A 66,532-nucleotide genomic window follows, 5' to 3' on the forward strand; every position below is an offset into this window, starting at 1 on the left:
ACACACACACACACACACACACACACGTAACTATTTGCTGAGTACTTTTCCTCCCCTTTGTCTTCCTTCTCCTTTTCCTGGAACTACTGTGGGACCTACAGAACTCACCTTACCATTTCCAACATTTCCCAACCTTTACTCTTTACTTCTCCGCTCTACTTTCTGAAGAATTTCCTATTTAACGTCAAACACATTTTTCAAATCCCAGTGCTATAATCTTGTTTAAGACACTGATTTCCTTTGCAGCAGCTCTCCCTTCATCGGCCATGCTTCTCGTGTTCACAGTCACTTGTGTCACGTGTACTCAGCTGCATCCAGTAACACGCTTCATCTTCAAGGGTTTGCTGTCTTCTTAGTCTGTTTTACACATTGGCTCTGTTTTCTCCAAATATTTTTTCATTTGAAATACTGAAGCAATCAAACTATACATGTTAATAGTATTTTTACATGTAAATTTTTTTTACAGAACAAAATACATGAGTACTACTCGGTTAATGAGAAAGTGAGAAAGAGGCAGAGAGAGAGAGAGAGAGAATGGGCACACCAGGGCTTCCAGCCACTGCAAACGAACTCCAGATACATGTGCCACTTTGGGCATCTGGCTTATGTGGGTCCTGGGGAGTCAAACCTGAGTCATTTGGCTTTGCAGGCAAACACCTTAACTACTAAGCTATCTCTCCAGCCTAGGGTTGGAATTTTTAAATTATAAAACTTAAAAAAATATATTTATTTATTTATTTATTATAAAGAGGTAGACACAGAGTGAGGCGAGAATGAGAGAGAGAATGGGTGCACCAGGGCCTCCAGCCACTGCAAACGAACTCCAGACACATATGTCAGCTTGTGCATCTGGCTTATGTGGGTCCTGGAGAATCAAACCGAGGTCCTTTGCCTTTGCAGGCAAATGCCTTAACCACTGAGCCATCTCTCCAACCTATATTATAAAACTTTTATTGTCACTTAATTCCCTAAACACAAGGCAAGAGAAATATTAACTAAGATATCAAGTAACATTTTAGTGTTAATGAATTTAGCACGGGTTGGGTGGGGGGAGAGGGCACACACACACACACACCCACACAGTGTTGCTAGGCTTCAAGCCCAGGGCTGTGAGTACGCTAGGCAAGTGATGTACACTGAATATACCAGTGCACACCTTACCCCCCCAACGGGTTTTTGTTGAAGAAAAATAAAGAAAGATATATTAATAAATTTCAGGGATCTGAAGGGATGGGATCAGCAATTAAGGTGCTTGCCTGAAAAGCCTAAGGACCAGGGTTCTATTCCCCAGTACCTACATAAAGCCTCCCATAAAGGCATGCACAAAGTGACACATGCATATTCTCCCTCTCTCTCTTTCTGTCTTTCTCTCTCTCTCTCTCTTTCTCTGTCCTTGCAAATAATTAATTAAATATTCAAGACACATAAACTCCACCAAGTTCTACAATCCATGTTATTCTTGTTATTTCTTTGTCCTGGGCTCTATCCTTCCTCTTCCTCTGTGGGCCTTACCATTTCATCCACGTTTGCAGTTTGATTACTGTCTGCGGTGCCTAAATTCTAACTGCAGCCCAGGCTTAGACCGAATCTGCACTTTGTTGTTCTCTAGCAGTGCAGAATTGAGGGATAACTTCCTTTGGAGCCCTCGGTGGCCCATCTGCAAAATGAAGCACTTCAACTGAGCACTCAGGTGTCCTGAAAGTAGGAGACACCTTGCGCGGATCAAGTGGTGGGACCCTTCTCCCATGCGACATTCCTCGGGAGAAGTGGAAGACTCATGCTGGCTTTGCTGGCTACCCAGCGGGAGCCATGGAAGCTGACTGGGTTAGCATTTGTGCACACTGCCCTCTGCTGCTGAAAAACAACCCTCCCACAAAGGCCGCAGCAGAAGCCACTGGCAGCCAAGATAAAGCCCCACGGGCGTCACTGACTCACAGGAAATGGCCTATAATATGGTCAGAAAATGTGAAAAAAATCAAGCCATAAAAACCCACATAACCAAACACATTCTGCCCAGGGCTTGGAAAAATAGATGTCCCAGGCTGGCCTCAAATTCTGTGTGGCTTGAGATCCTCCTGCCTCCACCTTAGTAGACCTTTGTACTGTTCACCTGGTTCTGCTTATCTGGCTTATCCTTCTGCCAGCTGGGCAGACTGAGGTAGAACATGCCACAGTAACAAGGACTGAAGCTCCATTCTAGAGGGTTACAGAAAGATCTAGAAAAAGAGCCCCTAGACTGTAAATACAGCAGGATAAAGTAAAAACAACTTTTGACTGATGATGCTGAGAGAGTGTTATGAGTCTTTAATGGACCTCCATTTGAACGTGCTGAGCTTTGGTTGAGAATGAGCCTGTGAATGAGGTGATTGGTCGTCCAAGTTTCTTCTCTGCAGAGGTAGAGGCTCAGTTTCCACTTGTGACCCAACACTCAAGTTGTAGGTAGTGTGTTTTTTTTTTAATTTCTTTTTGTTGTTGTTGCTGTTGTTGTTTTTGTTTTTTAAGGTAGGTTGTCTCTATAGCCCAGACTGACCCAAAATTTACTATGTAGTCTCAGGCTGGCCTCGAATTCACAGTGATCCTCCTACCGCTGCCTCCCCAGTGCTGGGATTAAAGGCATGTGCCACCATGCCCAGCTAAAAATTTTTACTTATTTATTTACGAGAAAGAGGCAGACAGAGAAAGTGGAAGTGAGTATGGGTGCACCAGGGCCTCTTGCCCCTGCAAATGAGCTCCAGACTATTACATACACCATTTTGTTCATCTGGCTTTACAGACATGTTTTCTTCTTACTGCCTAGATACAAGTTATCATCATTTATTCTGTTTCCCACTAGCTCAATAAACGAGGTTGAGTAGAAATTTACTATTCGCAGGCCCTTTCCTGTGCTGTGACTGTCTACCTGGTACCAAACTCAGCCTGCCAAGTGCTCTGCTTCTCAACATGCAACAGTGTTTAAAAAAAATAATATTGGGCTGGAAAGATGGCTCAGCAGTAAAGGCACTTGCCAGTAAAGCCTAAGGATCCGCATTTGATTCCCCAGTGCCCATATAAAGCCAGATACACAAGGGGGTGCAAGTGTCTGGAGTTCATTTGCAGCGGCTGGATGCCCTGGCACACCCATTCTCTCTCTCTCTGCCCCCTCCACACACAAATAAATAGATAAGTTAAATAAGTAAAAAAAAAAATCCTACTAGTATGTTGATTAGGATTGAGTTGAATCTATGGATCATATTGAGGGTAACTGGCATTATAACAATATTGTCTCTTCTAGTCCACTCTCTAATTTCACTAAACAATGTTTGACAGCTTTAAGTGCATAGGTCTTTCACAGATTGGTCTGGTTTACATATAAGTGTTTTATATGTTTTGATATATAAAACATTACAAAAGATTTTGATTTTTCATTTTTAAATTTTAACTTTTTCTCTGAGTCTTTGTTGCTAGGATATAGAAATACAATATAGATTTTGATATGGTGGTTTTATACCACTTAACCTTGCTAAGATTATTACCAACTGCCGTGTAGACTCCATAGAATCTGCCAGGTTGATGATTGATTATATTATTCATACATACAGGTTTACTTTCTTCTTTTCCAGGCTAGATATTTTTTTTTCTTGCTTTAGTATACATAGTGGCATTTAAAAAATATGCTGGTCGTTGATTGTAGAGGGCAAGCGTACAGTCTTCACCTCACTGTGTGAAAGATTAAGTGCAGATTTTGCAAACATGACTTTTGATACTCTTATTTACCCTTCCATCCTTAGTATAGTAAGATTTTGGGCAAAGAATGCTGGATTTTGTGAAATGCTCTTTTGGCATCTATAAATTGTCTTTAAAATCTGTTAATGGGTCTGGAGAGATGGCTTAGCAGTTAAGGCGCTTTGCCTGCAAAGCCTAAGGACCCTGTTTCAATTCCCCAGGACCCACGTTAGCCAGATGCACAAGGTGGCACATGCGTCTGGAGTTCATTTGCAGTGGCTGGAGGCCCTGGCATGCCCATTCTCTCTGTAGTAAATAAATAAAAGTAGAATATTTAAATCAGTTAATATGTTGAATTAAAATGTTTTTTGTTTGTTGGTTTTTTGAGACAAAGTCTCCCTGTGTAGGCTTGGTTAGCTTGGCACTCCCTATGTAGATCAGACTGGTCTCAAATTTGCAGCAATCCCCCCGGGCTCTCCCTCTTTCTAGTGCTGGGATGCCAGGCCTATGCTACCATCCCTGGCATGTTGTTAATTTTTAAAGGCTAAACTAACCATTCCTAGTCCAAATTCCTCTTTGGTATGTATCATCTTCGGTATAGCTGGACTTGATTCGCTAATTTTATACCTCTGTTGGTGGCAGCCAGCCTCTAGGGTGGGGGGGGGGGGGTCTTCATAATGTTGTCTGCTGATATTTGTACCCTTGAATAGTCAGTCAGTCCCTGTTTATACAAGTTAATTGATACCATGTCATGAACATATGTCCCTTCTGAGATTAGCTTATAAAAGAGTGTGGCTTCCATCATATGTGTCTTTTCTCTTGTTTGAGTCTCACATGCTGAGGGAAGTCCTCTTCCATGGTATGAGTAACCCTACAGAGGCCCACATAGCAAAGATATAGGCTTTTTTTTTTTCCCCATTTTTTGGTGTAGGATCTCACTGTAGCCCAGGCTGACCTGGAATTCATATGGAGTCTCAGGATGGCCTCAAACTCACGGTGATCCTCCTACCTCTGCCTTCGAGTGCTGGGATTAAAGGTGTGTGCCACCACGCCTGGCAATAGTACAGTTTTTTATTTGTTGTTGTTTTCTTTTTTGAGGCAGGATTTCACTATAGGCCAGGCTACCCTGAAACTCTTTGGTCCCAGTCTGGCCTTGAACTCACAATGATTCTTTTAGTTCTGCCTCCTGAGTGCTGGAATTATAAAGTTGGACGCCACCACGCCCAGCCCAGTAGTACAGTTTAGCTATTACACGTACAGTATTCTTTTGGTTTTTCAGGGTAGGGTCTCACTCTAGCCCAGACTGACCTGGAATTCATATGGAGTCTCAGGGTGGCCTCAAACTCACAGCAATCCTCCCATTTCTGCCTCCCGAGTGCTGGGATTAAAGGCGTGCACCGCCACACTTGACTATAAGAAATAGGCTTTTTGAGTGGGTCTGGTATCAGGTTCTTCAGCCTCAGCCAACCCTTTGGATGACTGCCTCTTAGCTGGCAGTTTAACTACCTCATGAGGAGACCAGAGGCAAAACCATCTCACTGGGCACTCCTGCATTCCTGATCCTTAGAAATCACAAGAAAATAATTACGTTATGCTATAGAGCAATTAAAAAAGCACTATTAACTGAAAATAGACTGATCCATTTTAATAATTTTGTTTTTAGATTTATTTCATCAGGATGAATTTATGTGGCTTCTAAAGAGATTTGATGAGGAGCATGGAACACCATCTACCAAGTGTTTCTAATGAAAATAGAGCCTGACCGACCATCCCACAGTCACTCTTCACAGGGGGGGCTTCAAATACTAATTGGTTCATGCAGACATTCCAAATTTTCTTGGTTCTAATTTCTTTTGTTCTTTTAAAGGGAAGGAAAATATAGGCATAGAAATGATGTTTTTTTTTTTTCCATGTATTTAAAGAAACAAGGACTGGTTGGTGTCTTGTGGCATTTTAAAAAATTATTTATTTATTTATTTGAGAGAGAGAGAGAGAGAATGGGCACACCAGAGCCTTCAGCCACTGAAAACGAACTCCAGATGCATGTGCCACCTTGTGCACCTGGCTTAAGTGGGTCCTGCGGAATCTAACCTGGGTCCTTTGGCTTTGCAAGCAATTACCTTAGCTGTTAAGCCACTTCTCCAGCCCTCTTGTGGCATTTTTTAAATGTGTTACACTTAATATATAATCCTTGTAGCTCTTAGAATGTGTTTTCTTTCTTATCTTTGAATTACTGTTTAGTTACCTAGCTTCCAATGGAGGTGAACCTAACAACCATGCTTGAATATTCCATCTTGACTTTGCAAAGTGTGGCTACTTGAATGAAGTGTATCGGGTTGAATGTCAGAATTTTGCAATGTCTCAAGGAAATAGGATGTATATAATTAAACTGTAGATATTCGTGGTCCAGTAAATTTATTCTAATAATTTTGTATAATTTTTCCATTTTGTTAATATTTTTCCTTCCACTTTATCAGTTTTCCTCCTAAAATACCTACCCCCTCTTTAATCTCTTTTCTCCCCAGAACATTTCAGCAAATTTTATTTAGTGTGCCTACAAATTCCAAGTATGTATCCTTTTTTGATTTGTTTTGGTGGGTGTGGTGACAAAAGCTTTTAATCCCAGCACTTGGGAGGCTGAAGAAAGAGGATCACCATGAGTTTGATGCCAGCCTGGGCTAGAGATCCTACCCCAAAACAAGCAAACAAACAAACAGAAAAGAAAAAAAAAAAGATCTTGATTTATATCTTATTATAATTTACACAAATGACTGGGTTTGAGAACTGTTTCTTGATATCATTAAAATATTGTGGGTGTTTTAATAAACTTTATTTTTACATTCAAAAAAGGCCAAATTTGATTAAGCCTCAACTATAACTAGTTTTTAGGAAACTTGGAGAAAAGAGGAACATGTTAAATAACACTACGGAGATTCTATCACAAATATGCAAAACTATATTTGAAAAATCATTTTTTCCAACAAAAAAAATTCTCAAAAGTGGAGGACTTGCATAGATTTGAAAACATTTAAGACACATATTGGTCAAAGACAATAAATAGACTTTGGAACCCAGTACTAATTCACCAATCTTGAGAGCTTGTTTGGAGGTCCTAGCAGGAGAGCACAGCTCACATCCTCTCGACCAAAGACGATCCTCCTCTCCTGGGGAGGCCGTCTCGCACTAAGTGCGCAGCTTCAGGCGGGATGCACTTGGAGCTGTGAGGGAGGAAGGGGACACCCGCCTAGCCAGCCACTCAGCAGAATCAGCCCTGGCGATCAGTGGGTGACAGGTGTCGCAGCCAGCTCGCCCTCACATCCTAATTCACCAATCTTATGAAATGTTTATGAGACGTGGGGAGGATTGACTAGTTACTAGTTGACATTGATAGGTATTTTAATTATTACTGTTTTAAGGATTTTGTGCATACGGGGTTGCAGAGATGCCTCAGTCAGTAAGATGGTGGCCTCACAAGCATGAAGATTTGAGTCTGATCTCTAGTACCTACATCAAATGCCTCGTGTATGGAGGGGTGCACAGCTGCAATACGAATGCTGGGGAGGTAGGAACAGGGGTCTCTGGGGCTCATGGGAAAGCTAGTCTAGTTTAGTAGGTGAACTTCGGGCAATGAGACACCCTGTCTTAAAGGTGGTGGATGGCACTCCTGAGGAACGATGCCTGAGGCGGTTGTCCTCTGGCCTCCACATGCACAAGTACAATGTCCGAACCCACACAGACAAACACCTTTCCTCTTGATTCACTGTACAGTCCGATCTTGGGTATGCAGGTAAGGAGATGAGCAAAAAGCATGCATAACCCAAGTGAATGACTCAAATACACACCTACACGCACACATATGTGTGAGTCTATCTTTATAGAATTAATTTTAAAGTAATCTTGTGAGAAGTAAGAAAATGGGAAATAAATGAAGCCAGATAGGGAATGTTGTTAGAACCAGTGAAAGAGGCTTATTAATCTCTACTATTGTATGTGTTTAAAAGGGGGGTCTCTGGATTCGGTGTCTTGGTTCAGTTCTCAGCTTGCTTACTAGGAATATAATCTTAAATAATTACCTTATCTCTAAGTCTGTTTCCCACTTCATAGAAAAGTACAAGTCTAAATAAGACAAGGTATATAACAATGCTTAATATATTATTTCCTAATGCTACATATAATTATTAAATTTGTCAAATTTCAAATCTTTTAGAAAACTTTAAAAGGAACTCTAACCAGCTTCATTCAATCTTCTCCATATCACCTGTTGCAGTCTGGTTCGCATTGCTGGTAGAAATCACCCAACCAAGAGCAGCTCCTGGGAAAAAGAGGTTTATTTTGGCTTACATGCTCGAGGGGAAGCTCCATGATGGCAGGGGAAAATGATGGCATGAGCAGAGGGTGGACATCACCCTCTGGCCAACATAAGGTGGACCACAGCAACAGGAGGGTGTGCCAAACACTGGCAAGGGGACACTCGCTATAATACCCATAAGCCCACCCCCAACAATATACTCCCTCCAGGAGGTGTTAATTCCCAAATCTCCATCAGCTGGGAACCTAGCATTCAGAACACCTAGGTTTATGGGAAACACCTGAATTAAACCACCACATCACCCTTACACATTTTATTATATAAAATACATATAGGATGCATTAATACATCATTTACTGGAAAGAAGAAAGAGAGAGGGAGGGAAAGAGGAAGGAAAGAAGAGAGAAAGGGAAAAGGAGGGAAGAAAAGACGGAGAGAAAGAAATGAGCTTCGTCCACCTGGAGGAAATCTGAGAAGTGGCATTTCCTGGCGAAGTGGGATCATTGAGATAGAAATAAAAGATGTGGAAAGGATGAATCGCGAATCCGTTAAGTGCAGGTTGTGTCCTTCTCATGCTGTTAGGAAGTTTGAAAACATTACATCTATAGATACATATTTTTTTAAATTTTTTTTGGTTTGTTTTTATTTATTTATTTGAGAGCGACAGACAGAGAAAGAGGCAGAGAGGGAGAGAGAAAGAATGGGCGCACCAGGGCCTCCAGCCACTGCAGACGAATTCCAGATGCGTGCGCCCCCTTGTGCATCTGGCTAACGTGGGTCCTGGGGAATTGAGCCTCGAACCGGGGTTCTTAGGCTTCACAGGCAAACGCTTAACCACTAAACCATCTCTCCAGCCCGATAGATACATATTTGATGTCACCACTAAGTCATCGGGCCATTTGGAAGACATGGGTCTCTCGGCTCTAAGAAGCCATAATATGATAGCAAATTCTGACATTACATCAGAGAACGTGCATCAAGCCTCTCAGTGAAAAGTTTCATCTTAGTCATTTCCTTGACTTTGTACATCACAACTCTCTGTACAGTGCTCTGAATCATAAGGTATTAGAGCTCACAAATGAATCTCTCCTAAATGTTCAGTGTCAGAGGAAATAACATAATGAAGCCCACAGAGTCTTAGGCAGCCATGATGCACACCAACACTTCACTCCATTTGTGGCCCCCTCAATTTCAAGCACAGCTGACTGGGCCTCCAAGTTCTTTCACAGTTTTAACAAAGAGATTAGTGTGAATAGTTTTCATGTTGTTCCTTGAGCCTTTATACAAAGGTGACAAGGGCTGGGCTAGGCTGGAGATATGACTCAGAAATTAAAGCACTTGCCTGCAAATCCTAATGATCCAGGTTTGATTCCCCAGTACCCACATAAAGCCAGATGCACAAAGTGGTACATGCACCTAGAGTTCATTTGCAGTGGCTGGAGGCCCTAGCATGCCCATTCTTTCCCATCTCCCTCCCTTCTTACAAATAAATAAAAATGTTTTAAAGGCGAAGACAACATAAAATGTAAAATGCACCATTAGCCAGGTATGGTGGTGAACACCTTTAATCCCAGCACTCAAGAGGCAGAGGTAGGAAGATCATACTAAGAGTTCAAGGCCACTCTGAGACTACATAGTGAACTCCAGGTCAGCCTGGGCTATAACTGCCGTAACAATTTTTTAAATGCATCATTCAAACCTTTATGAAAGAGTAAAAATGCACCCACAATATCATCATTTGACCAGTCACGTTTTGGGGAATAAAGGAGAGTATTTGTTTTTGAGACAGGGTCTCACTAAGTAATCCTGGATGGCTTAGAACTCACTTACTAGATCAGGGTAGCCTTGTACTTGTGGCAATCTTTCTGCTTCTGTTTCCCAAGTGCTGGGAGTATAGGTATGCACCAAGAAAGCTGGCCGAATACATTAGTTTACTTCTTACTCCTTCAGTCTGAATTCATTAATTTTCCCCGTCCCATTCCCTACCACCCTCAGGAAATGTTCTAAGTCAGAGAAATGTAACCTGCTGGGGTGGTACTTTCTGGAATTCCAGTATTGGCAAAGTGGGATCACTTGCAGAGTGCTCTTTTCCCGGCAGCCTTTCCCCTATCCTGGCGCTGCTTCTCAGATGAAATGTGCTCCATTCTTCCCTTTGTCTAAAATCCAGACACATCTCAACTCCTTTTCCTCTCACATATGGAGTGATTTCTAAACTACATCTAAATCTCCAGTTCAGTGATATTCCCTCCTACCTGTCCCTTGGAGTCATCTAATATTTTTTAAGAGTTAAGATACCTAAGCCTTCCATCTGGCTAAGAATCATAATCACCAGGATTAAAGGCAAGAACCTGTATTTTTAAAGTATGTATGTGCAAGTAGTTCAGAGGGTCTGGAGACTATTCTATTATCCATTGTAAGTCCCTGCTCAGGTCTGGCTACTTCCATCTTCAGCTTCTGCATCATCAGTACCATCCCTCTGGTGTTTAACAGAAGAACATTCACAGCCAGTTTTGGTGGTACACTGGTAGGAAACTGCTGAAGAGCCAGAGGTAAGAAGATAGGGAGAACACAGTGCACATACCTATCTGTTGGGTTGCTGGCTTAACCTATTCTTGCTCTAGGAATACTGGCATCTTTCTCTCTCAATATTCTCTTTTTGTTACTATCTTTGAACTTTTGTTTAATCATCCTCCTAGAATTTTCCTGATGGTTCTAAAACTTTAATGTGTAGCACCTGGATTGTTAAAAATACAAATTTCTGAGCATCCTCGCCCCATGTGTAATAATACAGTAATTCTGAGATTTTGAATTCTTTTATTTATTTGCAAGCAAAGAGAGAGAGAAGAGAGACAGACAGAGAGAATGGGTACACCAGGGCTTCTAGCCACTGCAAATGAACTCCAGATGCATGTGCCCCCTTGGGCATCCAGTTTACATGGGTACAGGGAAATTGAACCTGGGTCCTTTGGCTTCACAGGCAAGCAAGTGCCTTAACCATTAAGCCATCCCTCCAGCCCAGATTCTGAATTTTAAACAAGTCTCGAAGTGATGTCAACTTACCTGGTCAAGGAATTAGGCTTAAAAAATAACTGCCTTCCCCATAGCCCCTTTCTAGCTTCCCAATTTCTACAGACACTCACTCCAACTAAACATACAACTCTTAAAAATTCAAAGATATGACCCACTTGAGAAACAACATGGAACATGTAGCATTTGTCTTTCTGAGCCTGGCTTTCCTCACTCAGTGTATTTTCTAGTTCCATCCATTTCCTGCAAATTTCAGGCTTGGTTTTGTTTTTGTTTTTTTTTTAAAGCTGAAGTTCATTGTGTATATATACCACATCTTCATTATCCATTCATCAAGTGATGGCTATCTAGGCTGATTCCATTTCCCAGCTATTGAAAATAGAGCAGCAGCAAACATCAACCAGGTTTTTCAGTGATACATTCACTAGAAAGTTGTACCAATAAATAACACCCTGTGTACCATCATCCATGCTCAAGCAAGCAGCCCTAATTTCTCAGTGAGGTCTAAAAAATACATGAAAATAGGAAGGAGACCAGTTAGGAACAAGAAGTTTAGTGGAAGTGAGAAGGCAAGAAAAGGGGCAATGGGGTGAATATGATCAAAATACATTATATACATGTTTTAAATTGTCAAAAAAAAAAAAAAACTAAATGGTCGTGACAGGTTTTCAAGTTAGCCATATGTTGGGCACCACCTAGAAACTTCAGGGTGCTCCTTTGCCAGCCCCACTTACCCTACGTTTTGCACATGCTATGACACAGTTAAGTGGTCCTTTTCCTAGCAGCACATTCATTCTTCCTTTAATGATCCATTTCTGAATCATAATATATATTCTCATTTTAAGGCAAATATATTCCAAAACTCCAAGGTAATATTTGTGTGCCTGCTGATGGGCAACACAGTTCTAATTATTAAAATCTCACTGGTTTCCACAATTGATGCCAGAATCAAGAAAGTACATTTTCTCCTTCGTACAGTCATCTGACCTCAATTTATTTAGGAAGTATCTATGGTCTGAAAGCAATGGAATTAATTTTGTGTCACCTTAATTAGGCTAAGGAAAGCTTAGCTAGCTAGTAAAACATTATTTCTGAGTATGTATTTCGAAGGTGTTTCTGGAAGGTCTAAGTAACGACCAGCCTCGCGGGTGTGAGAACCACTGGGGGCCTGAACAGGACAAGGCTGAATCAGGAGTTTTCAGTTTGTGTTGGGACTGCCCCTCCTCCTGTGCAGACGTGGCTACTCCTGCTTCTCTGGCCTTCAGACACAGACTGGGACTGACATCATTGTTTCCCTGGCTAGGCTTTTGATTTAAACTATACCACTAGCTTTTCCAGACCTCAGCTCATAGGCAGCAGATGACAGAACTTAGAAACCCTTCTATATATCTTTCTGCCCCTCTCTTATCTACCTGTGTATGCCCTGTGAGCTGTTACTTGAATACTAACCAGAGAATTCTTAAGTAATCCTGCCCCCAAATTCATTAATAAAGATTACCTTTTGCTCCTATTGAAATTATCTTTCTATGGCTGGAGAGATGGCTTAGTGATTAAGCACTTGCCTGTGAAGCCTAAGGAACCCAGTTCAAGGCTCGATTCCCCAGGACCCAAGTAAGCCAGATGCACAAGGGGGCGCATGCATCTGGAGTTCATTTGCAGTAGCTGGAGGCCCTGGCATGCTCATTCTCTCACTCTCTCTCCTGCCTCTTTCTCTGTCTGTTGCTCTCAAATAAATAAATAAAATTTTAAAAATAAATTATCTTTCCATGGTACTATGAGTTTTCTCTTTAGCTAAAGTGGCATCTTTCTAAGGAATACACTCGGAGTTTTGGTGTCTGGTGGGCACTCAGTCCTCATCGGCTGCTCCTGCACCTTCTCAACACGCTTTTCCTAAACTGCGGCTAAAGAGGGCTATGAATTGCAAAAGCATTAGTTTCAGTCAGCAGAAAAACAGACTTCCAAGCCAAGTGAGTGATTTGTATTTTAGTCACTCTCGCAGATTAAGCATGGTTTTTCTTTGTCTCTTTACCTGCATAACTGAGATCTGACTGTACAATGAAGCAAAAGGAAATGCTAGTAAAATCTAGGGCTAGAAATAAAATCACACATCACTAAAAATGTTCAAACCTTCTGGAGTCAGAAGGCATGGCTGAAAAATGGAGTATTTCAAACTAAATATGTTCTGAATAAATCACACAGATACCTACTTCATTAGTGTATATATATATGTATATATATATATATATACATACATACATATATATGTATATATACACATGTATATACATATATATGTATGTACATATTTTATTTATATATATTATATATACATATATATATATGTATATGCATATATATATTAAAAAATTAAAGAGAGTCTGGACAGAAGTACCATGCTTGAATGGAGAAAGCTTTACCCTGACTCCACAGGTTGTTGCAGGTAAATCCCAGTACCTGGCATGGGTCTCTCCCCCAGTTAGTTGTTAGTCAGAGAGGCCTATAAGGCCCCTAAAACAATACAGGCCATTGCCAGTGCTCTTAGTTACCCACCAAAACTAAATGGTAAGACTCTATTGAAGACACCACATGCTGTGGTCACAAGATGTTGAGAAATCAAGTGGGAACTGAGCTGGAAGCCTCCTCCATGCTGGAGAGCTGTCACAGTGCTGGAGAGTGTTATGCAGGCTGCTGGGGAAGAAGTCAACAGTGGATCCCGCAAGCTACACAAGCAACCAGCCAACTAAATGTGCCCGTGGGTCCAACAGTGGCACATAAGTTATGAAGGTAACCAGTTGCTCTGATTGGATTGGAGGCCTGTTCTGGGGAAGGTAGTTCATGGCTGGTGCTGAAAACTGTCGGAATCCTATGGTTTGGAAGGACGTAGGCCCTAGAAGAAAGCTACCACTGTTCTTTGACTGGACTTACTGATCCATCAAATTTCCTTCTAAATGTTTATGCCCATTAACACTGTTCTCACTTTTGGCTAGAAAAGCTTCTTTTTAAAAATATTTATTTATTGGTCTGGAGAGATGGCTTAGCGGTTAAGCACTTGCCTGTGAAGCCTAAGGACCCCGGTTTGAGGCTTGATTCCCCAGGACCCACATTAGCCAGATGCACAGGGGGGCGCACGCATCTGGAGTTCGTTAGCAGTGGCTGGAAGCTCTGGCACGCCCATTCTCTCTCTATCTGTCTCTTTCTCTCCCTCTCTCTCTGTCACTCTCAAGTAAATAAATTAAAAAATGAACAAAAAATTAAAAATATTTATTTATTTATTTGAGAAGAGAGGGAAGCAGATAGAAAGAGAATGGGGGCTGGAGAGATGGCTTAGCAGTTAAGCGCTTGCCTGTGAAGCCTAAGGACCCCGGTTCGAGGCTCGGTTCCCCAGGTCCCACGTTAGCCAGATGCACAAGGGGGCGCACGCGTCTGGAGTTCGTTTGCAGAGGCTGGAAGCCCTGGCGCGCCCATTCTCTCTCTCCCTCTATCTGTCTTTCTCTCTGTGTCTGTCGCTCTCAAATAAATAAATAAATAAGAAAGAAAGAAAGAGAATGGGCGCACCAGGGTCTCTCGCCACTGCAAACAAACTACAGGTGCATGTGCCCCTAGTGCATCTCGCTTTATGTAGGTACTAGGGAAACAAACCTGGATCATTTGGCTTTGCAGGCAAGCGCCTTAACAGCTAAGCCATCTCTCCAGCCCAAGAAGCTTTTTTTTTTTTTTTTTTTTTTTTTTTAACACAGATGACAGTGAATACTGGGTAAGACACAGACTCATCAAGGTGATGAAAATGGTCCAGTACTTAGCACTGGATGGGTGAATCATCTCGATCACACCCTCCAGGGCTCAGGGATCATGGCAGAGTTAGGGGCAGAACAAGCAGGTGCTGCTCTCACTGCTAACAAGAGGAGCTTCTCTGTGGAGATGGTGGTAGATACTAGAGACACAAAACTCATATGAGCTGAACATAAGAGGCTGGTGAGAGCTTGACACTAAAACGAGACATCTGTACCATGCCCTCCGAATTCAGGGAACACTGCAGAAGAAGGGGTGGAAACGATGAAAGAACCACAGGGTGGGAGGGAGTGCTCACGGTGCTGTTCTCTGGACATAGACTGGGGCATCCATGACCTCACAGTGGTGGTGGTGCCCCAAATTTGGTACAATTCTAAACCCATCAACCCTTTGACAGAGGACTGAGGACAAAAAGAGATATCAACATAGAAGGACTACTTAGAAAGGGGAGGGTGCCCAGTGGTATGGGGGAAGGGTAACAAGATGGGAATATGATCAAATTACATTATGTTCATGTACTAAAATTCTCAAAAACGTTATTTGATTGATTGATTGAGTGAGTGAGTGATTTGACAGAGAAAGAGAGAGAGAGAGGGAGAGGGGGAGAGAAAGAAAATGGGCACACCAGGGCCTCCAGCCACTGCAAATGAACTCCAGACACATGCACCCCCTTGTGCATTTGGCTAACATGGGTCCTGGGGAATTGAACCTGAGTCCTCTGGCTCTGCAGGCAAATGCCATCCCACCAGCCCTAAAAAAGCTTTTTAAAAAAGTCGTTTTACTTACTTCCTAGATGTCCTGAAACAGATGAAAACTATCTCAAAGTGACTACTAACTAATGCATAAATCTATGATATCTGAAAATGATTTCAATTCATATTTTTTGTAAACATTTTACCCAATACTGCACTTTCTGAATTGGAACAAAGATTTAACAAGGATTCCTGATGCTGTTATCCTCGGTTGCTGAGCAAAGGCAGCTAATAATAGGAAAGGGGTTATTTTGGTTTACAGCCTAAGGGGAAGTTTCAGCATGGCAAAGCATGGTAGAGCAAAGGCTGGACATCACTTCTTGCCACAGCAACTGGCAGGAAGCAAGATAGCAAGTTGAGCTCTGGCAAGAGGGAGGTGGCTATAACAGCCAAAGCCCAGCCACAGCAGTACATCTCCTCTAGCAAGGCTCCACCTCCAAAACTGCTACCAGCTATGGATCAAGCATTGAAAACATGTAAGTTTATCTGATTCAAACCACAACTCCTAATGAAAGGCAATCATATTCTCCTTGTAATTTCATAGCCTAACTGATCTCTCAAACTCTTCCCTCATCTGATAGTCTCTTCACTGCTCGTTTGCAATGGCTGGAGGCCCTGGCTCACCCTTTCTCTCTTTCTTTCTCTGCCCTCCTCCCTGCCTCTTTGTCGGTTGCTCTCAAATAAATAAAAATGAACAAAAAAATTTAAATAAAAAAAGAAAATGACATATCCAGGTGCTCAAAACTCAGTTCTGTCCTCACTGCCCATTAGCAGCTCACTCCAGTGAGAACTCAGATTTCAGGAATCTCTGAAATACTAAACGAGTAATAGCTAAACTGCACTATTGGGCTGGGCATGGTGGCATACAACTTTATAATTCCAGCACTCAGGAGGCAGAACTAAAAGAATCATTGTGAGTTCAAGGCCAGCCTGGGACCAAAGAGTTTCAGGGTAGCCTGGCCTATAGTGAAATCCTGCCTCAAAACAACAACAACAAAAACTGTACTATTGCCGGGCGTGGTGGCGCACACCTTTAATCCCAGCACTCGAAGGCAGAGGTAGGAGGATTGCCGTGAGTTCGAGGCCACCCTGAGACTCCATATGAATTCCAGGTCAGCCTGGGCTAGAGTGAGACCCTACCTCAAAAACCCAAAAAAGAGAAGAGAAGAGAAGGGAAGGGAAGGGAAGGGAAGGGAAGGGAGGGGAGGGGAGGGGAGGGGAGGGGAGGGGGGGGAGGGGAGGGGAGGGGGGGGAGGGGAGGGGAGGGGAGGGGAGGGGGGGGGAGGGGAGGGGAGGGGAGGGGAGGGGAGGGGAGGGGAGGGGAGGGGAGGGGAGGGGAGGGGAGGGGAGGGGAGGGGAGGGGAGGGAAGAGGAGAAAAGAAAAGAAAGAAAAGAAAAACCTGTATTATTAGTGAAACAAAATAAAAACGTGCTAGTACACTCTTTAGTCCTTAGTCCAAACCACACACACACAAATGCGCATTAAGTTGGGTTATTATGCACAGAGACATTGTCTCTTCCCCATAACTGATGGCCTCCCCCACAATGCACAACCCACAATCCTCATGGGGGGATAACAGGGAGAAGGCTAACGACGGTACCATCCTGGCTGTATACACACTATATGCATAACTAATAAAAAATGCCAATATTGGGCTGGAGAGATGGCTTAGTGGTTAAGTGCTTGCCTGTGAAGCCTAAGGACCCCGGTTCGAGGCTGAATTCCCCAGGTCCCACGTTAGCCAGATACACAAGGGGGCGCACGCGTCTGGAGTTCATTTGCAGTGGCTGGAAGCCCTGGCACGCCCATTCTCTCTCTCTCCCTCTATCTGTCTTTCTCTCTGTGTCTGTCGCTCTCAAATAAATAAATAAAAAATGAACAAAAAATATTTTTTAAAAAATGCCAATATGATATGCTCTTTAAAGAAAAAAGTGATGCTTAAAGACTCATACATTTTTAACTTGTTAGTGAAAAATAAGTTTGTTACTCTACATCTAATTTTTGGAATCTTTCATTTATCCCTATACTATTGACCTTTAGTCAGTGTATAAATGTTACCTAAGTGCACTTCTTTTTAGTTTTTTTGAAGTAGGGTCTCACTCTAGTCCAAGCTGGCCTGAAATTCACTATGTAGTCCCAGGCTGGCATTGAATTCAGAGCAATCCTCCTACATCTGCCTCTTGAGTGCTGGGATTAAGAGCATACCCGGCTCCTATGTGCATTTGTTTTTCAATGCAAACTATACTTTAGACACAGAGAACTATATTAATGACCAAAGATTGCTGGCCTACATTTAAAGATTCTTATTTGCCTCTAATTTTTGTTGTTGTTGTTTGAGGTAGGGTCTCGCTCTAGCTCAAGCTGACCTGGAATTCACTGAGTCATCTCAGAGTGGTCTCAAACTCATGGCGATCCTCCTACCTACCTCTGCCTCCCAAGTGCTGGGATTAAAGGCATGCACAACCATGCCCAACCCTTCTAATTTTTTTTTAAATCCTCAAATTAGGAGAGAACAAAAACAACAATTTGCTTGATGATATCTAGAAGTGATATTCTTTGGAATTTTTAAAATTTTTTATTTGCACATGCATGGGGGTGGGGATGCTAGGGTCTCTTATTGCTAAATGAACAGCAGATACATGTGCCACTTTTTCTGTCTGGTTTTTATGTGAGTGGGTGGGAAATTAAACCCAGGCCAGCAGGCTTTGCAAGCAAAGCCTTTAACCACTAAGTAACCTCCCCAGCCCCTATTCTTTTGAATTTTAAGTCTTTTAAAATATTTGGAAAAGACAAAGGAATGATTTAAAATAGCATTTCCCAACTTTAACACTTTTGACACACTAGGCCAGACAATCCTTTACTGTGGGAGGCGATCTTGTGCATCTGGCAACATATCTATCTCTACTCAGTGATGCCAGTCATAGCATCTCACCCAGCATCTCAGACATTGCCTATTGCCCCCTGTGGAGGACAAAAGGTCAGGTTTTGTTAGAGAGCTATTGTAAACTGGTAGAAGACAAAGCCCAAAGTTAGATGTTTCCAACCATAGACATAGACATAGACATACCCATCTGGTTTTATCCATTATCTCAAAGATTCTCCCAAGCTTTGCTCTTTCTTAATGGAATAATTTTCTCAAAGCAGAAATAACACTCCAGAGACAATAAGATAATTTTATTTTGCTGTCCAGTTATTTTCTTAAAAAAATTTAATGCTTGACAAAATAAAACAAATTTTTAGTACCATAGAAACCTTCTGACATGTACAGTGACTGATTACTACCATGTACAACTTCAAAAACAAATGTCTCCAGCGCCAAGTCAAGTCATGGTGAACATCCCAACCACAGTCAAGGTGCAGGAAATTTCCTGGGTGGCCAATGTTTTCCTTGGCTTGAAAAAAATCATACAGTTAAAAAATATAAATAAGACCTTCAATGAGTTGAGAATCATAAAAATGCTATCTGAAGTTCAGTCCTGTGGCCTTGGGAGTTTGCAGTCGTTTCTCAGACAGCAGCAAGCACAGTGAAACCCTGTGAATGTTCTAACTTCAGTTTTCCAGGAGAGATCCTGTCAGTTCACAGTTGATCTATCAAAAATAAAAGCTATTCCCTATTGTGGGAGAATGTGGTCTATGGTTCATAGACCATTTTTGACCAGCTCATGGACTCCATTCTCATCAATGATTAAAGGTGCATGGAATTCTTTACCAGCCACGTAACTTTCTATTCCCTAAAAGAAAGAATGAAATGAAACACGGTAAGAAAAGGGCTGTGTGTCTGTCATACAACACTGGGCCTATGTATCGGTTGTACTAAAGATTTAAAGCATGAATTTTTTAAACTGGGTTGAAATGAAGAATCTGAGTCAAATTTCTACTTGATGTACTTTGTAAACTAGACTTAATGACTGATTTATGGACCCTTTGGTTGTTTGCAGTAGTAGGGATGAAACCAGAGCCTCACACAGGCCAATTAAATGATTGTAACAGAATTTCTAAAGTCAGTAAGATGATACTCTTTCCACAATCATAAGTCAATAGTTAAGTTTCTAAGCAAGCTAGTCATCTCCTGTGCTACAACTAGATAAAAATGACAAGAATCTCCAGAAAAAATAGAATATATTCAGTACAGTAAGGACTCACAAATCCTCAGGTTTTAAAGGGAACAGTACTAAGTTATGAACAAACTATGTACTTGTAAAGAAACCTTACCTTTCATTAAAGAAACACATAATTTAGCCAAACAAACAAGGCTGATTACCGAATTTTTGGAAGCCCACTGCACTTCACTACACAGCTGAAATGACTACACATTAGAGACTTCTGTTCATTGATACAAACTTACCCGCAGGATAGACAAAAGATCTAACAGTTATCAAGAGGAATCACAACAGAGGCAGCTTCTCAGCTCCTTGCCTGAAACAGGGTCTTAGGACAGAACTACCCAAAAATGCTGTGTCTTCTCTGCAGGGAACTCCACTTCAACCTACAGCAATCCTAGAATCCCACTTTCTCTGAAATTTAACTGATAAATGACTATATATTTATGGGTACAATGTGGTGTTTCAATGAATGCATATATTGTAATCCACTTCTGGCTAATCAGCAGATTCATCTCTTCAAGTACTTACCACTTATTTGTGTTGGAAACATTTAGAAGCCATTTTCAGCTATTTGGAAATATGTATTTTGTAAAAGAGCAGGGGAAAAAGTGAAGCAAACTTACTTCTCCAGCATAAGAGATGAGGGGAGAGATTTCACACTGGATTGGTACATCATTGGCATCCTTCAAGCTAAGAAAGAAAAAAAAAAGCGCACGCACACATATATACATATATACAAACACATATGTGAAGATTCTGCTTCCCATATAACTTGCCTGTGAGAAAATACAGACCATAATTTTCTGTTGTTTTTTTTTTTAATTTTTGTTTGTTTGTTTGTTTTATCAAGGTAGGGTCTCACTCTAGCCCAAGCTGACCTGGAATTTATTGTGTACTTCAAGGATGACTTTGAACTCACAGTGATTCTCCTACCTCTGCCTCCTGAATGCTAAAGGCATGCGCCACCACACCCAGCCTTAGATCATAATTTTCTGAGAAGCTATCAGGTACAAAGATTCTCCTAGTTGAACAAAGAACGGATCATTAAATACCTCAAGTTAAGTTCTCATAGTCAGACGACTTGGACATTGCCAGTGACAACTGCTAGTTCTTTGCACACTATCTATCCCCTTACATAATCTCACTTACTTGTTACCATTTCTAATTACATAAAATTGATAAAGGGATCAGGTATATACTATATGCCAGACCCACTGCTAGACACCTTGAATGCTTCTGGTTTCATTTGAATCCTCACCAAGCACAATCTTGCAAGTCAGATACTGAATGCTGACAAACATTTTAAATATTTTATTTGTTTATTTGCAAAGAGAGAGAGAATATGAATATGGATACACCAGGGCCTCTAGTCACTGCAAACAAACTATAGATGCATGCACCACTTTGTGCATCTGGCTTCACTTGGGTACTGAGGAGTTGAACCCAGGTCATTAGGCTTCACAGGTAAGCACCTTAACTGCTGAGCCATCCCTCTAACCCTGACAAACATTTTAGAGCCACACTATCCAATACAGTAGCCAACAGTCATGTGAGCTGATAAAACTAAAAATAATGACAATTTCTTTAATTACACATTTAAGCTTGTTCATCTGTCATAGCAATCACATTCCCAGTGCTCAGTAGCCATGAGTAGCTAACAACTAGAAAACTGTACATCACAGTAATATAAGACTTCCCTCCCTGCAGGAGAGCCTGTTGACAGTATTTTTAAATTATTCCCCAGAACATGATTTTGGTACAATCTAAATCTCTATTAGCTAAGTTAATTTATGTCTCCAAGTACTTGTTTCCAACGTATGAGGTCAGACAGCACTAGGATAAGGGCAAGGCCAAAGTCACCGTTTGCTTAACTCCATATCATAATCTAGTATTTACAGACACTTGCAATTCTGAACTTCTGGATTCGTTAACATATCAATAAATAATGTTTTCTTTCTATTTTCTGTCCTTGGATACCTATGGTATTTCCCTTTTAAAGACTCTTAACAATAATATAGAAAAAAAATCTAGCCTTTTGTAGCCTCAAGTCATAGTCTTTCTCTCCAAGTACATTGTCTCAAGCTTTGTGAAGCCAGTAAGATCAAGAGGCTCCTGATGCCAGACACAACCCAATCTCTCTGAATCTAAACAGAACCACTGAGTGGTTCTCAAAGCACTCTATATGATATCTCAGCTTACTTCAAACTACTACTTGTTAAGGAGTAAAGACAGAGCAGTCATCATCAAACACAGAACCAGAGTTTATTGGTAAATTAGCCCAACAGCATAACTAGCCCCTAATTCTTCACCAAGCATCTTTTTGGTAGCTAAGACAGTAAATTAAGAATAAGAATTTTTAAGTCATGTGGGACTGGGCATGGTAGCACAGGACTTTAATCCCAGCACTTCGAAGACAGAGGTAGAAGGATTGCCATGAGTTCAAGGCCAACCTGAGACTACATAGTGAATTCCAGGTCAGCTTGGGCTACAGAGAAACCCTACCTCAAAAACAAACAAACATAATAAAACATCATATTATCAAGACCCAGCATCCTTGCTTCCAGTTTTTCATAGTATCTCCATGTGGTTTCTCTCTTGTACATAAAATATTTCCTTTTCTCATTTTCAAGTAGTCCTTTTCAACTCTCTGTAGGAAACCTTAACGCTGAAGATTTAATTTTTCCTAAGTCCATGATATCATCTGGGAACAATCTTTAATTTCAGTTTAATTATTCTACAAATAGCAAAAATTAAAAATGGGAAGAACACCAAATAAAACAATTCAGATTAGGAATTAAGAAACATTTAAACTGTCAGTGTCTTAACTGAGTTTATATGCCTTCAATTTATAAAACCCCATTTTTTGAGTTAAAAGCTATGATGCGATGACAAGGAAATTTAGGGTAAAAACATAAAAGTAGGTTGCTTCTACATGTTAATCCTTTTCTTTATAGAATCCAGAGCCTATGTAAAATAGCAAGAGTGCTACCACTGAGCCACATCCCCAGCCTTCTGCATATTAAAAGTAACAGATGAAGCCGGGTGTGGTGGTGTACACCTTTAATCCCAGCACTTGGGAGGCAGAGGTACAAGGATCGCCGTGAGTTCAAGGCCACCCTGACACTACATAGTGAATTCCAGGTCAGCCTGGGCCAGAGTGAGACCCCACCTCGAAAAAACAAAACAAAACAAAAAATAATAATAAAGTAACAGAAGAGACAGAAGATGGCAGTGGGCTCTGCTCCCAGGTTCCCATGCCGTAAGTAGCAACAGTCATCTATGGCTCCTAGAAGAAGCTAAGTGGATCACCAAGACCCCTTTCCTCGTCTGCAGCACCATATCTCAGAGACACAGACATTCACAAGAACTTGTCTACAGGGTGACAATGAATGGCATGGCAGGAAAAAGCACATGGATGAGATTGTCATCAGAGCAACTCTTTCTGAGGCTAACTTCTATCTCAAGATCCTTTCTGTACCTGTTTCCCCAATTACATGACAAAACTCAAAACTAAACATAGTAACTTAAGTACAGCAACCGTCCTTGTAACATGTCATTAATGGCTTTTTAAAGTCAGAATCAGATAAGAAAGGCTATGTGTCTTTTCTAGCAAATTATGACCTGCTGTTAAAGACAAAAAATACATGCTTTGAATCCAACAATTCACAATAATTAAAGCTCACTGACTAGCTGGGCACGGGTGCATGCCTGTAATACCAGCACTTGGAAACTTGAAGCAAGAGAATCGAGAGCTCCAGGCCAGCCTGGGCCACATAGTAAGACTTTTCTTAAAACAACAACAAAAAGGCCAAAAAACCCAGTCACTCAAAAGGTGAGATGCTAGTGTGCAAATGAAAAGAAAAGAGGTGCTTTCTCCTTGTTAGGAGCTGCTGAACAGTATGTCAGGATCCAGTTCAGAAAGACATGCTTTCAGAATGTCATTTTTATCTAGCTCATGTTTATGCTAAAAGGTACTGGGATCCAAACTGTTCCCTCGGTCCTATGACCTACTCTGATCCTATCTAGCACCTGGAAAGCTGTCACTGTGGGCTCAAACATCCACACTCCAGTTCTTTAGTAAGCATGCTCCCCACTTCCTTCATGCACCAAGAGTCTGAGTTAGTTTTACCCAGATAGGCACCTGCCACCAGGAAAGCAGCGCACCCCCACCAGAGCTGCAATCACCCTCCCTCCAGACCCCGAAAGGCAGAGCACTAAACTACAATGCCAGTTAGTATGGAGGGAAGCACAGCCCCATCACCATGCACTGCAGGCAGGCTGGTATATTTACTTGTGATTGACATCAGATGTGATGGTCTCTGACCTTCCATTTGTAGCACTGCTATGTAGGAATAAATAAGCATTAATGGGAATGGAAACAAATCAAACTGTAACAATGAAGTGGAGCTGCAAAATAGTCTTGATTAAATGGCATGTCTGTATGGTAAATCATAAACGTAGCACAAGATACCTTAGGCATTAAGAAAAACAAAACAACTCAGTGGTCAAAGACGAAGCATGACAATGGGACATGTCATGGAACAAGCTTGTGGACACCTATTCTAAGTGGCCTTACACTAAGAACACATAAACACCACCCTTGTGAAAGAGTTTTGGCGGGTTAGCCCCACTGCCCAACGCCCTATCATCCGCTGAGGCTTTCTAGCATTGTTGTTAATGTAGCCAAACACCCCTTAAGAATGAAAATTAAATGCAGGCCACTTCACTTAAGTATGCCAACACCAGAAGACGTAGAAAGGGAAATTCCAGGTGCCAATGAAGTTTTATCATAAAATGAAGGATTTGGGTTAAAAGTGCTCTATCTCAAATTTGAAAAGCTACAAGTGCCTTCTTTTTTAACTTCAGAAGTCAAAAACATCTCTAAAGTTTGAGTATCAGGGAACATAACTGTCACCCGTTTCCTTTCATGGCACCTTCACTGGTACGTGCTACCATGAAGAGCACAGGCCTCCAGCTCATGGGCAGCCTGCAGCAGGCGAGGCTCTTGGCGGGTGTCAGAGATGACGGGTGGCAGCGGCAGTCTCTCTGGCTGAGGAATATGCCTGTACTTGCCTGTGATACGGTGTGCTGCCAGTGGTTTCAACCACACAGCACAATGCACACACTACTTTCTGACCATTACTTTGCAGGAATTATTTCAGTGACATCATGGGGATGTTTCTAAAGTCAAAAAACAAAGAAAGAAAAAGGAGATCTAGAAGAGTCTCCTCTTTGGGAAAGCAATCATTCCAGAGTAATCGGCAAGGCTGTGGTTATTTCACAACAGGAACTACCCACGCAGCAGTACTTCAGAGAAGGAAAGAGCTAGGGCTACATCAGTGAACACCAAGAACACTCTTATGCCAAAAAGAGAAAACACAGAGATACTGACTTACCGGGGAATTGCTGGGAGGCGAGAGCCATTTTCATCTATGAAGTGGCCCCCCGCATTGAGGACCCAGCAGTGATGAAGGGACAGCAGAGCATGCCTGGCAGTAGTAGGGTTGTCCTTCCCATTCTGACTGTCCGCATTCTTGAGCGGGGAGAACTCATCTTCCCGTAACACTTCATACACCACGAACTTCCTAGAGTGGAACCACACACAGACTTCATTTTTATGAAGTAAATCTGCCTACACAGCTTCTGACTCCTCCCAACATGCCTAAGCCTTTGGGATTCAATGACGGGGTTTCTTCATCAAATTTCAAATGACTTATAAATAATGTAATGCTTATTCTCAGTCCCAAGAAAGTTGGAATTTTCTTCTCCAGAGCAAAATGAAAAATAATTTCTACTCTCAACTATGAAACTCTTCATTTTAGATGAGAAATGTTAATGCACAAAGATCACACTAGTATCTGCTTTGAGCAGAAGGGATGGTGAGAAGCATGTGGGAAGCCAGACGTGGGGGCAAAACCTGTAATCCCAGCATTGAGGAGGTGAAGGCAGGAGGCCAGAAAGGAGTGCAAGCTCCTCCTTATACACAGCAAGCTCAAGGCCAATCTGGGCACACATGAAACACTGTCTCAAAATAAAAGGAAAAAGGGAGAGGAGAAAGTGCAGGAAAGGGGAAGGGACTGGACATGGCTCTATGAGAATACTCTACTATAGCTAATGTCTTGCCTGAATTTGCATATTGGCCATGTTCTGAAATATACATCTCCACATTCAACATGATTTTTATGGAATCTAAAACTGCAGGGCTGGCCAGGCATGGTGGCACATGCCTTTAATCCTAGCACTCAGGAGGCAGAGGTAGGAGGACTGTCATGAGTTCAAGGCCACCCTGAGACTATACAGTAAATTCCAGGTCAGACTGGGCTAGAGTGAGACCCTACTTCGAACCAAAAAAAGGGAGGGGGCTGGAAAAATGTCTCAGCAATTAAAGGCTCTTGCTTGCAAAGCCTGCCAAGCCTGGATTTAATTCCCCAGTACCCATGTAAACCCAGATAAACAAGGTGGCAATGCATCTGGAGGCTGTTTGCAGTGGCTGGAGGCCCTGTGTACCCATTCTCTCTCTTACTCTGTCTCTCTCTCTCTCTGCTTGCAAATACACACACACACACACACACACACACACACACACACACATTTATTTCTTGGTTAACAGAGTAAAAAGCAACATTTCAAGGCATGCATTTAATATTAATGGTGATGTTCAAAGCATACTTTGCAAACTGGAAGATGTCAAAGACAAATTTTTCCATCTTTATTCCATTCGGTTTATCTGGCTTAATTAACTGTCCCTGCGAATCCACATACGGAATCTTCTTTTGAGCTACATGGTGTTGCAACTGAGGTTCAAAAACACTAAGAGAGAAAGAAAGATAGGATCACTTTCTAGATTGAAAATACCAGAAAAAAAAAATCTGGTAATACTCAAGTAGACATCAATAACCAGAACTAAGACCTTCCAAGTTAAGAATTAAACCTTAGTTCAAACATAGATTTAGTCATAATTTTCCCTAAAATGTCAAATAATGTCTTCCATGCTAAAAAAAAAAAAAAATACAAGCACACACAAAACTAGATGTAGTTGTTTATACCTATAATACTAGCACCTGGGAGGTAGGAAGATCACCATGATAATGTCAGCTGGGGCTATATATTAAGTTTGAGGATCAGCTTAAGCTATGCACACATGCACACAGAGCGAGCTTACACTAATACTTCTCCTCCACCACTTCATATGTTCTATAAAATGCTCTCTTTGCTTACCCTTCCCGCAATCTGTCCATGCACAGGACAGAAGGGCACTACAAGTTACTGCAGATGAATTAGACAGCACGGTGAAAGAGAACTATCTTAGAACCGGGGTTAGTAGTCTAATAAAACTTAGCCAGGCTGATCTAGGCACTCTACACTGTGTACATGCACTAAAATATCACACTGTAAGCAGGCGTGGTGGTACAGGCCTTTAGTCCCAGCATTCGGGAGGTTGAGGCAGGAGGATCACCCTGAGTTTAGGGCCAGGTTGGAACTACAGAGCAAGTTCCAAGTCCACCTGAGATGTAGTAAGACCCCAACTCAAATATAAATATCAGTATCTGTATCTATCTACCTACACATATATATAGAGACACACACATACACTGTACCCCATAAGTATATGAAACTATCATCAATCAAAAACAAAAATCTGTTTAAAAAGTAGGTAGTCTTCTTGAATGTCTGAAATACCAAGTGAATTTATCATGAAAATGTCCTGGTGGATGAAACAGCTCTCATTTTACACTGTGAGCACATCATGCTGATTTCCATCCTAGCCTCAAGTCCTCTTTTCTTTACTCCTTCATGCTGGCCTGGGAGTCAGCTGCATTAGAAGTACGTGGGCAGCTTTGTAAAACACAGATGCACTGGATCTACCTCAAACATCTGACGCAGTTGGCATAGAGCTCTCAGAAGTAAAGCATTCCACCTCTTAACCCCAGCACATAGCCAGGGCACTGGCAGGGTGAGAAAAGGGAAAGCCCACTTTGGACAGCAGTTCCTGCGCTGGAGAAGACCTCCTTCCAAGTCCTACTCTATGATGAATCATGAAAAACCACAATGTGAGGTACATGTCCCTTTGATAAGTGACAATCAAGAAAGAATTCTGTGGGACATGGACCTGGGTGCCTACCTACCTCCCAGGAGCCTCAATTTCTAACTAACATTAAAGCAGTTTTAAAGGTCTCTATCTTGTTCGTACTTGACAACATCTCTCAGAAATGGTACGGTGAAGAAATGATTGGCAATGTTTCCAGCATTGAACAGCAGACGTCCATCTGAGCTTCGTTTCTGAGCTGTTGCCAGAGAAATCTCACTATATTCTACCACCTGGTATACTCCGTCCACTCGGCAAACCACTCCAACTGGTTCTGTGGGGTTCGTTTTCTCTACCACCTGCCCACAAAAAGACAACAACAGAAGAAGAAATTTAGTGAAATGCTCCTTTGGAGATTTGCCATTGTCAGAGCCTACGTGTGCAATTCTGCTTATATCATTTTAAAGTATTAATTCAAATAGAATCTCTACCTGTAGAAAACTGAATATATTTTCTTTGACAAACTACTTTCCAGTTGGAAATGAGGCACATCATAGGCTTCCCATTCATCACATAAGCAAACCAGGGCAGAAATATTGTTACATACATGTAGCCCAGAGGAAGCCACACAGGAACCTATGCCCAAAATAACTTGTATTTTTTGTTTGACTACCATTAATCATATTCAAGAACTTTAAGAATTAATGAATTTTTTTTCTGAGATTCACAAAACAAAAATATCTAAGGCATTTTGTCTCATTTTATATGACCCAGAACATTACTTCATTTGAAAAAAGAAAACTCTTGTTTCTTCAATGCTTGACTAGTTTTTATGAGACTTAGGTAGGGAGTAGGAGGATTAAAGCAGGCAGGTCACAGCTTCTACTTGAACTCTAATCAGAAAAATCTGGGCTGGAGAGATGGCCCAACAGCTAAAGACCTGTTGGCCCAGGGGCAATTCCCCAGTACCTATGTAAAGCTTGATGCACAAAGTGGCACATGAGTCTGGAATATGTGTCCAGAAACACGGGTCCTGGTGTGCTCCTCTCTCTCTCCCTCTCAAATAGATTTAAAAAATATTCATTTTGTATGCCACATTTTATTTGAAGTAAAAGATTCCATGCCTTTAAAACATTCGAAAACCAGCAATTTGATTATTTAACAACGGCTCTGGGCTGATGGAAGACCTAGAAGAAAAATGTGTAGCAAAGTCAAAGGAAAAAAAGAGAAGAATATTCAATTTTAAAAAGCACTCTTAGGCTGGAGAGATGGCTTAGTGGTTAAGGTGCTTGCATATGAAGCCTAAGAACCCAAGTTCAATTCCCCAATGCCCACATAAGCCAGATGCACAAGGTAGCACATGTGTCTGGAGGTTGTCTGCAGTGTCTTGAGCCCCCAGCACACCCAATTTACTCTCACTCTCTCTCTCTCATAAATAAATAAATAATAAATAAATAAAATATGTTCTCAAAAATCATTCAGGTGATTCTGACATGCCAACACCCTAATCCTAATGTTTCTGATCCAGGTCAAATATTTAAAAGAAAATTATGAAATAACTCTATGTAATGCACTCATATAAAATCAGAGTTTAAGCTAGGCGTGGTAGCTCATGCCTGCTGTGATCTCAACACTTACGAAGCTTAGCAGGAACATGTTGAGTTCAAGGCCAGTCTGGTTACCAAGTGAGTGAGTTCTAGGACAAAGTGAGACCCTCTAAATGAATGTTCAGATGTAATGAAGGAGCACACAGCCAATACAAATATCAACTAAGGAGCTGCATAACGGCTCAGTTGGTAAAGCACTTACCACACAAGTGACAGGGCTTGAGCCCCAGCCCCTATGTAAATGCCGTGTACACCTATAATGCCAGCACTTGGGAGGTAAAGACAGGAGGATCCTTGGGGCAAACTTACTAGCTAGACTAGCCAAATTGGTAAATTTTAGGTTCAGTAAGAGACTCTGTCTCAATAAATAAAGTGGAGAGTGACTGAAGACACTTAATGACAACTTCTGACCTCCAAACCTATGCAGATACATACACATGTGCCCACACACACATATACAAGCAAATAATCAAATTATGAATATCCAAAGGTACCGTTCTGCTTGCCCTGTCCAATTAACTATGTGCCATGCTTCAGAGAATTTTTAACTGTCCCCAGTTTGAAAAATATAACTTAGGCAGAATGAAATTCTATCATAAAACTTAAATTTTTGTCTCAGTAACTGATTTCTTTAAAATACACAGCCATTCCCAGTTTCTTCCAGACACTAACACCACTATTGAGGACTTTGTTGGCAAAGCAGTTAGAGACACGGGCCCTGAGTCTAGCTCAATGGGGCAAGGCTTCTAGACATGTAGTGCCTGTGTAGTCGCACTGTTTGCCACCCTGAAAGGGGCACAGTATTCAATGAAAAGAAACATTTCACCAAAAAAAGTAGACTGAACTAGAAGGAAACATACAACCAAATGGTTTAAACCAATCACATTTGCAATTCTCGTCTTTTGATCTATCACCACTTTTCCTTTCCCATATTCTACAATGAGTAACTCACTAGACAGGGAGTTTTGCCCTTTAAAAACAATGCACACAAGGCTTACAGTACTCACACACCCAACCACCCAGGGAATGCCTAGAACCCCAACACTTGGGAGGCCGAGATAGGAGGACTGCTGTAAGTTCAAGGCCAACCTGAGACTACATAGTGAATTCCAGGTCAGCCTGGGCTAGAACAAGACCCTACCTCAAAAAACCAAATTAAAAAAATAAAAAAGAAGATCTTGAAATGTTAGAAACTGTTTCTCTGCCCCTACCCTCGGCCTTCTGTGTGCTGAGAATGCAGATGTCACTACCATACCTGGCTAGCTGCCCCCTATTGTGTTAGAAAATCAAGGTATTAAAATTACATGCTTTGAAACAGCTGAACTAGGAAGTAATTCAGAGTATGGTAGTAAAACTCTTCATAGTACTTCTGTAACAGAGCCCTAAGTTTGATGCAACGTATCTTTAATGGAGTGAGAGCTGTGAGAAGTCTTAGAGAAGGGTAGTTCACAAAAGCACAAGCCAAGAAGTTAGGCACTATTGTTAGTGAGTATTCTGCAGTCAAATGCTCTACCGCTAAGCTACCCCCCCAATAGTGGGTATTCTGGAAAGCATCACTGTAACACAGTTCTACTTGGGTACTGGAGAATGAAACCGGGGTCATTAGGCTTTGTAGGCAAGTGACTTAACCACTGAGCCTTCTCTCTAGCTTGAGAAATAATGTCTTTGCAATACAAAATCTCTAACCAAGAAGAATGTCTCTTAAAGAAGATCTCCTTTAAAAGATTTTTTTTTTAAATTTATTTGTAAGGAGGAAGAGAGAATGGGCACACCAGGGCCTCCTGCCACTGTAAACACAGTTGTTCACTAACACTTTTTTTTAAAGTTTTTATTTTTTAGTGCTGAGGACCAAATCCAGGGCCTTGTGCTTGATAAACAAGTACTCATCCACTAAGCTAAATCCCAACCCCTCATGAACACTCTTGACATGTTTTACAAATGCCTCCAAGAGCTTACAATGCCAGTTCTATCTATCACACTCTTATACATACACATCTTTGGCTGATCCATCCAATCCCTTGCATCTGTTTTTCTAGTCTGTTCTAGTACACTTCCACTTGCTATTTATAATTCATTTTAAATTGTTTTTGGCTTATTTTTAATTTATTTATTTGAAAGTGACAGAGAGAGAAGGAGGCAGATAGAGAGAGAGAAAGAAAGAATGTGCGTGCCAGGGCCTCCAGCCACTACAAACAAACTCCAGACACATGCGCCCCCTTGTGCATCTGGCTAATGTGGGTCCTGGGGAATGGAGCCTCGAACCGGGGTCCTTAGGCTTCACAGGCAAGCACTTAACTGCTAAGCCATCTCTCCAGCCCTTAAATTCATTTTAATACCTGAAAAGACTTGTCCAATCTACCTTCCCTCCTTATCATCACCCTTTCTCCATTTTCTTGCCCATCTTTCCATGTTTATTCTAAATTTTGCAGTTTTGCAAACTTCCCACTAACAGTCTGAGATTTTGATTTAATTGTATTACACCTTACTTGGCAAGATTGGACACCTATAAAACCATCCATAAAGTAACATCACTATTTTTAAGTCTTCTGAAATGTTTTTAAGGTTTCTCATGTTTTCTGATCATCTATTTATAAATATACTGCAATATTTTACCTGCTTCCACAAAGGTATCACCATTATCTATCTATGCAAATAAAAAAATGTGGACAGATATAGTGGCGCATGCCTCTAATCCCAGCACTTAGGAGGAAGGGGTAGGAGGATCACTGTGAGCTTGAGGTCAGGCTGGGACTACATAGTGAATTCCAGGACAGCCTGGGATAGAGAGAGACCCTACCTCAGGAAAAAAAAAAAAAAAAAAAAATGTGTACCATAAGCCCTAGGGAGAAAACTACTACTGTTGTCTGGTTAAATTGATGTATTATGCCCACTAAACTGCACTCTAAATACTTATGTCTACACCCATATACTAATGCTATTCTCACTTTTGGTTAGAGAAGTTTCTCTTTTAAAATGACAGTGACCGCTAGGGTGACTCAAAATTCACCAGTGTGCTGAGAAGAAGTAACAGTGGAGTGCTCCACACTAAGTGAGGCTTCTCTATCACACCCTCCAAGGCTCAAGGACCATTGCAGAAGAGATGGTGGGAAGAATCTAAGAGCCAAAGGAATAGGAAGACTGCTTACAATGCTGATCTCCAGAGAGAAAGTGGCCATGGTATTCACGACTTCATAGTGGCTGATGCTACCTACACAAGACCTGCATAATACAGGGGGGCGGGGGGGGGGGAATGATGACATCAAAATAGGAAAGAGACTAGTTGGAATGAAGGGATTCCGTTGAGGGGGGATTTGGGAGGAGGAAAAGAATATTGTCTGTATTTATGGAAGTTGTCAATAAAACACATGGAAAAGAACAATGCCTACACACACACTCACGTACAAATCTGTAAGCAACAACAATGCCAAGGACCAAGTCATACATGGCTCGTTCCACCAGCCTCTTTTCACCCTAATATCAATAGATTTATGGCCAGTCCAGCAGTCATTTAATATTTTAACTCCTTATCCATAACTTCATATTTTTCTCTTATTCAGAGTATCATGAGATGCTTTGTTAAATGTCCTACTGAAGTCTAAAGCTGCTATTTCTGCCATAATCCCCTTGCCTACTACTCCAGTTAACTGTTAACATGAAAAAATTGGTTCATCTATTTAAACACAACATGATACTAATCAGTGTATCCTAGATATACTGGTAAGCATTCATTCATTGTCTCCTCACACCAGCCTCACATACGCTGAAAGCTTACATTTTTGTATCCAAGGCTGGCTTCAGCTTAGCTATGTAGCTGAGGATGAAGGGTGACCCTGAGTTTCTTATACTCCTGCCTCCATCTCCTAAGTGCTAGGATTGCATGTGTGTAACACCATGCCTGGCTTATAAGGTGCTGGGAACCGAACCCAGCACCTTGTGCACACTAGGTAAGCACTCAACCCACTAACCCATGTACCCAGTCTCTTTAAATTCTTACTTCTTGTTAAATTCTTACTGGGTTGTTAGACCTTACTTCTAGAACCAAGTGTTTCCAGTTAAAGGGAGGAAAAGCAAATGTAGGACAGTTAAGGTTAAAGGAATAAAAAATTCTAAATATTCTAATTACCTTAATTAATAATCCTAGTTTGACAGTTTAAAGATTCACTACAACTATGAAAGCATTACCTTTGCCCCACAGTCTGCTCCTTTCTGAATGCAAAATCCAATGAACCGTGGGTCTGCCACTTTCACCAGAATGTTGTCCACACAGTAGACATGAATGCTCCAAATGCCTCTTTGCTCCATATCTTCCACAATGTTCTGGGCTGCAAGAGCCCGATAGAGGCCACCATTGCCATCTGCAAAATAAAATAGCCAGCGGAGCACACCATAACCCTCTGTAAGAGTAACTCGAAGACTGTTCAGGATTTTCAAGCTAGACTGGAATTCTCTGAAAAACAGTTCCCCATTACAGAACCAAGAAAAGTGAATATGCATAAGGAAATGTTCAGGTGCCAAAAAGATATATGATTTTGAAAGCATTTAGTGTTAAGTACACACAGAAAACATTAGTGTAGGCCCAGGAAACCCCAAAGACCATATTTTACTCAGCCTCTTTTAATAATTTAGCCTATAACATATTGTATAATATAAATCATTTCAGAAAATTTCAAGCTTCATTAGTACTTACATGATTCATATTAGTGCTGTATTTATTGCAGCAAAACCAACAATTTTACCTCTCAAACAACCATATGAGCACTTTATGCCAAACTGTTAAGAAACCATGAAGGCTTATTGCGATTTAAACAAAATACAAGTAAAAGCCTCTTTTCACACCATTTCGAGTGCTACTTTAATGTATTTCTTCACTCAGCAACCTTGACTATTATTAAAATGATTCAACAAACATGGTGGTGCATGCCTTTAATCCCAGCACTTGGGAGGCAGAGGTAGGAGGATCACCATGAGTTTGAGGCTACCCTGAGACTACATAGTGAATTCCAGATCAGCATGGGCCAGAGTGACAACCTACCTTGAAAAAAAATTAGACAATTTCCCAAAACATAGCTAATAATAAATAGTAAACTTTTATATTAGTAAAAAAGTATTTTTTAAATATTTTATTTGCAAGCAGAGAGACAAAGAGAAAGAGAGAAAAAATGGGCACACTAAGCAGCCACTGCAAACTAACTCCAGAGGCATATGTCACTTTGTGCATCAGGCTTTACATGGGTACTGGGGAATTGAACCTGGGTTGTTAATCTTTGTGGACAAGCATCTTAACCACTGAGCTATCTCTCCAGCCCAAAAGGAGTATATTTTAAAAGAAATTCAGATGAAATGCAAGTCTGTATATGGAGATTGCCAGTGTTAATATTATGTATTCCTGGGCTGGAGAGATGGCTTAGCGGTTAAGCGCTTGCCTGTGAAGCCTAAGGACCCCGGTTCGAGGCTCGGTTCCCCAGGTCCCACGTTAGCCAGATGCACAAGGGGGCGCACGCGTCTGGAGTTCATTTGCAGAGGCTGGAAGCCCTGGCGCGCCCATTCTCTCTCTCTCCCTCTGTCTTTCTCTCTGTGTCTGTCGCTCTCAAATAAATTAAAAAAAAAAAAATATTATGTATTCCTTCTGGCCTTTCCCCCAAGCACAGTGCACACAGACAGGAATGAGGTGGCAGGTTTATTTTCAAAGCTGAGATTTGGTCTGTGACTGCACACGCAGTACACGGTCCAGCTCTGCTCAGAGCCACCAGCAAACTGCAATGTGCAACCACTACCGAGAATATACAGCATAGTGGGCCCTGATCACACGCTGTATATGCTGCTCCTAACAGTGTTCTCTGCACCTACTAAAAAGATTTCCTTTTACCATTTAGTGTCTCTAAAACATCATTTTAATACTATTAAGAGATAATGATAATCTGAGCATGATGGCACATGCCTTTAAGATCAGCACTCAAGAGGCAGAGATAGGAGGATCACTGTGAGTTCGAGGCCAGCCTGAGACTATATAGTGAATTCCAGCTCAGCCTGGGCTAGAGCAAGACAGCAGTACCTCAAAAAAGCAAAAAGCAAAAATAAATAAATAATGACATTTATTAAACTATAATTTATTCTCTCACCCTTTTAGTTTCCAGGGCTGGGTATGGAACCCAGCATCATGTGAATGCTAGGGAAGAGATCTGTCACTGAGCAATATTCCTAACTAGTCCTCTCATTTATTAAATAGCAGATATTTTCTGGTTTTTCTTTATAATAAAGAATATACATATATAATATAAATTTTAAAAGTGTGTGTGTGTGTGTATAATACTTGGTAAAGAAACTGAATAGCCTGAATGCTACTCTAATTGTTCCCTATGGCAGACATCAACAAAAGATTAAAAATGTACCTATTCCAACAGATACTTCCATCTTTTAAATCACTGCCAAGTTGCAAAGAATAAAAAACACGTTTTTAAATTTTTACACTTTTTAAAATTTCTATTTATTTGAGAGAGAAAAGACAGAGAGAATGGGTGCGCCAGGGCCTTCAGCCAATGTAAAAGAACTCCAGATACATGTGCTACTTTGTGCATCTAGCTTATGTGGCTTCTGGGGAATCAAACCTGGGTCTTTTGGCTTTACAAGAAAGCACCTTAACCACTAAGCCATCTCTCCATCCCAATACTGACTTGTTAAACATCCAAAGCACATTAAAAAGAAAATCAAAATGAAATGATTTATGTTATCATGAAGTAAATCACCATTAAACAAAAATGAATAAATACAAACCTGGAGCCATAGAGACTTTGTTTTTCTCTTCCAAAATAATTTTCCCATCAAAACTCATTGCAGGTAGCATTCCCTGCTGAAAAAAGATGACATTTTCTTTTTTTAAACCAAAATACTTGTGCTTGATGAAGAACTCCTTTGTAGACTCCATTGTTCTACCACTGGTCATTATATACCTTCAAAAAGAAAAGGATATTTCAAAAGAAAGAAGAAGAGATTTTTTATTTATTTATTTATTTATTTTGGTTTTTCAAGGTAGGGTCTTGCTATAGCTCAGGCTGACCTGGAATTCACTATGTAGTCTCAGGGTGGCCTCAAACTCACAGTAATCCTCCTATCTCTGCCTCCCAAGTGCTGGGATTAAAGGCATGTGCCACCATGCCCAGCTTAAAAATTAAGAGTTTTTAAGCAATCATATCACATGAATTAGTGCAAAATATGTTGTTCAACTGGCTAGCCAGGCAAAATGTGGCCACTGGTGCAATAGGGGTATGAATGTTATAGGAGCAACCAGTTAATTGCTACTTGATTGGATTTAAGTCCTGCTCCACAGGAGGGAATTCATGCCAGGTACTAAAATGTTAGTCCAGAGCCTATGGCTGTGAGGTCAAAGGCCCATCAAATTGCTCTCCAAATATCTATCTATGCCCATAGATTAGTGTGCTCTACCTGGTGATCAGAGAAGCTTCTTTTAACAGAGCCTGGTGACTACTGAGGAGACTCAAGATACATCAGGGTACTGAGAATAAATGACTCTTGAGTGTTCATTACTAAATAAGACAAGTCTATCAACACAGCTCAAGACTCAGTGAGCAATGCAGAAGAGGGGCAGATAGAATATAAGAGCCAAAGGATGGAGAGGAATATTTTAGAAGAATGCCTTCACACACTAAGCAGCTGTTGCATTCATGACCTCTCAGTACTATAGTTATCTGCACAAGACGTGGATATAATATTGGGCCCATCAACATGTAGTCATGGATGATGGACAAGGGCAATAAATTTATTTATTTATTTATTTATTTATTTATTTATTTATTTAAATAAAGGATATCAAAGAAGAAGAAGAGGAACTGGTTTGAAAGAAGGAGTTCAGTGGAAGAGGTGGGGAAGATGAAAAAAGAAGGTAACAGGAGAGGATTATGATCAAAATATATTATGTGGGCTGGAGAGATGGGTTAGCGGTTAAAGGCTTGCCTGTGAAGCCTAAGGACCCCGGTTTGAGGCTCGGTTCCCCAGGTCCCATGTTAGCCAGATACACAAGGGGGCGCACGCATCTGGAGTTCATTTGCAGCGGCTGGAAGCCCTGGCGCGCCCATTCTCTCTCTCTCCCTCTATCTGTCTTTCTCTGTGTGTCTGTCGCTCTCAAACAAATAAATAAAAAATTAAAAAAATATATATATATATATATTATGTACATATAGGAAGGCTATCAATAAAGAGTGCTATCTATTTATTAAGCTCAAGAAAATCTACAAAAACACTTGTTTCTTAGTGTTGTTCCCTTTCTGGATAAGATGCATTCATAAGCTGCCTCTCAAGGAAGATTTCTTCCAGAAATTTTATCAATCCTTATGTATAAAACAAATCTAACAATATTAAATAGAATTCCTGCAACACAGAACCTGTAACTGACTTAAGTAAGCATTTAGAACCCTATGAAAGTTTATTCTGAAGTTAAAATTTCTATCCTAAATGGAAGAAAAAAGATAACTGCAACACAGTCTAAAGATCTTTTGTTTAAATATTTTTTAATTTGTTTCATTTATTTTGAGAGAGAGACAGACAGGTAGGCAGAGAGAGAGAATGGGTGTGCCAGGGCCGCTAGCTTCTGACAACAAACCCCCTTGTACATCTGGCTTATGTGGGTACTAGGGAATCAAACCTGGGTCCTAAGCCGGGCGTGGTGGCGCACGCCTTTAATCCCAGCACTCGGGAGGCAGAGGTAGGAGGATCGCCGTGAGTTCTAGGGCACCCTGAGACTACATAGTGAATTCCAGGTCAGCCTGAGCCAGAGTGAGACCCTGCCTCGAAAAACCAAAAAAAAAAAAAAAAAAAAAAAAAACCTGGGTCCTTAGACTTTGCAGGCCTTAACTGCTGAGCCATCTCTCCAGCCCTGAATATCTTTCCTATTAAAACCTGAATTACGGGCTAGAGAAATTGCTCAGAGGTTAAGGCACTTGCCTGCAAAACCTAACAACCTGAATTCAATTCCCATGTAAAACTACTTGCAAATAAATTAAAATATTAAAATAAAAAATCTGAATCAAGAGCTGGAGAGATGGCTTAGTGATGAAGGCATTTGCCTGCAAAGCCAAAGGACCTTGGTTCAATTCCCCAGGACCCACATAAGCCAGATGCACGAGGTAGGGCATGCGTCTGGAGTTCATTTGCAGGGGCTAGAGGCCTTGGTATGCCCATTCTTTCTCTGTCTCTCTCTCTCTTTCCCTCCCTCCCTCTCCCTCTCTTGCATGCTGTCAAATAGATAGATAGATAAATAAATAAATAAAATATTTTTAAAATCTGAATCAAGGCTCTGCTCACCTTCCAATTACAATTATAAAACTATAAACATATGCTATTGTTCCAAAAACTAAATTCATGCTAGAATAGTAAAAAAGAAAAAATCTATCTAAAACTACAATTACAGGGCTGGAGAGAGTTTAGCAGTTAAGGCACTCAGTTGAAAAGCCTAAGGACCTAGGTTCTACTCCCCAGTATCCACATAAGCTAGATGCACAAGGTGGCATATGCATGTGGGGTTCGTTGGCAGTAGCTAAAGTCCCTGGGGTACCCATTCTCTCTCTTTCTGTCTCTCTCTCGCTCCCCTCCCCCCTTCTCTCTCTTTCTCTCTCTATCTCCTACTTTCTCAAATAAACACAATTACAATTACAACTGCAGAGGGTTATGGCCTTACTAGAGTATCAACTATACCAAAGTCAGGAGTTTTGTCTGTTGTAATTAGTGACTAATCGCCCTTAGGAGTAAGCACTAAATTAAAAGTCACTGAGTGAATAAATAAATAAAGAAAATGGTGTATTTTGATAAGAGGTGGCTAAAGTTTCTGTAGAAGAACAGAAATTACACATTATGGAGAGATAGCAGGAGGCGAGCAAAGAAAACCCAACACAACCATGAATGCAACAGCCACTTGGTATGTGAAGACATTGTTCTAAACAGGGCTGCACATAGAACACTGGCTGCTTAGCACCCAGATTTCCCTCAGAAGCCCCCACAGGAAGCAAGATGAAAAAAAATAATAAGCGCACAGCAGGCAGTACTTGCGTTGAGAAGAACTAGAAAAGCTGGGAGATTTTAAAAGAAAAACCGGCCCACAAATCTTCACAGGAATCAGAGTCACAGACGCAACATGAACTGGAACTAACGTCTTAAGGAGGAAAAATTGTCCAAAGGGGAACTAAGGATGTCAGCTGCTTGTCCCGATGGTATTGTCTAATTCTGTACAGGCTAATGGTACAGAATGTGCACTAGGATCACAGGCTGCTGCTGGGGAAAGAGAAACCAGAAGAGCTCTTCTTGGCCACATGGGACTGAAATAATGAGATTAGGGCCTTGAGGGATGTCAAAAGCACAGCTGGTTTCCTCCTCAAAGCATGCTTCTACCCAAAACTGCTCTGGGAAAGTGACTGGAGAGAAAAACCAAAAACTTGTGAAAAGCAGAGCAGAATTTCCTGTAATCTCAAGAGTCTGTGACCAAGCAGACTAGTAGAAGCTGAGAGAACAAGTTTGACTCACAGCAGAGAAATTCAAGGAGCTTTCATCGGGGTATAGGTGGAAGCAGTGGGGGAGGAGAGAGAAACCCAGATAACCTGGTATTTAAAGACACGATTGGCTAGCCTGAGAAAGCTCACTAGGTACTCAGAGCAGACCCATACCATGCCATCATGAAATTTCAACTATTAAAGAACAAAGCCTAAATGCTTTCAGAAAGGAAAAATAGTTTGGATTCAAAATGACATTAGACTTCTAAGCAGCATTGCTAGAAACAAGAGCAATGCCTTCAAAGTTCAGAAAGAAATTGGTTTCAATCTGAAATTCTAACCTAGACAAGTTATCAGTCTTTATGAAGTTTCCAGACCAAGGTGTTACTGAGTACTGAATGATACTCCTAAGGTACTCAGTTAAGGATGTAAAAGTTAGAGATTAAAAAAAAAAAAACAAAAAAAAACAGGTGTGGTGGTGCACACCTTTAATCCCAGCACTTGAGAGGCAGAGGTAGGATCACAAAGAGTTCAAGGCCACTCTGAGACTACATAGTGAATTCCAGGTCAGCCTGAGGTAGAGTGAGACCCTACCTCAAGGAAAAAAAAAAGAGAGGGAGAGAGAGAGAGAAAGAGAGATGAGTATATCTAAGGTCCTCCATCTAGCTATAATATATATTACTTTTAACATACATAGTAAGTTATACTTCCTAAGGAAAACAATGAAAAAAATGTGTGAATATGTTTATATGAGTTTGGAAACTTAAAAAAACAGATGTCCCAACATCACCACGAGACATATCTTACCATGGAATGATACATTTGTTGCCATAACGTTTCTCAGCTAACTGCTGTAGCTTCAGGATGCGTTCTGCTTGAATCTGAAAAAGTGTCTTATGGGATGGCAAACCAACATCATACATCCCTTTGGGATATGCAACTCCAAGTCTTGTCCCTTGTCCACCAGCTAGAAGAAGAACTGCTACTTTGTTCTGGGAAATCTGGAAAAGTCCTACAGAAGAAAATACTTGTGTTACAAAATCTCTGCAATAAAAGCTCAGAGACTTAAACTTAGATCACCCAATCAAATACCCAAAAATGAATATATATGTCAATGAACTCATAAAATTTTTTTTCAGATAAATCAGGAAGCCAACAGATGTCAAAGTTTTTTTTTCAAAAGTTGGAAGGTCAAGAAAAAGATACCAAGATTTCAGAATGAATCTATTAAAATGATGAGATGCTATTAAACTACTTTGAGCTTATTATAAATAAATAACCAATAAGCACATAATACACTAGGCAAACTTTTATGAAGAAATGTCTTCAGTTAAAAGAGCAGGACATTGCTGGGCAAGGTGGCACATGGTGGCCTTTAATCCCAACACTGGGGAGGCAGAGGCAGGAGGGTCGCTGTGAGTTCAGGGCTACCCTGAGACAACATAGTGAATTATATATAGGTCAGCATGAGCTAGAGTGGGGGACCCTACCTAGAAAAAAAAAAGCAGGACATTATAATGGTTCAAAATCCAGGTTCTGAAGATAGGAAGCTAGGACCCTAACTCAAATGAGCTTTGGGAGTTACCCAAAAGAGGTTTTAAGAAATTTAGTTAGGTGCTGAAAATGTTCCAAATCTAGACTGGGTGGTAGTTATATTCATGTAAACATTTGCTTAAACATGCCATTAGGCAGTTATTGTATTTAATTATACCTTAATACAAATGTATAAAACTTTTTAAACAAATGGCCCAGCAGTAACTCAAAACAAAATGAGACTCAGACTTTTTTTTTTATTACTGATTTGGTTCTGTCTGGAATCTACTAGTTTTCTATAATAACCAATCATAATACTTAAACAAAAATATTCTTTGGCCGGGAGTGGTGGCGCACACCTTTAACCCCAGCATAGGGAGGCAGAGGTAGGAGGATCTCCGTGAGTTCAAGGCCACCCTTAGACCACATCATGAATTCCAGGTCAGCCTAAGCTAGAGTGAACCCCTACCTCAAAAAACCAAAACAATAAAAATAAAAATATTCTTTGAACCAAGACTTAATCAAGATCTCCTTTGAGTTAATGAAGGGCTGGAGGTTTAGCTCGTGGCAGAACACCTAACTAATGAGTAGGAGTCTAGCAGCAGAAAGCAGGGTAGCAGAGGGAGCTATGGAAAGACTGAGGCTCTTGGCTTCAATTATAAACAGCATCAAAATCTTGCCATTTCCTATTCTCATTTTTAAGACCCATTTTATCACTCAAAGGCAGTGAAAAGAGGCAGAGAAGTTTGTAAGGGAAAGACTTCATGGAAACTGGGTCTCTATCAAACAAGAAAAACTACACATGTTAGTTCAGGTTAAAGCAAAATATGATGCTTTGTTCTGGATATCTAAACTTCATATTTACATTAAAGTTCTTGGTAATTTTACAAATAGACCTGGCCACAAACAGTGAGTGCTTGTTTCTTCAACCGGGCTTTCCACATTTTCCTCAGCTCTCTATTTGCAGGTCTGGTCACCTTTTAACAATGCTATTGGAATTATGACCGCCAGGTATACATTTCCAGGTTGATATACTTTTACAGTTCACCTCCACTGAACTATTATGATTATAATGAGTTATAACACAATCTATATACATTTGTGATTATTAAGAAAAGGTCTCTAAATTAATTTCTTTACACTTTTGGATCTACCTTATGAGCAGACAGAGTAAAGCGAAAGGAAAGAAAGCAGTCCAAGAAGTGTCAAGGCCAGGACAATTCAAAAGCAAGCACGGCCTGGTGGTGGCGCACGTCTTTAATCCCAGCACTCAGGAGGCAGAGGTAGGTGGATCACTGTGAGTTCAAGGCCACCCTGAGACTACATAGTTAATTCCAGGTCAACCTGGGCCACAGTGAGACCCTACCTTGGAAAGCAACAACAACAAAAAAAGCGAGCATGGCTCCCGTGGTTGTCCACAGCACCAAATGAAGGGTGCACTAACAAAGGCACTCATTTGCTGAGCCATGCTCCCACAATAAGCTGCAGTGGTGAGCAAACATACGCAACACTAAAATTAGCATCTGCCTTACAACACAGAAAACACTGTTTGAACTTAAATAGGCAAATAAAATTCAGTAAGCTATTCCATTATATGGCAGTTATACATTATTTCAAACTATATGACCTATTATAAATTTCATATAGGTAACACTTCCCCTACCTGAAAATTCTTAACTGACCATAAAATATATTTAGCCCATGTGACAATCTGGACATTATGAACTTTTCATATCCTAAGGCTGGCTGGGCATGGTAGTATACTGACATCCTGGCACCTGGGGGTAGAAGCAGCAGCTGAAAGCCAGCCTGGGCTTCATAGCAAGACCCTAGCTTTAAAAATACATTTTCTTAAAGAACACAGATCCTAAAGCATCTTCAGAAATAAGAAAAAAAAAAAACTGAAAATCACATCACTGTATCATCCTTTTCATCTCTCTATTCTAGGACCCAAGAGTTAATAACATTCTTTTAAAATGTATTTTTAGAAAGAAACCAAATTAGATGCAAAATTGTAATTACAATTAAAAACTTCAGGTCCAAGTGAGAAATTTCCAGGGGTCATGCATCGTGAGCCCACAAGATTCAGAATACTTTGCTGCTCACATTTACAAGAAGCAGAGGAGTTTGCAGTGGCCTGTGAGAGGTCAATCCCTTCCTGGATACCTTCCTGCTTGGACTAGTTCCTCACACTCACCTTAACTGGGGCACAGGCCTGAGACAAGGAAGGTAGCACAGGTGCTTCTGAAGCAGGCGTAAGAGAGCTCGTGCCTGACCTGTCAGCACTCCGGGACAAGCTGACTGGCAGGGGCCGGCTAGTCCACCCGCAGGAATTAAGGAAAGCTATCCAAAAGCCGATCAGAGGAAATATCTTAGGTCTTCTCTTTGTCTTTTGATACAGGGTCCTATGCAGCCCACGATGGACTTGAATTTGCCAGGTAGCCAAGGATGGCCTTTAACTCCTGATCCACCTGCCTCCATTTCCTAAGTGTCCAAATTACAGGTATACATGATCATATCCAGCTGAGGCTTTAATTTTCAAGCACATATTACAACTGAAAGTGTTTCCCCTAAAAAGTTAAGCATAAAAAAGCAGACTAATCAAGGAAGTCTCTATCCAAACTTATAATCTAAGGTATAGCTATGAGTTTCATTAGGCATAAATAAGGCCCTGTGATTAGTGAAGAGAAGACCATATGGTTAAGAGTTGTGTAGATATCAGAAATATACACTGAACTAAGGATAAAAACATACTTGAGATTTGCCTTAAAACACAGCAACAAAGAAAAAAGGAACAGATGAAACAAAAGTAGCAATAATTTAACAATTACTTATCAATGGTATTTGTGAGACTTCACTGCACTAAATATCTGGTTCAAAATATACTTGAAAATTTTCACATTAAATTCTTAATAGACTACAAAACTGTATACAAACCACAGTCCTAATATATGCATGTGTATATGTGTAAAAAAATATTACTATCTAACATTGCTAATGATTATTTATCTCTGGGTTGTAAGATGGCAAAGGTTTATATTTGTCCTTTGACATTTTTAAAATATTTTTATTTAGTTACTTGTAAGCAGAGAGATAGAAGACAGACAGAAAGATGCACCAAGGCCTGCAGCTGCCATAAACAGACCCCAGATGCAGGCACTACTCTGTGCATCTGGCTTTTATGTGGGTATTGGCTAATCAAACTCAGGTCATTAGGCTTTGCAGACAAGCACCTTACATCTCTCCAGCCTGACATTTTTAATATTTTCTAATTTCTCTAAAACAGCTATGTATTGATTTAAAATAAAACTATCAAAACATTACTATTCTAGATATAAGGAAATGTAGACGAGATGTTATAAACACACTTATCTCTGTAATCTACTTACTTTCTACAACACTATTATAGGGTAAAGAAACACCACTTCAGGTGCCAGGATGCCCCTCAATGACAGTGTTTTCCTAGCACACAAAGCCCTGTGTTCTATCTGCAACATGCCTCCCCAAAATAAAAATACTACAGCTTGTAAGGAAATGTCTCATAGGCAAGAAAAAAGGCTAATAATGAATAATAATTATTATAGTATAAAAGTAGAATAACTAATTAACCTGAATTCAAACAAGTATGCATTCTAAATAAAGAACAGGGACTGGGGGCTGGAGAGATGGTTTATCAGTTAAGGTGCTTGCCTGTGAAGCCTAAAGACCCATGTTCAACTCCCCAGATCCCATGTAAGCCAGACACACAAAGGTAAGGCAAGTGCAACGTGGTACATGTCCACTAGGTAGCACAAGAGTCTGGAGTTTGATTTCAGTGGCTGAAGCCCTGGTGTGCCAATTCTCTCTATATATCTCTATCTCTTGCTCTCTCATTCGTTCTCTCTAAAACAAAGAGAAAAAAAGAGAATAGGGGCTGGAGAGATGACTTAGAGGTTAAGACACTTGCCTGCAAAGCCTAAGAACCCATGTTCGACCTCTCACACACGTAAGCCAGACGCACAAAGGTGACACAAACGCAAGGTCGCACATGTGCACTAGGTGGAGCAAGCGTCTAGAGTTCAACTGCAGTGGCTGAGGCCCTGGTGTGCCAGCTCTCTCTCTCTCTCTCTCTCTCTCTCCCTCTCTCTCTCTCTCATTCTCTCTTAAAAAAATACTTTTAAGTAAAAATAGTATTTTGGGGCCGAAGAGATGACTTAGCAGTTAAAGCCACTCATTTGCAAAGCCTGATGGCCTGGGTTCAATTCCCCAGAGTCATGTAAAATCAGGTGCACAAAGTGGCTCATGTGTCCAGAGTTACTTTGCAGTGGCACAAGTCTCTGGAGTGTTCTCTCATTCTTTCTCTCCCACACCTCTCTCTCTCTCTGCTTAAAAATAAATATACTTTTTAAAAAGAATGTTATTAAGTAATCATATTTTTCCAGTGCATCATTACTAAAACAAAATTCTTTTTTTTTTTTAAGATTTGAAGATTATAAAAATTGGTTTATTGTAAAAAGAAATTCAAGAATAACCAGTTAAATTCCGCATGCTACCTACTACAGGCAAGAAGCATCACACACGTTTACGTTAGGGGTAAGGACTCGACAAGAAAGACCGTATCAAGGCCATGAGTCAAATGCAGTAAGAGAAGCATTCTCAGGTCTCCTATAGGTCAGTACGAAGCACGGTATGATCAAGGCACTGTTGCGTACCACAGGGCAGCTGCGACATTGAGGTATAACTGGGCAAATGAGAAGAGGGAAAAGGAAGATGACATGTTGCTTTGTGGGTGCACTTAAGTGACTGAAATTTTAGGAACAACTGCCTTTACTGACAGCAAGATGCAAGGTAAGTCTTTACTGAAGAGAAACAAGCTTATAAACTTTTCTATCAAGACCCCTCTAATTCTTCATAGCCCTCTCCCACCCTCCCCCTATGCTAAAGCTAGCTTGCACATATATAATATGCTGTCTCCTAGGTCGGTGGCTTACTGGCAGGTTGTAGGTACTCTTAAACAGCCTTGATTCATTTGCATTCTAGGTAGAATTTCATTATTGTCCTAAAATTCAATCCATCTGCACAGCTGCCATTCCCCCCCCCCCGACTTAAATCAAGATTGAATCTCTCCTAGTTTCTTAACAAAAACCTTAAAATCAATTACTACACATGATCAACCTATGAAATCATTATATACAATACAGTGATTGTATTTTTTTGAGCACTGAAAGTACTTCAAACCTTTTATTCCCACTTTTGTACTAAATATAAAGGACCCAAATACTTAAGATTTCCCGATTGGAAAAAAAAAAAAAATTATCTTCCCAAACCGAGGCTTTTCATAGGAGCTTTAGTCAGGAAGAAATTTTTTGTTTGTCATAAACCCTTGAAAATAAGGGATCACTCTAGAAGCAAAGACCCTCACATGACAGCAGTGCTTGCTGGTGCCACTGTAACTACAACCACCTATTATCTAATAGCTTATATTGAAGAGTTAATTCATGCTTATTTTGTTCCTTTAAAAAATACTCTTTGGAAACCATTATTACTCCTGTAGACACATACTCTAGTTATATCTCTTCTTGTAAAAAAAAAGGCATAATCATGCTTATCTCTATTTCTGCTAAATTCATCTACCAATATACATTTATTAATCCAATCACTTTACCAGCTAGACCAAACCTCACATTATTCTGTGTACTGCCTGGGGACTATTTTCAGCATACAGAAAATAAGCAAGTTTTCTCAGATCTGGTAGGCAGTACTCAAATCCAGTCTCCATGGTGGTTATCACAAATGAAAACTAAAGAATCAGTAAAACAAAATTCTTGAAGCTTCTAATTCTCTTTCAATTTCAACTTTGTAAAACAAATTTCCAGTTGCTCCATGTCACACTGTCCACAAGTGGCCCGAAAACTTTAAAAACTTAATTAAAGGGCTGGAGAGATGACTTAGTGGTTAATGAATTTGCCTGCAAACCCAAAGGACTTCAGTTCATTCCCCAAGACCCACATAAGCCAGATGCAGAAGGTGGGGCATGTGTCTGGAGTTTGAAGTGGCTGGAGGCCTTGGTGCGCCCATTCTCTCTCTCCCTCTCTCTGCCTCTTTCTCTCTCTTAAATAAAGTTTAAAAAAAAAAAATTAACAAAGTAAGATCTCTCTTCAGCAAGGAGATAAATAGGCATTCATCACACAGAAATAAAGAATTTTTGATTCTAGGTTTCAAAGTCCATGATCATTTCAATAAACAGCATACATTTTAAAGTTATTGGTCAATGGTTTTACCCCATACTGAAAAAAATAAAATGTCCTTGATACAATTATCAGGCTCTTTCCACTGTATGCAAACTAATGCTATAGCTTCATAATGCAATTTCCTCCCTTTGGTAAGTTACTGCAGAAACTTCATTGTGTTATGAATTTACAAACATATGAAAATTTCTGGCTAAGTGAAAAGGATATAGAGTCAGTTACAAAATCTTCTCCATCCTACAAGTAAGGCCACAAATAGGAAGCCAAAAGGAGGTTTACTTTGCCCTTTCTTGTACTATACTTGGTTTTAACAGCTATGGACTATAGTTTAAATGCAAAAGCCTAAAGGTGGATTTGTTCCAAAGAGCTCTCAAGAAGATTCCAATCAGAGGCAGTCTTGACTGTTGCTGACGGCCAGTACATAAGGTCAAGTTTTGAATCTCTCTAAGAGTCACTACTGAGGCTCCCTTCTCTCAAAATTCCAAGAGGAGGACTGGAAAGATGGCTTAGTTGTTAAGGTGCTTGCCCGCAAAGACAAAGGACCCAGGTTCAATTCCCCAAAGCCCACATAGGCCAGACAGATACACAAGGTAGTGTATGCATCTAGAGTTAAACTGCAGCAGCTGGAGGCCCTGGAGTACTTTCTCTCTCTCTCTCTCTCTAATAACTTTTTAAAATTTTTTTGTTTTATTTTTATTTATTTATTTGAGAGCAACAGGCAGAGAGAGAAAGAGGCAGAGAAAGAGAATGGGCATGCCAGGGCCTCCAGCCACTGCAAACGAACTCCAGATGTGTGTGCCCCCTTGTGCATCTGGCTAATGTGGGTCCTGGGGAATCGAGCCTTGAACCAGGGTCCTTAGGTTTCACAGGCAAGCGCTTAACTGTTAAGCCATCTCTCGAGCCCAATTTTTTTTTTTTAATCCTGGGAATATACATGTTCACTTCTAAGACTTCCCTCTCTCAAAATCCTGAGAAGAAACATAGTTGGCTGGGAAACTGGAGAATAAGAGGTCAGGGAGCCTCTATTTTGCACAGTAGCCCTTTTGAAACCCAGAGAAGGAGGAGGAAGGAATTAGCAAATGCAATGTTCTGTCACTTCTTAATGATAGGCCCCTATTCTGAGCAAGATGCTAAGTTAACTGCTACTAGACATTTTAGAGCTAAAAGACATCTCCTGAAATAGCTGATCATTTTCAAGCTGCAAATCCTTTTAAATAAAACCTCACATAAAGATCAAATACATAAAATAAAAAAGAAGATCTACTCTTGCAATGAGGATATATGAAAAAGTTAAACATCTACCTAGTTAGTGTCTGTTCCCCATATCATGACAACTGAATCCTCTCAAAGCATGAGATGCTTTTATCAGGCATTTCTTCAAAGTGCAAAACCAACTAGTGCAAGGGCCTTGGCTACAATATTTAGTAAACCTTTTACCGACAAAGGAGTAATAAATTATAAAAACCAAAGCTCAAGCCGGGCGTGGTGGCGCACGCCTTTAATCCCAGCACTCGGGAGGCAGAGGTAGGAGGATTGCCATGAGTTCAAGGCCACCCTGAGATGACAGAGTTAATTCCAGGTCAGCCTGGATCAGAGTGAGACCCTACCTCGAAAAAACAAAAAACAAAAAACAAAACAAAATAAAAACCAAAGCTCTCAACTACACCAAAAAGCTACAACTTAGCCATTTTGTCATTCTCAAAAGCACAAATTAGTGCTAGATATGAATAAAATGGAAATTTTGGGGAAATTCAAAAAACATTACTGAGCAATAAATAACTAAACGTTTTTCTTCTAAATGATGACTGACTACACAGGCAAGATGTGGTTGTTCTTCCCTCACTACAGGGTAACAAGGAAAACAACTGTAAACAACTATTACTGTAAGGCAGAACAAAACAAAGGTATGAACAACTAATTCCAACCTGGAGTGCTGAAGAAAATGCTGTAAATAGCAGGTATGGAGAGCAAATATTAGAGCTGCACTTGCTGGCACAATCCTGCAATTCCAGCTCCTCTACAGGCTAAGGCAGAAGTATTGCAAGTAAGTTCAAGGCTTATCAGCTTTCCTGGGCTACAGAGTGAGTTCAAGACTAACCTGGGCAATTTATTAAGACTCTGTCTCAAAATAAAAGTAAAACAGGGGGCTGGAAAGATGGCTTAGTGGTTAAGGTGCATACCTGCAAAGCCTAGGGACCTAGGTTCAATTCTCCAGGTCCCACGTAAGCCAGATGCAAATGGTGACACATGACACATGCATATGAAGTTCATTGGTGGTGGCTCAAAGCCATTCTCACACTCTTTTGGTATCTCTCTCTCCTTCTCTCTCTCAAATAAATAAATAAATCTTTTTTTAAAAAAAGTAAAAACATAAAGGTGATGTAGGTAAGTGGCTCAATGGTAGAGTAGATTCCAGGTTAGAGCCTAGGTTTAACCCCCAGTACCACAGAAAACCACTGAACCACTGCTAGAAAAACTCCAAGACATGCCCTACCAAGGTGACCCAACTAAGCAGCAGAAAGGACAGAGGCCAGACTAAGCTATAGACAAACATAAGCAAAGAGTGGAAAAGGCATAATACAATATTCAGGGAAAAGTGAATCATTAGCTCAACAAAACTGTGTGGAGCAGTAGGAATGGGGAGAAATACAGGAGGAAAGAGATTGAAAATACAGGCTAGGGTCAGGTCAAGGCAGGTTTTCAGATTAAACCAGCTTAAAGTGAAACATTTAGCTGGTGCTAAGAAATTTCAGAGAGAGAAATTTAGTAGAAGTGTAGAAACTGAGGCAGGAAAGAGACCGAGGGTAGATGAGGACTAACACAAGAAAGGCTTCCAGTCAGGCGTCAGAAAAGCAAAGACCAGATAGGAGACACTTCAGCTGGCGTGACAAGACCGTCACTTTCCTAGTGGGTCACCTGGTTTAAGGGAGTGTGAGAGTCCAAAGTACTAGTTACGTGAAAGTACCAGCTACATGATCCAGCTACCTGAACGTCAGTATCTCAGAACACAGTACAGGAAACAGGCACGCGCTCAGTACCTTCACTTTCCCAGGCCTGGAGCTGATCTTGATCCCTGGTGGCACTGCCCAACACCTCCCGAGGGACAGGCTCCATTCGTGCATCCACCTTCTCTTGGCGAGAGGACTGGTTAAACCCTTCAATGGCCTTTTGGAAGAAGTAGTTCAGCTCTTCAAAGTCAACAGCTTGGAGCTCTGCATAAAGATCTGCCTGCTGGGCTTCTTCCAGCTCATTCCAGAACTGCAGCACATGCTCTTGTCCAGCTTTGGACAATCTCAGTTTGAGGTCACTGACATTCATAGTGTCCTGGTAGCCAAGCTTTGTGCAAGCGCAAGTGTAACAGCTGGGAACCTAAAAGAGAAAAGGAATGTACAGACGCCAAAGTCCAACCTCCAGATGTGAGGGTTTCTCCTACTTGTCATAAAGCACGGCCTAACGGCAGTTCGGTCAACAAGAGCCCACATACATGACAGTGATCCCCTAAGACTACAGCCACCTTTGGCTGCGGGCTCTATTATGTCTGTACAGTCATGAAACAGCCTGATAACACATCTCTCAGAACATATCACTATCACTAAGCTATGCATGCCTGTATATTTTTTCAAAAAAATTTAGATTTTAAGGAATAAGCTTCTTCCTTTCTGATATTCAATATTTTTTTTTAAAATCTTATTTTAAAACAGTAGCCAGGGGCTGGAGAGATGGCTTAGCGGTTAAGCGCTTGCCTGTGAAGCCTAAGGATCCCGGTTCGAGGCTCAGTTCCCCAGGTCCCACGTTAGCCAGATGCACAAGGGGGCGCACGTGTCTGGAGTTCATTTGCAGAGGCTGGAAGCCCTGGCGCGCCCATTCTCTCTCTCTCCCTCTATCTGTCTTTCTCTCTGTCTCTGTTGCTCTCAAATAAATAAATAAAATATTTTAAAAAATAAATAAATAAAGATTCTTTTAAAAAAAAAAACAGTAGCCAGGCGTGGTGGTGCCCGCCTTTAATCCCAGCACTCAGGAGGCAGAGGTAGGCGGATTGCCATGAGTTCAAGGCCACCCTGAGACTACATAGTGAATTCCAGGTCAGCCTGGACTAGAGTAAGGCCAGACCTCGAAAAAACAAGAAAAAAAGAAAAAGGAAAACAATATTAATTGGCATTACATCCTAGGTACTATACTAGTGTTACCCTTACTTTACAGGTGAGGAGACCAAAGCATAACGAAACCTGGCAATCAAGCTAGTAGCTAGAGCGGGACGTGAACCCAGGCAGGCTCCTGTCAAGGCTCACACTCTTTTTTTTTTTTTTTTTTTTTTTTTTTGGTTTTTCGAGGTAGGGTCTCACTCTGGCTCAGGCTGACCTGGAATTCACTATGGAGTCTCAGGGTGGCCTCGAAGGCTCACACTCTCCACGTCTGTTGCCTCTGTACTAATCCTCCGAACTCAAAGCTATCACCTAGGATTCCCAGTCTTCTCCTTTGTCCCTATGATAAAATAACTATTGTTGAACCAGAATACAGCAGTTTCACGAATATAGGACCACCTATATCATAAAAAGTACATTTCATCTCAGTAACAGAGAAGCAATGAAAATTTTTGCTCCCTGAAAACTTAGACCCTAACTAACCAAACAGAAAAGTGACACATGCATAACAATCAGTTAAGGCATACAGCATGAGTACTCTGCTGTCACATGGCAAAATGTTAAGCTGCATAATGCTAGAAAAAATGAAAGAGAAAAGAAATATTTAAACTACTTAGTACTGATAAATGCAAGAAGATAGGCAGTGGTTGGAAAGAATGCCCAGTCTGGCTGTGAAGACCGGGTTGAGTAGTCTGCACAGATGAGGTCAAGAAGCAAGCAGATGCTGGTGACCATGAGTGAGCATGCATAGGACAAGAGTAAAAATGTGAGCATCTTGGGTAGAATGATGGGGTAGTATATGGTTGGGCTAGATCATGACAACCTGTGAAAATCAAAAAATAAGTAATGGGCATAAGTAACCCAAACAGGGCACAAATCACCATGCTTTCAATGACAGGAAGGAGACATGGCACAGAACAGACTATAGGAAGATAACTAGAAGCAGGAAAACAAGTTAAAAGACAAACAGAAGTACAAAAAGCCAACGGCGCCTAGTCAGAATGGCTATCATCCCTACTGAAAACCTACAACAGGTAGTATGAGCCCTAGGAGTGTGACGTCTGCTGCTGTCTGGCTAAATGCATATACTATGCTCACCAAACTGCCCAGTATGCACATCTCTTAATGTTTATGTCCATATATTAATGCTACTCTCACTTGTGATTAGAGAACCTTCTCTTTTCAGATGGCAGTGACCTTGGGATGACTCAGAAGGCATCATGGTACTGAGAAGACATGACAGAGGAGTGCTCAGCACTGCAATATCTCTATCACACCTTCCAAGGCTCAGGGTCCATAGTGGAAGAGGTGGCAGAAAGAATGTAAGAGACAAAGGAAGGGCAGGACTCCTTACAACGTGCTCCTCCAGACACAAAATGGCCTGGATATCCATGACCTCACAGTGCCTGACGCTACCTACACAAGACCATCATAAGAGGAGAAAAAGATCATGACATCAAAATAAAAGAGAGAATGATTGATAGGGGGAGGGGATATGATGGAGAGTAGAGTTTCAAAGGGGAAAGTTGGGGAAGAGAGGGAATTACCATGGGATATTGTTTATAATCATGGAAGTTGTCAATAAAAATTTTTTAAAAAGATATTCTGAATAAGACAAAAAACCAAAATATTAATAAATTAATAGAAATATCAAGTATCATAATTCCCTCATATGCAGAATCAAAAGTTTAAGTATACACATGTATTCACATATAGATGTATATGAAAGCAGAAGCGGAACTATTGGTGAAGGGACCAGCGGTTGAGGGGAAGGACCAGGGAAGGCAGTGTTTGGGTGAATACAAACAAGGTACAATACTATATCCATATATGCATATATGTGTGTATATATATGTATATATGCTTGTGTGTATGTACATATATGCATATATAATATAATGAAATATATCATTTTATATTTTATTTGTAAAAGAAATCTTTTAAAAGAAAAACCAAGGGTTTGAACCAGATTAGTTAAAAGGGAAAAGAATGAAAGATAAATTTAAGGTTCACTGTAAAGATTCATCACTGCATTACGGCAACTTAGATATAAGGGTTAAAAGAAAAGTAGGCACCAAAGGACCAACCTATTCTCCCTTCATGCAAAAAGGTAGTACAGAGCCTAATTCCAGAGTTCTTCTGCATCACATAACTTCCCCATGCCTCGGATCCCTTAACTATAAAATGAGACTGGTAATAGTAAGTACCTCATCATAGCCACTGAACACTAAATGTCATTTACAAGCTGGTATGTCTTGTATCCGCTGAGGCAGTGGTAATAACAGCACTTACAGCCTTTGCAACAAGAGAAAGCAAATACAGGCACACCCACCTGTGGTATGAGACATAAAAAGTCTAAACAAAGCTACACCCATTTAGATGGTACTATGGAGATCCTGGTCAGTTTTCCCTTCTACAAACCACAAGAAATCTTACAGCATCCAAAGCAACAGAGCCATATCCTGTACTACATGCCTAGAGGAACACCCATCACTCAGCTGTCAGACCTAAGGAACAGTACTGATTTCATTCCTGGCTCAACTGCCTGGACCAAGTCACGAATACTTTCAATACTGACATCTCAGCTGAAATATGGGAATAAAATGTTCCCCCCAAGGTTAAGGCATCACTTAAATAATCTTTATAATCACTGAGTCAAGGAGGTCAAGTAATCTGACTCAGGCTACGTTACCAACACTTAGGAAAATGGGAATGTGGATTCAGATGTACGAAACCCTAAAGTCTATGCTCTTTCTATACTTTTCATTAAAGTGGAGGAAATGCTAAAAAAAAAAAAAAAAAAAAAATCCACCACAAGGGCTCATTTAAAAGAGCAGTACAATCTGCTGGTGACCAGCACTGGGTTCCAGAGTCAGATGGGCTAGGTTCTTAGCTCTACCATGTTGCAGGATTGCGATCTTCAGTTAGTTACTTCATCTGTAGTACGACTTTTCACATCTATAAAATGAGGACAGAGGGTACGCAGTCAGGTGTGTAGTGTGTCCTGAATCTCAGCACTCAAGAGGTTGAGGCAACAGGATAGAGAATCTAAGGATATTCTAGGCTACAGAGCTGAGCCCATGTCTGGACTGCACTTTGAAACCCTGTCTCAAAGGCGAACAAAGAGCCCTGGCTGCTAAGGGTAAGAGCACTGATGAGTTCATATGATGAAGAGTATTTTAAAAAGTGCCTGGCACATAGAAAACCCTCTATAATGCCTTTAGCTACTGTGATATAAGTAAATATGTACTTGAGAGCACTGAGTCTTTTAGTGCCTTCTGAACATGATGGGACTATTATTTGAGATTGGCAAGGATGGGTAAAAAGTTTACCAAGGATATAGGAAAATAAAATCTACTCAGAATAGTAAGAAAAATGCTCAAAAAGTACATGTATTCAAGGAACCAGGTTAGCTATGGGGGCAGAAATGTTATGAATGCTGCTGCAATCATGTACCATTTACCAATAAAGATAGATCCAAAGAATCAAACCACTAGGTGATTCTATCATTGAGAACATCACAGGGCATACTGACACTAACCTAGACATGTCAATCACTCAACCGGGCTTCTTGATGCAATTAAGGCACAGAGCACACACAGGATGTACTCAGACTGCCTAGCACATGTAACATTCAGACTGTTTCACAGGAACCTTTTCCTATGTTTGCTTGGAGTAATCACAGAGCATGCAGGCTGGGCTGTGTCCTACTACAACAATACGAGGACAACAATGCTGTTAGGCAACTGGAAGGTTTCAGCTCCCTCATAGTACATGGGACTACGAAGGTCTGCTGTGTGGCACTGTTATGCAGCATGTGACTATCCTGTATGGCTATGGGTCTACAATCAACCTCCTCACTTACGTGAACCGGTTATCCCTAAAAGCTTCTATTCTGTGTGTACAGATATGCTAACAGACTACGAAGAAGGAAAATTCACTTGTCTGTGTCATTAATTCATTCGGCAAATTTCTAATGAGATCACGTCCTATCTCACAAACACTGATCTGGGGGACAGGGAAACACAGTGAAGAAAGCAGCCATGTGCATGCCTACATTCCAATGCAGGAAACAAGCATCGAGGGTCACAAGAATAGGCTGTGAAAAAATAATAATAAGGTGGGAGAAAGGACTAAGAAGCAACAGGACCGATGCTGCATATTGTAGATGAGGTCAGGAAGACCCTCTACAGAGCCAATATTTGGGAATACATCTGAATAAAGAAAAAGGCAAGCGCGCACTTGGGGAGGAAAGCATTCAACAAGTGAAACAACAGTTCCAATACAGAAATGTGGTGCCATTTACTGAAGATGCAGAATCATGATCAGAGCACATGTCGGGATGTGTGGAACTAGACTGTTAAGTTTGGTATGACTATTAGACAGCCAAATAGAAATGATGACTGCACCGTACAAGAGCAGTTTCAAGTTCAGAGGTGAGAACATAACTACGGACAACACTTTCAGGAACATCACTGCATGACGTTAAATTATGGTCTGAATGAAATCCCCCAGAGTGTTGGTGGACACAAAACCAAGAAAGTCAGTAGACTGAGCCTTGATACTCTCTAGGGTATTTAATTTCAATCACTGTGTAGCTTAGAAAGTTATGAGTGGTAGATCTATCTTGTTTCCCAAGAAATGGTTCTCAGACTTGCATTTGTGATCCTGCTTTAGTCCGGATTTAAGGGAATATATGGCACACTATAATGAACGGGAAGTCAAGGAGAGACAAATATAATAAAAAATAAATAAATAGGAGGTTTGGGGTTCCTCCCCCGTCATCAGGCCCTGTGCACATAATTTCACTTGCTTGTGTATTTACTCATGAAGATAAGACAGCCCAACTTTTTCCACATATCCTCTAAGGTAAAGAATGAGAAGGCTGTCTACCAAAGCACATGCAAACATACTATATTTCAAGTATAAGTTCAACTTTTTTCTTTTAAAAAGCCATTCAAAAGCCAGGCACAGGGGCTTATGCCTTTAATCTCGGCACTGAGGAGGCTGAGGTAGGAGAACTGCTGTGAGTTCAAGGCCAGCCTGGGCTACAGATTGAGTTCCACGTCAGTTTGGGATAGAGTAAGACCCATCTCAAAAAAAAAAAAAAAAGTCACTGACTGTTCAGCCAACAACCATCAGGTGCTTGAGAAAATGGATCCATGCAGGTAATAACCCATAGTAAATTTGGACATCTGGACCCTGGCAGAACACTGGCAATCTGCAAAGGTTATCAGTCATACATGCTCATTTATGTTATGTAATAGTCATACTGTAACAACCAGGCTTGGGGCATATGCATAAGTATATGCATACTTAAAATGGTAAGTAAGCCTCTTAGAACTTTTGAAATATAGGGCTGGAGAGATGGTTGAACAGTTAAAGGCACAAGCCTGAAGGCTTGGGTTTGATTCCCAGTACCCATGAAAAGCCAGATGCACAAAATAGCACATGTGTCTGGAGTTCGTTGGTGGTGGCACTGGGCCCTGGTGCACCCATTCTCCTTCATAGTCTCCCTCCTCTCCCTCTCTTTGCAAATAAATAAATAAATAAAATTATTTTTTAAAAAAAGGTTTAGAAAAATGGTGCTGAGGTTAAGCCATAATGGCTGATTGAATCTTGTTTGGCTGCACAGCCTACTAACCTTTTTTAGCCCCAGCTAAGTGAGCCAACTGACTAATAGTGAAATAGACAAGTGCTTTCAGTTTCCTGCAAACCCTTGAGTCCACACCCAGTGAATTTCATGTCAAAGTCCCTAAACTTTTGCCCTACAAGATGACAAGTGCATATTATCATAATCACTACCACCTGATTTCAGATTGCCTAAATCGTGCACAAATACATACAGCGCAGCATCAGACCAAACTTGATCAACCTCTTCATCTATTCAGCACGTGTGTGCTCTCGGCCCTCTAACCCCATCCTTCTGCTTGACCAAGGGGAAACCCAAAAATCTGAACCCTCTCCTAATGCCAGTATTGAGGGAAACGAAGCAAAGCAGGTTTGATCCTGTCATATGCCCCGTAATTATCTCCTGTCCTTGTCAGGGACTCCAACCTCATACATTTAAGACACCCCAATTCATTCTCACTTGAGAGTTCTAACGAGCACTCATTTCCACTAGAGAACACCCCCCTCCAAAAAAAAATTGGCTTAACTGTCCCTAAGCCCTGGTGTGAGAATCTCTCTTCTTCCCGACCTAAGTGAGGGTCCACTCCCAGCCCTGATCAAAAACCCCTCTGCCACGAGACACTGCCCCCAACCTCTCTGCCTGCATCCCCCTCCATCAGGGCACCCTGGTCCAGGTCCGGGTCCCTCCCCGCCGCGCCACCCACCCGACCGCCCGGCCCACACCGCTCCAGCGCGGCCACCCACCAGGGATGGGGCGCGGATGTGCGGACGGACTCCGCGGCGTGGCCACACAGCCGACGCCGTGCACGTCGCTGCCACGCGTGGCCACGGAAACGTGACTGTGGGGGCGGGGGGAGGCTCCGTCAGCCTCCTACCCCGGACCCCGGCCGGCCCCTCGCGGACTGGTGTCCCTACCTCCCTCCACTCGATCCGCAGCTCCGCCCGGCTCCGGCTCCCTGGGCTCGGCCAGTCATCGGCGTTCCGCGCCCGTACGGAATATATACCCTCATCCGGGGGGCCGGGGCGGCGGGGCGGCGGGGCGGGCCGCGAGCTGGGGGCCGAGGGAGCGCGCGCCCCGGCCACCCCGCCCCTCGCGCCGCCCTGAGTGGCTGCGGCCGCGGGGAGGAGCGGAAGCCGGCCGCCGCGACACGTCAGCAGCACCCGGGCGCCCGCGACTGGGCGAGTGCCAGAGGGACGGTGGGGGCGGGGCCTCTGCGCGTCACTCACTCTCCTGGCCAATGGGACGCCGTACTGTCTCGTCAGCCCGTGGCCCCGCCCCCCTTACGCACTGTCTGGGGGCGGAGCCGGCTACGTGCGCGCAGTCTGGCGAGGTCCGGCCCAGCAGAGGGAGTCACTGCTCGGAGAACCGCTGGGCCAGGTGCTAGGAACTCGGGTACCCCGGGGCGGGGCCGCCAGGTGTCAGCCCCAGGGCCTCTACTGGGTTCCCGGATCCCGGGGCGACTCCCTGCCTGGAAGCCGAAGGGAAGGGGCAGAGCTGCCATTGTCCTTCGGGGATGTGGATTTCCTAACACCCACGCGGTGCTGGACACACACAGCGCAGGCCGGGCGCGCCCTGTGACCTTAGGCTGTCTGCTTTTGTCTCACTTCCTCTGCCGCCGGGTCTTGAGCCCCACGCAGAAAGCCAGGCCGGCTCCCGTTTGCACTGTCAACACAAGGAAGGGAGAATGAAATGCAAGCACAGATATTAGATAACGCTAAGCGGGCCAGTGAAAGTGAGTCCAGAGTCCAGTGAGCATGGTCATCTCAGTCTGGGGACATCATCTCGCTGGGCAGCTAGAGACACTGTAATCGTCCTGTTATACAATCTGCTGTGGTTATGCACACGTGTGGGATTTTACTGTTTTTGTTTCTTGTTCTGTTTATTTTTGTGGGGGGTGGGGAGTCAAGGTAGGGTCTCGGTCTAGTCCAGGCAGACCTGGAATTCACTATGCAGTCCCAGGGCGGCCAGGAACTCACAGCGATCCTCCTACCTCTGCCTCCTGAGTGCTGGGATTAAAGGCATGCGCCACCACGCCAGGCTGCATTTTACGGTTTTTGAAAGAAATCCAGTTCGATGAGATTTCAAACAGATTTAACATATGCTTTATCATAGAGAAATTCAGTCGCTTAGATGTTTTTATTCCATTTTAATAACTTCCTTTGTTAGCTTTTTCAGTGTTTCCTAGCCATTCTTATTTTTCGCTAGTTTCTCAGTACCAATGTGTCATTTAGAGATTTATAATTTAATAAGGAGTGTCATGGTTTCCCATTTACTAAGTAACTTTTGTGTCTTTGGGAAATTTTTTAAACTGCCCAAACACAAAAGAAAAATTCTAACCTACAGAGCAAACACCGGAGGATACGGATTAAGGAAGGGTGTGTTAGGGAACAGAGAAGTTTGCTTGCTCCATGTCACAAGACCTCTGGTATCAGGCCAGAATGCCACCTCACCTGAGAAGCTGTGAATGCCACCACCCACTGCTGATGGTGGCAGCTCTGGCTTGGGAAAACAATAAAGAGAGAACAATGGGATGATGTGGGTTTTTTTGTTTTTCTGACTTTCAAACTTCCTGTTTACAAAGCAGCTTTAAATCAAGAGCACAGAAACCACAGTGGGGATAGCCTGGAGTCCCTTGATCTTTATGTATGGATGTCCCTCGAGTAGAACTATTCTCTTGAGAACAAGTTGGCAGCTTCAGCATTCAATAAAGAACAGATTGTTCAAAAATGTATTTATTGCGTTATTCTATGCTAGGCTTTATGAGAGACATCAGGGGAATTCAAAAGATTCTGTGTCCTCAAGGAATTCATAACAATAATAAAGGCAGGGAGAAGGATGATCCTTTTTCAAAACAGAGGGACATAAATGCTGGAGCAAATGCACTAATATAGGATTTCAGCATTCAGAGGAGGAAGAGAACAAAGGAATGAAGATGGCTCCCAGCAGGGCAGGCCCAGAGTTTGGAAAAGAGCTGAGGACCAGCCTCACTGTACTGGAGGCTTTCCTTTGATACTGGGCCTTGGTACATAATCCCCTTTACTGACTCCTGCTATCTCACTAAAGAAAAACACTAAGGAATTTGTACATGGATTTAAAAAAATAGGTGAAAAATCCACATAAGGGTTTCTGTTAAATACATTGTGAAATTTGAAGCATCAATAGGGAATACTTGCTTACCAAAAAGTACATATTTTTTTAATAATGTGATTCCAGCCTGGTTGGAAACAACCAGCCCATAGCAGAGGAGCCTTGCCTTCATTGTCCTGATTGTGCTGGTCTCAGCTGACTGTGGAACTTGTAAAGCTGGCCCTTTTGCTTCCCAGCAGAATATTCGAAGTCCCAGGAGAGTCTGGCTTAGCTCAAGCTCAGTCAGAGCAAGGCCTGAGTGTTCATGAGATCACTGTTTCCAGGAGAATGCGGACAGTGAGGAGCATCTCGACTTGCTGCTGACAGCTCCCAAGAACACTAGGAACCTCATTCTCCCAGGAGATGATGCTGACTTAGCTCACACTGTAGCTCAGGGTGTGTTTTGAACTATTAGGAAATAAGAAAAACACCCTTTTAAATGTCAATTTTTTTACTCAATGTTTTCCACATCCTCCTAAGGTTTACACAATCCTTCAGAGGGTTTTCAGCCAGAAAGTTGAGATCTTTGTGCACGTACAATGCGTGCTATGCTGGGAGCCTAAGCAAAGATGAGTAAATACACAGCCTTTCTCAGAGGCTCCTAAGAAACTGGACGAAATGAATGGAGACAGCAGGTGAAAGTGGCCGTGTGCAGTAATTGCAGAAGTATGCAACAGTAGGACTCCACATTGAGGTGTGGTTTTATGGTGTGCACAAGTAGACTTTAAATTATATCCCAGTAGTGTTGGCTACACGTTGTCTAGTCCAGTCCTCAATTAAAAAAAAATTGGGGGCTGGAGAGATGGCTTAGCGGTTAAGCGCTTGCCTGTGAAGCCTAAGGACCCCGGTTCGAGGCTTGATTCTCCAGGTCCCACGTTAGCCAGATGCACAAGGGGCGCATGCGTCTGGATTTCGTTTGCAGTGGCTGGAGGCCCTGGCGTGCCCATTCTATCTCTCTCTCTCTCTATCTCTATCTGCCTCTTTCTCCCTCTATCACTCTCAAATAAATAAAAAATGAACAAAAAAAAAGTTTAAAAAAAAATTAAGCTGAAGACATGGCTCAGAGATTAAAACATTTGCCTGAAAAGCCTAACATCCAAGGTTCAGTTCTCCAGTGCCCTTGTCAAGCCAGATGCATAAAGTGGCACATATATCTGGAGTTCTATTGCAAGGTCTAGAGGCCCAGGCATGCCCATTCTCTCCCTCCCTCCCTCCCCCCGCGCGCGCTCGCTCTCTCTCTCTCTCTCTCTCTCGCTCTCTCTCTCTCTCTCTCTCTCTCTCTCTCTCACACACACACACACACACACACACAAATAAAGAAATTTAAAAACAAGTTTATCAAAAGTGAAGCTCTGTACTTGGGAGAAAATAAGAAGGTGCAAAGGCAAGGTTCACTATCAAGCTATTACTTCCATGCAGCTGACTCTCTTTGGACATCATGAGTGTAAAAGTAACCAGATAATTAAAAACATCAATCACCACAATAAATTGCTCCAGTACATCTTCTCTTGAAGCTAAGTGGTTCGTAACCATTATGTATCACAGGTCAAATACTGGGTTCTTGTTCTTGGGAAGCTACTTTTCTGGAACTAATGCAGACAGATTCGGTGTTGCCAGCTCCAGGGGACGGCATCTGGCATATGTGAAACCAGAATGCAACATATTTTCTTCCAAACCTGCCTCCTCGCCTTGCTGGTCCTTGTTTACCCACCTGCCACTGCTTTGCTATCTGTCCCTAATACGGTTTCTCAGCTACACTCAAGGGCACTGTTTGTGCGTTCTATCATGTAAGACATGTCTCCACTCAACATGAGTGACACGCGCACAAGGTTATCACAGCTCGTTTTGCTGGAGATATCTCCTAGTCACCTACTCCTTTAGGAATGCTTACAGATTAAATTTGCCTTATATCTTTCAAGAAGGAAAGGATACAATCCTGATGTTAACTCTAAGAAATCAGACATACCAAGAAATTCCCCATCAGTTTTTGTTAAGGGCCCCATATCTTGTCCATGGTCATTTATTATGAGTAAAAGACAGAAGCAATATCACAATGAAAGCCTCTGGCAGTGTCCATTGGCTAAGCATCAAAACTGAGCCACAGAAGTATGGTCTCAAGTCTTAAACTGGAAGGTGGATGGGTTGGCATATATCTGTAATCCCAGCATTCACTAGGTGGAGGCTAGAAGATTTTAAGTTCCAGGCCAACCTGGGCTACAGAGATGCTATCTCAAATAACTTGGAGGATAGGAGGACTTAATTGGAGTCTCAGAGGTACTGACTTGTTATTTCCTATGTTCCTAACAGCATTAACTGATTTTTTTTTTTTTTTTACAATTTGGCAAAATAGCTAAGAATTGAATCTTGGCTTGAATCTTGGCTCTGCAGGTATTATTAGCATCTTAATGGCCTTTAAGAAGTTATCAGGGGCTGGAGAAATGGCTGAGCAGTTAAAGCACTTGCCTGCAAAGCCTAAAGACCAAGGTTTGGTTCCCCAGTACCCACTTAAGCCAGATGCATGAGGTAGCACATGCATCAGGAGTTTGTTTGCAGTGGCTAAGAGGCCCTGGTGAACCCATTCTCTCTCTCTCTCTCTCTGCCTCTTTCTCTCTCTGCCTCTCTCAGGTAAATATATAAATAAGTAAATTAATAAAATTTTAATAAAGAAGTAACTGATGACCCTGGTTCCCATCAAGGATAATAATAGGACTTACCTATTAGGGTAGCTATGAGGATCAATATTTTTTTATTTTGTTTTTTGTTTTTTGAAGTAGGGTTTCACTCTAGGCCAGGCTGACCTGGAATTCACTACGTAGTCTCAGGGTGGCCTCGAACTCACAGCACTCCTCCTACCTCTGCCTCCCAAGTGCTGGCATTAAGGCATGTGCCACCACACCCGGTTTTTTAAAATTTTATTTATTCATTTGAGAGAGAGAAAGAGGCAGAGAGAAGGAGAGAGAGAATGGGTGCACTAGGGCTTCCAGCCACTGCAAATGAACTCCAGATGCATGCGCCCCCTTGTGCATCTGCTAATGTGGGTCCTGGGGAATTGAACCTTTGGCTTTGCAGGCAAATGCCTTAACCACGAAGCCATTTCTCCATCCCAGATTAATATTTTTAAGTATTTAAGACTAATTTCTGACACAGAATAAGAACTCAATAGTGTGTGTCTGTGTGTATATGGTGATTTGAATGTAAAAAGTCCTCCATAGCCTCACATGTTTGTGATTAAGCCTCTTACTTAATCTCCAGCTGGCGGAGCCTTTGGAAGATGGAGCCTTGCTGATGGAGGTGTGTCACTGGGGCCAGGACTTCAGGCTTACTAGCCCCATTGGGTGTGTATAACTCAGCTCACTCTACTAGCTCCCTACTGCTATGTGAGGATGTGAGCTGGCTTCCTGGTCATACCATGTTTCCCCTGCCATGTTGAAAGTTACTCTCACAATCATAAACCAAAGTAAATCCTTTCCTTCCTGGTCAGGTGGTTTGTCCCAGGCAGGAGAAAGTAACTGCTGCGGTGTTTGCGGGGGTAGAGGTGAGATGCACATGCATGCACATGCATGTGTGAATGCCATTACACAGGGTGGAGGTCAGAGGACAACTTAGCATGTCATTTCTTGCCTGCCTTCAACTTCTTTGAGGCAGAGCTCACCAGAGCCTTCACAAAGATGACTGGCCCATAAGCTTCCAGAGAAGTTTCCTGACTCTGCTTCCCATCTCACCATAGGCATGCTGGGATTGCAGATTCCTACTACAGTGTCCTGCTTTACATGAGTCCTTAATGCTTGCCTAACAAGTGCTTTATGAGGTGAGCCATTTCTCAAGCTCTAAATTTTTGTTTGAAAAGTAGTATTTGCTGAATTTGACTAGGTTTCAGACAGAACAGAATAGTAGCAGTTTGGAGAGAGTTTATTTAATCCTTTCTCCTGGAGTTTGTGCAGGATCTGCTTCTAACTAACAGAATATGACAAAGATAATGAGATACTGTATGGCCTGAATGTCTCCACCAGTAACACCTAACTCCCACTGTAAAGCATTAAATAGCGGGCTGAGTAGCGCAGGTAAGAGGTGACTTGATGGTGAGGGCTTTGCCTTCATAGAAGGATTAATGAGCTACTGGGTTATTCTGAGAGCAGGTCTATTATAAAAACTAGTTTGGCTCTGTGCTTGTGTGCACACCTCTTCCCATGTGATGCCCCATGCTACCTTGTGACTCTGCAGAGTCCTTGCTAGTTGCAACCCACTGACCTTGAACGTCCAAGCCTCTGGAACTGTGAAGTAAATAAGCCTCTTTTATATATATATAAATTACTCAGTCTGCAATATTCAGTTACAGCAACAGAAAATGACTGAGATATTCATTTCCCAAATATGTTATTTGCCTGCAGGAATGGTGTGTTACTCTCAAAATTCTGGTACATAAGATTATGGTACATAAGACTCCTTTTATATATACACTTATATACTTCTTTATTTATTGAGGGGGGCGGCTGTGGACACTCGAGGGCCTCTTGCCACTGTAAACCAATTCCAGACACATGTGCCAGCTTGGGCATCTGGCTTTATGAAGGAATTACACCTAGGCCAGTAGGCTTTGCAAGAAAGTGCCTTTAACTGTTGACGCATCTTCCTAGCCCAAAGACTCCTTCTTGCTGGTGGACTCACTTTCACTATTCTGCAAGCCTTGTAGAATCAGTGCCCTGTTGTGCAGTTATGGAATGGAGCGTGTAGCGGAGAACTGCATGCAGCTTCTCTGTGACTGACCTTCAGCCAACAGAAACAAAACCAAAGTGCAAGTGTGGCGGCTCATTCCCGGAACACCGGCACATGTGTCAGCGGTCACACCTCGGGCCCGCTTGAAAGTTTTCTCAGTATGACAGAACAATCTTTGGAATTACTTCACTTCTCGGATCAAAATCTTCTAATGACTTCCTACTTGGAGTAAAGTGTACAAAATCATCAAATGACTGGTCAAATCCTGCAGGTCTCTCCCCCTACCCCGCTGTGCTCACTCCGCTCACACCTGCCCTTTGTGGTGTCATATTTTGCTCTTGCTCACCTGACTTCGAGTCTCACTGGAACTTAGGACTTATACTGAGAGCAGTGGGGAGCCTTTGATGGTTTTCTTTTCCTTTATTCCTTTCTCTTTTCCACCCTTTCTTTTTTTGATGTATGTGTGTGTGTAGTAGTAGTAGTGTATTCATGTGTACATGCAATTGTATGCACTCCATGCACACACACACACGCCAGAGCAAAACACTGGGTATCCTCCTCTTTTGTTCTTCCACGTTATTACCTTAAGAGGGAGTCTCTCCTGAGTCTGGAGCTGCATTTTTCAGTCAGTCTGGCTGAACAGTGAGCCCCAGTAATTCTCCCACCTCCACCACCCTCAGGATTTGGTTTACAATTGTACATGGGCCTGTCCAGCTTTTACAAGGGTGCTGGGGATGGAAATCAGATCTTCATGCTTATGTAGCAAGCACTCTGACCCACAGGACTCTGTCTCTAGACCTTTAGAAGAAATAAGCCATTTTTCTGCTTTATGGTACAAGAGACAGTTACTATCATAGACCTGCACAGCCCACGGGCATCAGCCCTGTATATTACATAATAATGATCAATTTGACTTTGTTAACACAGCAAAACACAGAGCATGACCTATGTTCTGCATTTAAGCTCACTGTCACAACAAGGTGAGGCTGGAGAAGACTGCTCAGTGGTTAAAGTGCTTGCCTGCAGGGCCTAAGGACCCAGGTTCTAGTCCCATGTAAAGGCAGATGCACAAAGTGGTGCATGCCTCTAGAGTTTGTTTGCAGCAGCTAGTGGCCCTGGCATGTTCATTCTCCCTCTCTCTCTCTCTCTTTCCTTCTCTCTCTCCTTGTAAATAAAGGAAAAAATAAAAAAGAACGTGAAGAGGGACAAACACAAACAGAAGAAAGGCAAACAAGCAAAGTTTGATTGAGAAGTGAATACAAAGAGTTCCCTGAAGTAGGGGGAAGCAAAATGTTACAGATCTTCATACTGTTGAGCACATCAGGATGACAAAAACTAGGCACATGGAGG

At 41.7% G+C, this 66,532-nt stretch overlaps 1 protein-coding gene across 3 annotated transcripts; it reads right to left on the minus strand.

The window, feature by feature from the left end:
* Positions 1-18,739: 18,739 nt before the first annotated feature.
* Uap1 (UDP-N-acetylglucosamine pyrophosphorylase 1) lies at positions 18,740-58,383 on the minus strand. Of its 3 annotated transcripts, none has more exons than XM_045136270.1 (11): positions 58,258-58,383; positions 50,608-50,938; positions 40,617-40,821; positions 36,088-36,263; positions 33,499-33,671; positions 27,875-28,068; positions 26,353-26,493; positions 25,080-25,268; positions 23,975-24,022; positions 20,307-20,373; positions 18,740-19,311 (listed from the first exon to the last, which is right to left on the minus strand). In XM_045136270.1, exons 2-11 carry the CDS (start codon positions 50,885-50,887, stop codon positions 19,219-19,221), a joined length of 1,566 nt encoding a protein of 521 aa, XP_044992205.1. In that variant the 5' UTR covers positions 50,888-50,938; positions 58,258-58,383; the 3' UTR covers positions 18,740-19,218. The 3 variants fall into 3 exon arrangements, with proteins under 3 accessions (XP_044992205.1, XP_044992200.1, XP_044992210.1); XM_045136265.1 differs by having other exon boundaries at positions 23,975-24,025; XM_045136275.1 differs by lacking the exon at positions 23,975-24,022.
* Between the last annotated feature and the right edge of the window lie 8,149 nt (positions 58,384-66,532).

This window comes from Jaculus jaculus, chromosome 1 (genome assembly GCF_020740685.1).
Source record: "Jaculus jaculus isolate mJacJac1 chromosome 1, mJacJac1.mat.Y.cur, whole genome shotgun sequence".
Classification (NCBI taxonomy): domain Eukaryota; kingdom Metazoa; phylum Chordata; class Mammalia; order Rodentia; family Dipodidae; genus Jaculus; species Jaculus jaculus.

Bases quoted from the DNA above. Each gene is read 5' to 3' on its own strand.
- Uap1 (XM_045136265.1), bottom strand. From the start codon at position 50,887: ATGAATGTCAGTGACCTCAAACTGAGATTGTCCAAAGCTGGACAAGAG. The intron at 33,672-36,087 runs GTTTGTATTTAT...TTTATTTTGCAG, and splicing joins CAAAGTCTCTATGGCTCCAG to ATGGCAATGGTGGCCTCTAT. The intron at 24,026-25,079 runs GTAAGTCAGTAT...ATTCCTACATAG, and splicing joins CGCCTCCCAGCAATTCCCCG to CAGTGCTACAAATGGAAGGT.